The sequence below is a fragment of the Temnothorax longispinosus genome, unplaced genomic scaffold, assembly GCF_030848805.1.
Source record: "Temnothorax longispinosus isolate EJ_2023e unplaced genomic scaffold, Tlon_JGU_v1 HiC_scaffold_29, whole genome shotgun sequence".
NCBI lineage: Eukaryota > Metazoa > Arthropoda > Insecta > Hymenoptera > Formicidae > Temnothorax > Temnothorax longispinosus.
In genome coordinates, this window is record NW_027270110.1 from 8,995 (window position 1) to 64,815 (window position 55,821).

The window sequence follows — 55,821 nt, forward strand, 5'->3', positions numbered from 1 at the left end:
GAATGTTTCACATATACAACATTGCATTTGTAATATTTCCGAAAAGTTGCTGACAGACTTTAGAACTTATAAAAAATTAAATTTATTATTATATAATTATTACATTTTATTGCATTTTTTCTCTTCTATAATATTAAGAATTTTCTGATATTCCAAATTTTGTCATATGGCATTTTTAATATAAATATAAAATACTTAATAATATTTAATATGAATTAATATTCGACGTTGACTGGCAAAAAAGATTTATTCGTATATCTGTATTGTTAATATTGTTATGCGATAGCTTTATGGTCACCAAAATAAGCAAGTATAAGAAAGAAAGAAGCGTCAGAGTCAGAGGATCACCACTACCCTGTTCGATCATCGATGTCAAGCAACAATAGGCGCCGGTATACTACTTGGATGGGTGACCGGCTGAGAGAGCGGATTTCTTTGGACAAATGCGCGGCGGCTATACGCACATGGCTTAATATATTTTTTTTGTTCCGGTAACAAAATATTTCATTTTTCACATATCAACAAATAGTTTTTACGTCAGTAACAAAATTTTGTTTGCTAATACAAAACATTTTTCTCAGTGTAAAATGTATTTGAAATATCTCGGAAGTGTTTCTGCAATATTTCGTAGATATATTTCAGAAATATTTCAGTAATATTACCGAAATATTGCCGATGTATGTGCGAAATAATGTCATGTGTGCAAAGTGTATGTGCGCAATAATGTTATGTGTGCAAAGTGTATGTGTGCAATACGTTATGTGTGCAATGTGCTACTAATATAATTTTCTTATTTTCATGTGCGCAATAATATTGTGTGTGCAATGTGTATGTGCGCAATAATGTCATGTGTGCAAAGTGTATGTGCGCAATAATGTCATGTGTGCAAAGTGTATGTGCGCAATAATGTTATGTGTGCAAAGTGTATGTGTGCAATACGTCATGTGTGCAATGTGCTAATATGGTTTTTTTATTTTCTTGTGCGCAATAATATTATGTGTGCAATGTGTATGTGCGCAATAATGTCATGTGTGCAAAGTGTATGTGCGCAATAAAATCATGTGTGCAAAGTGTATGTGCGCAATAATGTTATGTGTGCAAAGTGTACGTGTGCAATACGTCATGTGTGCAATATGTTAATATGATTTTCTTATTTTCATGTGCGCAATAATAATGTGTCCAATGTGTATGTGCGCAATAATGTTATGTGTGCAAAGTGTATGTGCGCAACAAAGTCGTGTGTGCAAAATATTAATTATTATTATAATTTTTTTAATTTTATGTGTGCAATAAATTTATGTGTGCAATGCGTATATGCGCAATAATGTCATGTGTGCAAAGTGTATGTGCGCTATAATGTCATGTGTGCAAAGTGTTAATATGATTTTTTAGTTTATGTGTGCAATATAGCCATGTGTGCAATGTGTATGCGCGCAATAAAGTCATGTGTGCAATGTGTGTGTGCGCAATAATGTCATGTGTGCAATCTGCTTGTGTGCAATAAAGTCATGTGTGCAATATGTTTGGTCATGTGCGCAAACGTACTTTCGTACTTTTAACTATTACATGTGCGCAATAATGCTTGTAGGCAATCGCTCTGTAGGCAATCGGGAATGTCGGCAAACGAAGCTGTAGGCAAAATGTTGTGGGCAAACGAAGCTGTTGGCAATCGGGATTGTAGGCAAACGGGACCCCCTCCCCCACATTTTATTCCCTTCCCATATTTTCGGAATCTTAAACTCTGGAAGTTAATAATATACATTTGCTCAGACTTTCGCGTCAACACATTTTTAGTATAAAAATTATTTTTTCAAAATTGTTTTGTTTTTTTTATTTATTGAACTTACAAATTTTCTAAATTTATATAAAAACTCTTGGATTTATAAAAAAATTATTATTGCATTATTTACTTTTACTGCATTTACTGCATTTATTAACTTTTTGTGATAAATTAAATTTATCAGTATTTATTGTTTGTTACTATTTACACTCAATTTCTTAATTTACGGAATTTATTTCATTTAATTAAGTTTTATTTATTTACTTCAATTTAATTGAAATAATTCCTCAATTAGAATTGAATTTATGTAAATATATTTTGATACAGTTATTTTTGTTTTATTCAAAAATGACGCGTAATGCCTGCCGTCACTTCCGCTCTCATTAATGGCGGCTTTATCCCACCCCTCATTAAAGGATCCCTAGTGGAAAGATACAGGTGTGCTCATATATCGAGACAAATTTCGTACGGTTCTGCGCAGATGCCAGATGCAGCCATTTTTTTAAATAAATAAGACATTTTGACATAACACCGAATTCAACTGTCGCGGAAAGATGGAGGTATCTGACATCAATTTCTCATTTGTTGTTAGAAATATATGCGCATGAGGACACCTGTATTCTTCCACCATGATTAGGCTCATGTTTTGCTAGCAAGATCTGTCGATTTAAACATTATAGCAAATTGGCCGCAAAACCGAGTAAGTTCCTGCACAATGCGATTGACCGTTTAAAAGTATTTAAAGGTAGTTGTCACGTAAAATAAATTTCTTAAGAATGTTTTAAAATTTTAGCTGTCTATGCGTTAATTTATACATTTAATTATCTAAAGGAGGGTCCACATTATCGAGCCAAACCGCGAAACGAGTCCCGAACCGAATCTCGAGCAGAACTTGCAGACGAACCTCAAATCGAACTCCATCGCGAACCGCGAACATGAGTTAAAATTTTTTGAAGTCAAATCTCGTATTAAAATTTATAATAAAATTTATATAAATTCTTAATACATGTATGCAAAATGCATATTTATATTTACAATCGTATTTTTTAACATTGCAATATATATATTATAAATTTATTGCGTATTTATCACAGGTTTAGAGTATGTTTATGCAATATTAATTATAAATTTTGTTTTATGGTTTGAAAAGGAATTAAGTTTTGAATACAGGAAAATAATAAAAGCACATATACATATATTCACTCACCTTTTCCTGTTTCCATACTTTTTTTATTTTTGCTTTTTCTCTTTGCAGAGATGCCAATAATGTCGTCATCTTTTTTTTGCACATGTCACTATCACATTCGAGTTCTTTACTTATTTCTTCTTATAAAAAAAGTATGAGAACAGGAAAAGACGACTAAATATGTGTATACATATGCGTGCTTTTATTATTTTCTTGTATTCAAAGCTTAATTCCTTTTCAAACCATAAAACTATATTTAGAGTGGTACCAACTATATTTAATATTGCATAAACATACTCTAAATCTATGATAAATACGCAATAAATTTATAATATATATTGCAACGTTAAAAATACGATTGTAAATATAAATATGCATTTTTCTAATTGTTATAATGTTCGGGATTTTTAGCGTCCCGTATATAATAATCTTTTCTGCTCATAATCACTAATTAATTTTAAACATTTTTTATCAGACCATTCCATTTTGTCTATCAGTAGTCGTGTAGACTGCACATACGTGCCATGGATAAAATCAAATGCAGCGACTGGGCAATTACTCACGTTTTCTTTCATCGTTCATTTTTTGTTTCTTGTCATTATTTGTCTATAGCTCGAAGCTTAACTACCAGTCTACCACCCGACAAAGCGTATAATCTGATCATAAAAAGCATCTTTTGATGTTTCGTCGAAATACCGACTTTTGGTGGGACACTGCCAGCCAAACCGCGTATCATCAAAATCCTTGCAAATTCGTGGGGTGAGTACGCGATGGTTCGCACTGATGTTCGATTCGAGGTTCGCGAGCCTCGCGCGAGCCCGTCGCGTCGGCTCGACAATGTGGCATGATCGGCTCGCAACTAAGTTCGGCTCGCGGTTCGGCTCGATAATGTGGACGCATGATCGGTTCGCGGCGAAGTTCGGCTCGCGGTTCTGCTCGATATAGATAAGGTAAGATTAATGGAAAAATTATATCAGTATGGATATGGAATAAGAGGAGTGGTACTGGAATGGATAATATCGTATTTAAGTAATAGAAAGCAGCAAGTTAGATTCAATGATATATGTTCTAAAATAATTAAGACAGTATATGGCGTGCCACAGGGATCAGTATTAGGACCTCTATTGTTTATTTTGTATATAAATGATATAGTTAAAGTCTGTCTGGAGGGAAGTATATTTAGATTATTTGCAGATGACACGACCGCAAGTGTAACAGGAAAAGTTGTGAGGAATTAGAAATAAAACTAAATATGGTGCTCGCCCAGTAAGCAAGGAACATTAAATTAACGTTTAGAAATATTGACTTTATGTGTATTTTTTAAACGTTTTTTAATAATATTATACACATATTTGAAAAATATTATTTCGTAATATGATTTTTCTGAATGTTGTTAAAATATTTTGAAAACGTTACAGAAAATATTTTTCAAATGTTACTCTGACATTTATTTGAGATCAATGCAACAGTTCAAAATTCCTTGTAATTTGGACTCAGAAATAACGTTGGTAGTATATTAATTTTCTGTTGTTATAATGTTATCGTTTTATATTGTGCGCAACGCTCATCGCGACAGCCATGATGTACATGATTATCCTACATACGATGCGTGAGTGCGTATACACGTGTGTCAATCGAGGAGTGCGGAGTGCTCTTTATTTACAGCATATTTATATATAAGTAGTAACTATTATATTCTAAAAGTTGTATTAATGATAAGAATTCAATTAACCATATACGTGCTATAATTATTTGTGCTATGAATAGTAGCTGGTGATGTAGGATTCATTTTCCGATTTACAAGAGAGATTTACAAAAGAGAGGAAATATCAATTAATTTTTTTACGTTCTATAATAGATTTGTCCTTGGACATTAAAAATATCATCAAGGTTCGTCAATGCTATTATTTCAATGGTACCAAACAGTGTAACTTTCTATAAAATAACCTCAAAATTTAGCGAAATATGTAAATGATAACGTATAAATAAGCTGGTACACTATTGTGCGGCTTTAATACATCATTGTTTGCATATATCACTGTAAAAGTAATTTATTATAAAATTGGTATAAAGTTGATAGATATGTAACAAACGATCAGTACAAACAAGACCAAAACTGACTTTTTATTTATTTCTATATTTTTTTCACATATATGTGCTATAATCACACTCTAAAGTATATAAATAGATTATTGTAAGCATATTTTATATGTACAGGGCAATGAATATGTCTTAACATATGGGATCAATTGTTGTATCAAATTCAAAAAACCACCATTTGAAAAATTTGACCCTGGCTAAGATAAACATCAGTGAACAATATATTATAAGGAAAACTCTGTACAAGATACTAGAAATGCTAAAAGATGACCAAGAAGCTTTTACACAAGTCGTAAGTAAAGCTGCTTATTATAATTAAATTATGTATATATTAAATTACAACCTTTTTCTTATCTAAACTATATTGAATTCTTCTTGTTTTAGAGGCTATTAGACAACAATCCCTTGTAATACAGAGAAAGACTTGGAACACTCTATAATGGAATAGCTTAGATTTGCAAACATCCGTAAACAAAGGAAAAAATCTTAAAAGGTAAAAAAGTAATATAATGTATTTATGTCTGTTAAAGTTAGCACCCTCCATAAAAAACCGGAATAACACATATGCAGAAATTAAGTGCTCTTTATGCGTTAATTATGTGCTCTATTCACGATTTTTGTGCTCGAGCGGTTTCGTGGGAAATTGCAATTGAAACTGAGGGTGCTGGCTTAACGTAAGCTAGCACCCCCACTCATTAAAATTACATATAAAATAAAAAACTCAATATGCTAGAATTATATGCTTTTTATGTGCTTTCAAATGCCTCAAACAAAATTAGTCTATCTGTAATAGTTTAAAAAATATACGCAAAAAAAGATATATATACTACTGATATAAGAATAAAGTATCAGTTAAAATAGAGAAAGCGAAATAATTCTTGTCTTAAAATGTTTCTCGATTAATGTGTTCTCAAAATATGCACAATGAAATTTTCGTGCTTATCCCCTTCGACCGACCTGAAGTACCCCATACGTACAAGAGTACCTAACCAGTTAAAATACAGGTAGCAAATTGGTTTTAGTCTTAAAATATTCCTCAATTTATGTGCTCCCGAAATATGCACAATGATTTTAAAAGCATAAAATCACATTAATTTTTTTTGTTAATGTAATTTTTTGATACAAATTTTTTAAATAAACAATTATATATGTAATATCTAAATATTCTATTACCATATTCTTTTATACATCATAAAACAAATATATCCTTCAAGTATTAGTCACGCAATTGTAGCGTGAACTGTACTATCATTCATGTAATATTATCATGAAAAACAATACACAAGAGATTCTATATAAATACAAATTAAAGTTTACTAAAGAGTAACTAATTTGAAAATTACATTTTGTTTCTATTATTAGAAAGGGAATGTTAAAAATTAATTAAACATATGTTTACTTATATGTATTTATATATTGTTCAGAATCTCAGTGACCCATTCTCCATAATATTTAGCAACTTTGCAATACTTACTCCTAACTCATATTAAATAACTTTAAAAATGTATACAAATACATATAAATACATATAAATAAAAATTTTTCTGAAATCTTATTAAACAAGTTAATCAATACATTAACCAAAACAAAAATCTTATTCTGTTTATTTTGAAAACACATAAATTGAGGAATATTTTAAGACTAAAACCAATTCGCTATCTGTATTTTAACTGGTACTTTACTCTTGTACGTATGGGGTGTTCACGTTCGGGTCGGTCGAAAAGGATGAGCACAGAAATCTCATTGTGCATATTTTGAAAGCACATAAATTGAGGAATATTTTAAGACTAAAACCAATTCGCTATCTGTATTTTAACTGGTACTTTACTCTTGTACGTATGGGGTGTTCACGTTCGGGTCGGTCAAAAGGGATAAGCACGAAAATTTCATTGAGCATATTTCGAGAACACATTAATCAAGAAACATTTTAAGACAAGAATTATTTTGCTTTCTGTATTTTAACTGATACTTTACTCTTATATCAGTAGTATATAGATCCTTTTTTTACGTATATCTTTTAAACTATTACAGATAAACTAATTTGGTTTGAGACATTTAAAAGCACATACAAAGCACATAATTGTACTGTATTAAGTACTTTATTTTTTAATATAATTTTAATGAGTAGGGGTGCTAGCTTATGTTAAGCCAGCATCCCCACTTTTAATTGCAATTTTCCATGAAACCGTTCGAGCACAAAAAACGTGAATAGAACACATAATTAGCACATAAAGAGCATTTAATTTCTACATATGTGTTATTCTGCTTTTTTTGCGGAGAGGGAGGGGTGCTAACTTAACAGACATAATATATTTTGATACATAGACTAAATCACTGAAGATGTTACAAATATTTCTGAAGTTGAATGAGAAATTCTTATTTTTCAGCAACTGTTTGGTAAAGATCCGGAAAGATTAATAATCTGTTTAAAAGGAAAGAATAAGATTTTGGAAAAAAATAGTAAAGAGTTATATTAAACTAGAGCACCTGTATCGCATTGCCTAAAAAAGAGTTAGAAGGCACCTTAATTTCCCTTATCCGAAGGTTGACTTCAAAAATCCCTTCCTAGGATCCCTTCCTAGAATTAATACTTTCTGAGATAATTGGCAGAGATAATTTGCAGAAATAATTGGCACACGAAATAAATCTCATAATAAAACCTATATATGTATATGTATATGTATATATTTGTTCATATAAATAAAACTACTTTTTTATGGTAATTAGTGTAGTGCATTTTATTGAAAATAAATACATACTCCCTGAAATAAAAATAAAATATCAATAATAACTTTAAATAAACGTTAGAATTAATATTACAGTAATCTTAATATAATATTGTAATAAAGTTGATAGTTTGTTTAAATTTTTATCTCAAAAACGTTACAGGAATGATAGAAAAACCTTAGCAAAATGTTATTTGCAACGCTATGACACTCCCATTTCAACATTACTGAAATTTCGGAATCGTGGTCAAAGTATATTCATAATGATGTTCTATACAACATTAAGAACTACATATTTAACAACATTACAAGTTCTAAAATATCGTTGCAATAACATTGTAATAATGATTTTTTGCTTACTGGGCGGTATACTTGAAGAATGGATGAATGTGAATATGTTAAAAATGAATGCAGATAAGACTAAATATATGATAGTTAGAAGTATAAGGAAAGAAATAAAAACAGACATAATAGTAAAAAGTTTGGATGGAACTATAATTGAGCGTGTCGAGATAACGAAACATCTGGATGTAATGATCGATAGTAAACTCCGTTGGGAGAATCACTGTGATTATATGTTAAAGAAAATAGGGAAAAAAAATGAGTTTTCTGAATTGAATAGGAAATGATATATCGGCGTACACTCGATGTACTGTGTATAAGTCTATCATAGCGCCTCACTTTGAATATTGCGCAACGATGTTAGTAGGCATGGGTGAAACGCAACTGAATCGACTGCAAGTGGCACAAAACCGTGCCATGAGAGTCATACTGCAATGCTCGCGATATACAAAGGTAGATTTGATGCTGCAAACCCTTAAATTTCTGAATGTAAGACAGAGGCTAATGTACAATGTATGTATTTTTATTTTTAAGATAGTAAGAGGCATAATGCCAAAACATTTAAGTAATAGGATAAAAATAGTAGGAGATGTAAGTGGACGGCGAACGAGGCAGGCTGAGAATATTAGAATTCAATATCGCAGGACGAGAAGCGCACAGGAAAGTCTATTTTATGAAGGTTTGAATATGTATAACGCTCTACCGATAGAAATTAAGCAATGCGAAAGAATTTAACCATTTAAACGTAGGTTAAGAGAACATATTGTACTTCATGTAGAGGAATTAATTTAAGGATATTTTATGTAAAAAATAGCCGAGAAGGCTAATAAAGCTCAATCAATCAATCAATCAATCAATCTTTCTCTCTCTCTCTCTCCTCTCTCTCTCTCTCTCTCTGAAATGCTATAAATTGAAAAATATTACTTTTTTATCGGGAGGGTCCCAATTGCCTACAAATCAATTGCCTACAGTGTCGTTTGCCAACATCTCATTTGCCGACAATTCGTTTGCGCACAAAAATTATTGCCTACAAGTCGATTGCCTACAAGCACTATTGTGCACAATTAAAAAATTAAGAGACGAATGGACGTTTGCACACAAGATACTATTGCACACAAGCCGCATTGCACACATAATATTATTGCCTACAGATCGATTGCCTACAAGCACTATTGCGTACAATTAAAAAATTAAGAGAAGAATGGACGTTTGCACACAAGATACTATTGCACACAAGCCGCATTGCACACATAATATTATTGCCTACACATCGATTGCCTACAAGCTCTATTGCGCACAATTAAAAAATTAAGAGAAGAATGGACGTTTGCACACAAGATACTATTGCACACAAGCAACATTGCGCACATAATATTATTGCCCACAGATCGATTGCCTACAAGCTCTATTGCGCACAAATAAAAAATTAGGGGACGAATGCACACACGACACTATTGCGCACAAGCAACATTGCACACATGAGGTCCGGTTTCTATTGCTGAATTGGCTACACTAGTTCAGAGGGCTGTACTTCTGAATGAACCGCCCTTCCGATTGAGACAGGGTTTTGCAGGTGATTTTGTCACGATATCTAGAGATTATTTATCGATGTCCTATCTTCGGGTTTTTTAAATAGTTTTTTAGATTTTAGCCTGACAATCGTAAACAAAGTGTGCGGCGCTCTACCTCAGGTACGAGGTATTTGTGCAAGCAATGCAGCCGGAAAACATAATCCGTGTGCCGGTGGCTTTATAGCATTTTCGACTGGGTCGGGTTTCAAGCCAACTCGAGTTGAGTTATGACGTCACAAGCTCTACTTCTAGGTTCTAATTAGACGATTTCAGCATGTGACGTAATAACCCAACTCTGGTTATTTTATCTGATACTTACAACGAGCGTTAAGCAGGGCACACTCACTTTTTGTAGAACGTAACAGTAAGGTTTCGACCAATCGCGTTGCTGCTCGAATCGGCCGTCTGTAACCGTAGAAGTAAGAATTGAGCAACGCAATTGGTCAAAACTTTACTGTTACTGTTACGAAAAGTGGGTGTGCCTTGCTTTGGAGTTACCGCAAAAGACTCGTCACGTAGCGTAACGTAACGTGACTTTATGTTTTATCCTCCCCCGAAAGCACGGGGGGGGGGGGGGTGTGCGTGAACCTCGGTTCGCGTGGAAAGTGTATGCGTGAACTATTTCGGGACTACCGCACCTCCCCCGAAAGCACGGGGGGGGGTGTGCGTGAACCTCGGTTCGCGTGGAAAGTGTATGCGTGAACTATTTCGGGACTATCGCACCTCCCCCGAAAGCACGGGGGGGGTGTGCGTGAACCTCGGTTCGCGTGGAAAGTGTATGCGTGAACTATTTCGGGACTACCGCACCTCCCCCGAAAGCACGGGGGGGGGGGTGTGCGTGAACCTCGGTTCGCGTGGAAAGTGTATGCGTGAACTATTTCGGGACTACCGCACCTCCCCCGAAAGCACGGGGGGGGGTGTGCGTGAACCTCGGTTCGCGTGGAAAGTGTATGCGTGAACTATTTCGGGACTACCGCACCTCCCCCGAAAGCACGGGGGGGTGTGCGTGAACCTCGGTTCGCGTGGAAAGTATAATATATTACAAAGCATATTATTTATGTATTCTGCTGTAAGTATATAATAAAAACATTAAATCATTAAATACAAACAGTATATATTCAATTTATAACATCCTGTAGAATTACGAAGATTTTCTTATATTTTTTATCATTTTATCTAAAAAAATGGCTTTATCATAGGAGTCGCCAAAATTTCTTTTAAGGGCTTTCATTTTAACCCAAAACGAAGCTTTTCACAAAGTTTCATCGAAATCGGAGGGGGGCCGTTTTCGGAAGTCTACCCGCTTTATTTCTAACAGGACATCGATAAATAATCTCTAGATATCGTGACAAAATCACCTGCAAAACTCTGTCTTAATCGGAAGGGCGGAAAACTATTTAAAAAACCCGAAGATAGGACATCGATAAATAATCTCTAGATATCGTGACAAAATCACCTGCAAAACTCTGTCTCAATCGGAAGGGCGGTTCATTCAGAAGTACAGCCCTCTGAACTAGTGTAGCCCGTTCAACAATAGAAACCGGACCTCATGTGTGCAATGTTGCTTGTGCGCAATAGTGTCGTGTGTGCATTCGTCTCCTAATTTTTTATTTGTGCGCAATAGAGCTTGTAGGCAATCGATCTGTGGGCAATAATATTATGTGTGCAATGTTGCTTGTGTGCAAACGTCCATTCTTCTCTTAATTTTTTAATTGTGCGCAATAGAGCTTGTAGGCAATCGATGTGTAGGCAATAATATTATGTGTGCAATGCGGCTTGTGTGCAATAGTATCTTGTGTGCAAACGTCCATTCTTCTCTTAATTTGTTAATTGTGCGCAATAGTGCTTGTAGGCAATCGATCTGTAGGCAATAATATTATGTGTGCAATGCGGCTTGTGTGCAATAGTATCTTGTGTGCAAACGTCCATTCGTCTCTTAATTTTTAATTGTGCGCAATAGTGCTTGTAGGCAATCGACTTGTAGGCAATAATTTTTGTGCGCAAACGAATTGTCGGCAAATGAGATGTTGGCAAACGACACTGTAGGCAATCGATTTGTAGGCAATTGGGACCCCCCCTTTTTATCGACTAAAGTTTAATTCTGTCGTATACAATTTTAGGGGAGGGCTCCAATTGCCTACAAAACGATTGCCTACAGGTTCGATTGCACACACCCATTGCACACAATCCCGATAGCACACATTTTCAATTTGCCTACAGAGCGATTGCCTACAAGCATTATGGCGCACATATCTCTTTGTCTACACGATCATATTGCACACAGCGCATTGCACACAGCGCATTGCACACATGGCTGTTATTGCACACACGACCGTATTGTACACAGTGCATTGCAAAAACGGCTATATTGCACACAGCGCATTGCACACACGACCGTATTGCACACAGCGCATTGCACACATGGCTGTATTGCACACAGCGCATTGCACACACGATTGTATTGCTCACAGCGTATTGCACACATGGCTGTTATTGTACACACGGCCGTGTTGCACACACGACCGTATTGTACACACGGCCGTGTTGCACACACAGCCGTATTGCACACACGGCCGAGTTGCACACACGACCGTATTGCACACACGATTGTATTGCACACACGGCCGTATTGGAGTATTGCTTTAGCTTTATGTATTCTAGAAGACGATAGAAATGATGACGACGTTTACATCGAGTGATGACGGCTCGATTTACACCGAAGTTTGAATATCGATGATATAACTTAATTCGGCGTAAATCGGGCCGTGTAAACGTAGTCAATGCTGTAGCATTGATACACGCGCTTCCGAAGGTTAGCGCTAGTTTGAAAATCCAATTGCCTGTGTTATTCCCTGTACTTTTGTATTGCATTCAGCTTAAGGCTTCGGGATACTCACCGCAGTCATATTGGAACCGTGACGTCAGACGCGAGAAATAACACGCTGCGAACGCTGTTGCGTGCCATTTTTACATAAAAAGATATTTGGATTTAAAAAAAAACACTCCAGATCGCTTTAGCACACTTCTAAAATAGTCCGAAACTATAACCTTTTTTGTTATAAGTTAATAATTAAGGGTGGTTAAATAACTATATGAGACTTGGTGCGCAGTGTCATGATGTGATCAAGTGATTATGCATCTGCAAGCTAGGTTTCATATTACAGTCATTTTTCAGCTGTTGATTGATTGTCAACAAAAAAGGTTAGTTTTCGGACTATTTTAAAAGTGTTAAAACGATCTGAAGTGTTTTTTTTTTCTAATCAAATATCTTCGTTAAAAAATAGCACGCAAGAATTCTCCATGTATTATTTCTCGCCTCTGACGTCACGATTTTCAATATGGCTGAGTATCAAAAGCCTTAAAACTGTTTTATTTTTACGTAGATATAGTTGTTGAAAAATCACATAATTATTACTACTCTTTATGAATTAAGCTAATATGAAAATGTCCGAAGTGCTCCTTATCCAATTTTAATGAGCTTTCAATATGTCGTTTTCTTAAATGAAAATAAGGGATACTTATTCTTTTGGTACATATCCAATCGTATGTTTAGAAGTTTAAAAAACTTCTTCCAAAAAGATCAAATTTTCTTTTTGGGGGTAAATATCTCCAAAACTATGTAAAAAATAAAAAAAGATTTTTAAACAAAAGTTGAATGATTTTAAGCATATTTTGAAACAATGACAAAAATTTGCTAATTAAAATATTTATTATTTAAAAAATTTTTAAGGAATAAAAGAATTTAAAAACATTTTTGTCACTGTTTTCTCTCTCTCTCTCTCTCTCTCTCTCTTTTTCTCTCCATTTATCTCTCTTTATTCCATTCAACTTTTGTTTAAAAAACTTTCACTATATCTCTTATAGCTACAGAGATATTCGCTCCGAAAAAGAAAATCTGATTCTTTTCAAAAGGGTGTTTTACTCCCTAAACATATGATTAGGCACGTATAAAAAATACGCGTTTCTTATTCTTATCCAGAAAACGACATAGTTCAACAAAAACAGATGGTGACACTTCGGATGTTTTCCTTAAATAATAAGTTCATCTAAAAAAAAGTTGATACAAGTAAAATACAAAAAAAAAAACAGAAAAGTGCAAGATATAAGAAACAAAAAAATTACTTATATGTTTCAAGTTCTGTAAAGATATATCGTTTTATGTAGATATAACACGAATACATGTTGTATATTCTTTCCGACATTTTCGAAACTATTAAGACTCACAATCAGACGTATGCGGGAAAACGAGACGTATACATAATGGACTCGCGTGGAAAAGATTCAGTTTGTTGTTATTCATCGAACGTCGTGTCCATTTTCGTATTTTTAAAAAAATCTTTCCGGCGACTTTTTTTCGTTTGACTTGACAACGCATCGAGCCTAAGTAATAAAGATAAAAATTTAACAAATTACACCTTGTTTTGTGCGTGCTAACAACATTTAAAAAGTTTAGGTACAACTGATATAAATTTGTTATCAATTTATATAGCTGATAATAATGTGATCATACAATTTTATTATAAATTTTTATATTTTTATAAAAATAGTTTATTGTAAAATATTTTACGTTCTTTGCATATACATATTTGCAATTATTATAATAATTAAATCGATATTTTTATAAAATCTATCAAGTTTTCTAAATTAGTCCAACCGGACTAATTTCACACGGGTACGTCTTTTTTTTTGTATTATTGATTGCAGTTTTAACTAACAACCAACGGGAATAGACCACCAAATGTCAGCACGCGACTACTAAACGAATGCTTACCGTTATAATGATACACGCAGTCTGGAAAGCCGAGTTTTACAAGAGGGGGGGGGGGCTAACTTCACGCGCATATGCCTTTTTTTCGTATTCTTAATTACAATTTTCACTACCAATTATCGGGAATGGACTACCAAACACCATCAAACGACCACCAAATGAATGGTAATAGTTATTATTGGATTTTCAGTAGTAGGGAGGCTAACTTCACACAGCTCAGAATTTGATTATGTATTTTGCTAAAAAACTAATATATGATGCATGATATGATATTAGGAATGACATATTACAAAATGGAGATACGTAGCGGTACACTTTATGTGTAATTGTAATCCGAAGTTCTTCACGAAGTTCTAACGGTATTTTGATGGTATTTTGACGGTATTTAGAAGGGTGTCACCATGGAGAAGTGGCAACACTGTACAGTCTACGCTAAAAATTGTGGAGTGGAGAGAAGCGCGCTGTACGGAAAGACAGCCGAACGCGCGCGAAACTTTTGGCTACGATTATAACCGGTGAACGTCCTATATTTGAGACAAACTTTTCAACTGTTTAAATGCAATTATTTCCCAATAATTGTACATTATAATAGAATTTATATTTATATAATAAATTTGAAATTATATTGCGTATTCACAATATCCATTGTTAACTTTATTTGTTAATCAAATTAGTATAAAATTGGCCCTGATCGAAATTGAGTCCTACTTATTAGACGAGATACTTCAGGCAGCGCACCTGTGTTTCGCGCGAAACCGCGGTTGAAAGACGTTAACTGTGAAACGCGCTTGCTTTTCAGACGATGCAGTAGTGGACAGCGTCGCAGCGGCGGAGTTCTTTTACGGGCATCGAAGGTTGAATTTGGAGAAAAGAGATATTTCGCGTAGAACGGAAGGGAAGAAGGGAATCTAGATGCTAGGCCGGATCAAAACAAAATAGAAGAGAGAAAGAGCGAGAGAAAGAGAGTTCTTAACAGGAAGACCAGGCGAGGACGAGATAGGGGAGGAAAGAGAACGAGAGAAAGAGAGGGATAGGTGCTGGGAAGGGCAAGAAGCGGCACGACCGGCGCCGCGCCGCGGCGGTCTGCTTGAGGCACTTCCCACGGGAACTCCGCTCCATGTGGCGATGCTTGGTCTCGACAATGCCGGGAAGACGATCGCCCTGTACAGACTCATATTTGATCAGTATATCAACACCGTGCCGACCATTGGCTTCAATTGCGAGAGAATTTGCGGCGGCATCGGGAAAGCTAAAGGTACGTCTCCCATAATTTTCCACTCTTTCAACCGTCTGTGTCTCTAATACGCTATGTACTCCGAAACTATCGAGTCTTTGCTCTTTTAATGGCAGTCTCTTTGATGACTAATCTAGATGATCTTTGATTTTCTTTTCAGTGGAATTGTCGTGGTATCGATGTTTCTCGAGTTACACGCGATCGAAGAAAATGAGCTTTTCGCAAATTAAATTTTGAGGAGCCAAGCAGATAGCAATTATTCGCTTCAGTTTTAATTCCAGATAGAAAATTGACTTCAATAACATTTTAATATATACGAGTCTTTTATTGTTAGTTAAAGAGATATATATGGAAATGAGAAAGTTACAATAAACGATGGTTTCTCTCGAACATTTTCGATAAGAATAAAAATCGATTTTAAATTAGCCAAGAAATGAAAAGGACATCAGGCACTTTTAGAATGCTGTATATTACAAGTTTTGATACAGTCTTCGCATTTATCTTACCCCTTTTCTTTTACTCCTCCTTTTTGCTTTTCACCAGTTGAGCCTCCATAAGTTGGGTCTCTCCTACTTCTCCTCTCTTCTACTATTTAATTTTTATTTGAATATTGCTCATCTAATTCTACGCATATATCATCACTATTATGAGCTTGAGCGGAGATTGAAAAATACTTATCAAGAATATAAAAATCGCTCGGATCTTAATGATTGAATAGAATATACAAAAGTTGGATTATAAATACAACAAGTTGCGGACACTACTTTTGGACGTTTGCATTACGGTATTTTTTTTCTCATTGAACGCAGTATTTTTATTTTAAACACAGAGGTATCAGTTTCCTTGTGTGAAACGTCGGTGGGCAAGAGAAGCTACGGCCGCTATGGAAATCTTACACGAGATGCACCCGACGCACAGTGGTGCACTGTACATGGGAGATGCGGAAAAAACTTCATAACTTTGGAATTTCTCGATATGCTTTATGATGTCATTTTTTTATGTTTCTTCTTGAAATTTAACCTTTAAACTACACCCTTATTACGGGTCAAAATGACCCATGTGTTTCGGAACGTTTGACGCGGACAACAGCCAGACACAGCCGGACGCCTGCTGACTTACAGCTACTGTACCGCCATAAGAGAGAGTTTAAAAACTACCAAGATATGGCGCGAGACAGATCCCGACTTCAGCATTTCAATGATAGATAATGCGACACAATTTTTTTACTGGGTCATTTTGACCCAGGGTTAAGTTTAAGGGTTAAATTTTATATAGAGAGTAATATTAAGACATCTAACATAGAAATAAAATAACAATAACTAATTATATTAATATGTGCTTATAACTGTCACAATCGTGCGCGCGCGTTACAAAAGAATTATTTTATAAGCTCTTATTTAGTAATAATTATTAAGTATATTTTAAGTAATATTTTATCTTAATATTTTATATTATATAACAGCAACATTATATATTAAGTTATACTTTACACATTATTATAGTATGTAAGTATGTTATAAATTACATTTTAATATTGTTTTAATAATGTCTTTACTTCTTCGCTAAGTGGAAGTGATTTAGTTTTTGGTTCCGGCCTTAGGTGGGTGATGTATGGATCCGATGATGTCAAAATATTATGAAAAACATCTTCATTTGTTGCCAAACGAGAGAACTTCCTATATGATAGAGTCTATAGTATTTGTAATCTTTATTTCTACTCTCTTGGGCTTCTTCTGAGAGTGAACCTATTGGCAAAGTCGCAGATTCTATGATTTCCTTGCCATGGATGAGAATTTTATGCACAGTGGACGGCATATTATACCAAGGATATAACGAAATAGCTAAATTAGCTGTTTCTTGAGCATATATCCCAAATTTTTCTGCATCAATCTCGAAATTGCAACAAATTGTTTCTAATATTACAGCCAGTCTTTTTATTAATGTTTCATCAATTAGAGTAATTTCAGCTGTTACAGTAGGATTTCCAAAAAACCTTCTTGAAGTGTTGCCATTATTTGTTGTCCCCGCTCCTTGCTTAACAATGTCAACTAGTATGCCAAGTCTTTCCTTAAATTGATTTTGAACACGTTTTTTTGTTTCTTCTTTCATAGATCGAGTAGTTTCTGACGTTCTCCAAGACTTAAAACTTAAATTGTAACTTAAATGTAAAACATATTCCATAAATCTTATTCGTGCGTGCAAAGTGGACATTCCTAGTTTAAGAGCTTCTTCATTCGATGGCCTATTTAGAAGTCTTGATATGTTGTTCATCTCCGATGGTTTGGCTCCACAAATCACGCAGTTACTCGAGGATGTAGTATTGGTCACAGCTTGAGCGACTTTTCCATCTATCATTGTAAAATAAAGAATATGTCGCACTTTAAAAATCCGTCCATGCAGATTTATTTCTGTTTCACGGAGGTCTTTTATTTCATCTTCAACACGAGTTCTCTCCTCTCGTATTAAGTCAAGTGTCTCCTTTGTAAATTCAAATTTCAAAGCTCTACAATATCTTGTTGAAGACGGCCGAGAATTTTTCCAGATATGCTTCATTTTGTTTTCAGCAAGTGTCATATTTAAGGGTACAATCGAAGTCATGAATAAATTTGAATCCGAAATATCCACTGCAGGATCCAAAAATTTCTGCTTATACTCACTTTGGCCAGATGCTCCATCACAGCCCCACTTTGTATGTAGTACAAGATGTTCTTCTTTTAATGTTTCAATATCGTCTTTAGTTTTGGATTCCAAAATCCTTTTGGAGGTGTGGTCAAGCAAATCCTGTAAACTGACTTTTGCCGATTTTTCCGTAACATTGATATTGTCTGGATAACATTTTTTCTTGGCCTCTATTATCTTTCGATAACTTGGAAATATATTATGGCCAATATCTTTAGTTGCTTTTCGAAGAATCTCGTATTGATACTTTGACAGCTTGGCTTGTGTTATCAATGCCAAAGCAGAATCAGCATTAAAGGTTGTACCAGTTGAATCCGTTAATGATGAAGCAGAAGCGTCAATTAGTTTCTGGGAGTATGTATTTCGGAGTTCCTGAATTTTGTACCTTTTCGCACGGTCACAGCACTCTTCAAAGCTCTTCTTTGGCCTGCCTCCGCTCCTATTTAAAGATGGACTTTGATCTCCCAAATCGCCACTTAAATTCACAACAAACATACCCTCCAGCCAATGGCTGTACTTCTGAAGAAACTTCGTTTTAATACGATGCACTGACTTGAATCTTTGGTTAAAATGTGGCAAAAATCTTTTATTAAATTCCGAAACTATTTTAAAAATTTGATCATCCTGTAATGAGTATTTTTCATGTAAAAACTGTTCTAATGAACTATTACGGTCGAAAAGAACTTCGCACAAAATTTTATAAGGAACTACGAAATCGCTCATGATTGCAAAATAGTATATTGTGCACCAAGGCGAAAGTAGCGTTTTTCAAACGAGTGTGAAGTTTGCCGCCCGAGCCGAAGGCGAGTAGTACCAACTTTCCTCCCTGTATAGCGGGCGGAAAGTAACCACTTTCCTCCCTAGCTCCCTAGGGAAGAAAGTGGTTACTTTCCGCCCGAGAGAGAGAGAGAGAGAGAGAGAGAGAGAGAGAGAGAGAGAGAGCGAGAAAGACACGTGACAATGCGAGCGTGCGCATGATATGATAGCGGCCGCGCTTTCTGACATCACTGACGCGCGACTGCAGTCAAATAATAATTAAGTACAGCTAAAGTTGCAAGAAGTAGCACGTAATTTTTATAGGACAGTTTAGTAATAGCATCTGCTGTCAAAAAATACAATCAAGAGCTTGGAGGAAAGTGGAGCATTTTTTATAGACATAATGAAATAAATAAAAACTTAAAATTTTAGATATCATTATGTAATAGGATTTACGTTAACAATTTTAGAAAAGTAATTATGTCACATATAAAGTGAGAATGTACACATTTGAAATACATGAGATATATTTCGGTTAAACAGACATTAGACAATAGTTAGAGTATAAAAATCTATCTACGAATTGAGGTTTTTTCCTGAAATCAAATAAATAAAATATACATTTTTATAATAAGATACTACTATATTTATTAGATATCCCAAAATAGTAGTCAATAAATAAAAACATTATTTTCAAAATTTTGGGTTTTTTCCACTTCCGCACCACTGTGCGACGGTATAATTTTCGTTGTTGACTCCTGCGACATTGAGCGGCTCGAAGAGGCGAAAATGGAGATTACCAGGACAGCGAGAAGTCATTGCGGGTGTGCCGATCTTGATTCTCGCCAACAAACAAGATTTACTTGGTACAACTAATATTATAAAACTTACCATAAATTATGGACTGAACGTCTTTTTAATCAAAAAGTACTCGTTTACTTAATTTTTGTTTTCTATTTAACGCATTTTTTCCCCGAATTATTTTTGCATAATATGACGCAGCATACTTACGCACATTACACACTTGTTCTTGTGTATATGTTATAGTCAAAGCCCGAAACGCAGGCATTCCTAGGATTGACTAGTCAATCCTGGAAAACGATCAAGCGTCTTGGTCAAAACCCGAAATAAGTTTTGCGTTTTGGCTTTTGACTAGTCAATCCTAGGAATTACTAATACGGCTAGTAAAAGTTAGAAACTAAAGAAAAATCACTTCGGACTTTGACTAGTCAATCCTAGGTGTGGCTTAATTCGGACTGTGTGACTGTTAACAAATAAAATCAAGATTTTTTTTACTAAATTAAGTTCTTATTGTTAATAACATAATGTAGCTTTTTATTTACTTTTTTACTCTTGTGACATAGTTTTTTTCCTTAAGTTTAAAAATGTAGCTTTGGTAAAATATTGGTTTAAAGCGCTTTAAACAGTTAAATACTTTTAAAGCGCGTCGCACTAACCTCCACATAGGTTAGATGACGCGTTTAAACAGTTGAATACTTTTAAAGCGCGTCATCTAACTTATGTACGTAGTATTAAACTGTTTAAAGCGCGTCACTAATCTACATAGGTTAGATGACGCGCTTTAAAAGTATTTAAGTGTTTAAAGCGCGTCAAACAAAACTAAACAAAAAAGTGTATGCGTGAATATTTCGACATATATATTAGTCATTTATACCTTCCAATACTCAAAATAGCTGCTATATTTTCTAAACTTTTTTTGATAATAACTTTTTAACAAACAATGACCCCCGACTAAATAAAAAGCTACAATATGTTAACAATAAAAACTTAATTTAGTAAAGAAAATCTTGATTTTATTTGTTAACAGTCACACAGTCCGAATTAAGCCACACCTAGGATTGACTGGTCAAAGTTTGATGTGATTTTTCTTTAGTTTATAACTTTGACCAGCCGTATTAGTTATTCCTAGGATTGACTAGTCAAATGCCGAAGTGACTTTTCTTTAGTTTCTAACTTTAACCAGACGTATTAGTTATTTCTAGGATTGACTAGTCAAAAGCCGAAACGCAAAACTTATTTCGGGCTTTGACCAAGACGCTTGGTCGTTCCCCAGGATTGGCTAGTCAATCCTAGGAATACCTGCGTTTCGGGCTTTGACTATAACATATACACTCGATTATACGTTCATTGACAGTTGGTCCAAATGACTATAGCACGCGCGATTGCGTTTAGTCATTTCCGCGTCGTCACGAACGTCGTGTCTTTCCAAAGTTATATCACATACTACGAGAGATTGCATAAAGATCTGAATAAACGCACATTTTTTTAAATATAGGATTTTTTTCACAAAATTTTTTTTAAATATTGGATTTTTTAAGAAAAATTAATTAGTGACTCTCAGAAGAGACGTGAAGTATATACTGTAAAAAAAATCTTATAAAAGTAAAAAAAAACATCCAAGATCTAAAAGAAATCTGTCGTCAAAAGGATATCCCGTGATTGTGAGATATCCTATAAAACTAATAGCACGAGACATTTTTCTAAAGATATAAATAAATACGACAATATCATTTAGCTATTAGATTTTTTTAATAATTATCAATTAAATGCATAAATTTCGCAATTCCGAATACTCCGTTTTACGTACTATAAAAGTATAAGTTCATTTTTTAATTGATTACTGTTACGTTACGCATACCTATATATATCGTATATAATAATTACACATATAAATCAAATGCAACTTTATGACTGTTATTAAAAAATAAAATATTAAACCGAAACTCTATTTCTAAGAAAACTTTCATTCTAAAGAATGAGTTTTGTTAAATAAATTATATTAAGACTTACATTAGAAATACGAAAAAATATACAAAAAACGGCAAATATATTTTCCTTTATCGTTGCTCGATAATAAGGTGAACACCACCTTTTATAGCGAGACCAAATGATTTCTCATTGTAAACGATTGGCTTCGCTGTCCGGGGATGAGGTTTAAATTTATATTTTGAGAGAAGACTCGCAAGTGCAATTTTTATGACTAATTCTCCAGATCGCCTTCCTAAAAATTAATAATACCAATGGAATAAAACTTATATAAAACATTTGTGTAGTAACTTATTATAGATTTAGCAAGTTTTTTCTTATCAATCTAAAAAGTATTTGCTCATCCTTTTCATAGAGAAAAAACCAAACATTTAGAAGATTAAATTATTAATTAATTTATTAATTAAATATTTTTATAAATATTTTTGCGAAAAATAGGGAAACCCCAACATATAATTAAGTGTACATTTTAATTAAGTTACACTTAATTAAAAATATGTTAATTTCTCTCTTTTTCACAAAAATATTTATAAAAATATTTAATTAATAACGGTGATTATTTATAGATTAACATACCCTCCTTTAATGACTTTAATCTTGACATATATATGTTGTCCTGAGTAACTTTTTCTTATAACTCAATCGTCGGTCATTATTTAAAAGATATGAACAAACGAATTTAAATGAAATATATATAATTTTCGAACAACGTGTATGTAAGAATAGTGAGTTTGTATGTAGACTTACTGTAGGATATCACAATGTTTATTATTGCTTATTAGAAGCTTTCACTTCTCTACTATTGCCAGTCTTTGCGTTACTCTTGTCGAGTTTTATTATGTATCTACACGAATTTCTACATTTAACAGTTTGTGTCAGTTGCCAAGGAAAGTAATTTCCTGATATATGTGTATAGACAGTACACATGTAAGCGGGTGAGGGGTGGGTGGGGGTGGATCTCGATTCGCGTAAAAAGTTGAAAACTTGAACCGTACAATGATAGATCTTGTTGCGCTCTGTAAGCAAAGACAGGATGGAGTGGATCGAAGCGAGGTTCACCACACCCAACGCCGATCTACTTATAGGGAAAACAAGGTTTCTTATTGTACGGTTACATATGTACTGTCTATACACACATATATCTTTAGAAAGAAATTACTTCCTTTAGCACTGACACAAACTGTTATATTTCTCAAACTTTTTTGTTCTCAACTTTTAAATAAGTAATAACCGACGATTAAGTTGTAAAGAAAAGTTACTCAGGGTTATGTCTTTGACAACATATGTCAAGGTTAAAGTTATTGGAGGGGGGGGGTACGTTAATCTAAATATTCTAAATAATTATCAAATACACTGAGAAAAAAAATTGTTGATTCAATAGCATCTGTTTTATTGAAAAATATGTAACTGATTCAACTACAACGCTTTTAATACTATTATCTGGAAAGTATAATTCAAAAACTATATACTTATTTGTTTCAAAAAACGTAGTAATATTGAAAATATTTTTTGATTTAATGACACATTTCATTGCTTGAGATGCATATGCAATTTCACCAAAATTAGATATTTAATAGCAAATAAATTTACTTCATTTTGAAATACTATAATTGATACAAATAATTATACTTAATGCGTTAATCCGTACTGTGATTGAAACAAGCACACTGTTGTAGAGATTGAGATTCGTAATAACGCCCGCAATGCGAGTGCAGTGTTGTCAATCCGGTAATTAAATTGACAGACCTTGTACTTCTGTCAAGTATTTTTAACATTTTTATGAGTACGTTTCTATTTCAACGGAAAGTAGATAAGATTGGCTAAAATATAACTATGCAATCCTCTTAATCCCACGTTATTGCAATCAGTATACATATTTATTTAGTGTAAGTAAAAACGCCATTAAAAGCAATATCTGATTCTGTCATCAAAAAAATTCATTTTGACAAATATATATTTATTTTATTAGAAATAAAAATGTTATTTATATAATTCAATTTTTGCCGGTATTACCAAGATAAACGTTTTCACCGCTAGGTGGCCTTATTTCTCAAATGTAAAATTCGATCAGAGACCGTAAATAAGGGCCCACGGCGAAAGCGTCTTCACTCGCAGTTCTATCATTGAAATCCATCACTCGATCGGGTGATATATAGATATGATAATTATTTATTATTTATATATTTATATATGTGGCAGTCGATCAACCGCCACATGTATAAATAAATAAGTAATAAATAAATATTTAAGTAAAATAATGCAATTTTATTAAAAACGGTGTCTTATCAATTACAAAAGTCATTGCGATAACTACATATTTATTTTGTGAATGTAAATTTGCAATTGATTGGTGGTAAATACGTAATCCCCTCTCTATTAACTATATCTTTTTTCTTTTCAACTAAACCTGTATTTCAAAGAATTTAAGTTGTGATTATATAATTCAAATCTAACAGGTAATTCTCCAACTATGTATAGCATACTTTTGATAAAAAACTGTGTTTTAGCAATCAGAAAAAATATATAGAGAATAATATATGATGTTGAAACAATAAATTATAATGTTAACATTGCAATAGCAAATATTATTGCAATAAATACATCTTTCATTGGCACCCCGCAATGAGATATATTTTGTTGAACCAACTTATATATTTTTTTTATCCAATTACTTTTTTTCTCAGTGTACATTTCTTAAATATAATCAAAGAAGTTTTTAAGACGCAACTATATATTGTGACGTTTCTCATTGTGAAATAAAATGCAAAAGACAGACATGCACAAGACTATAAAAATAATTCTAAACAATAATTCGATATAATAAATTATAGATTATATTAATAGATTTATTCAAATCCTCACCAATGCAGCTACGAGATCCTTCTCCAAATGGCAAATAAGCACAAGGATGCCTTCTTGCTGTCTCGTTTTTATTGAATCGTTCTGGATCAAAATTGTCCGGATCCGGGTATATTGTCGGATCTCGGTGCAGCCCAAGCACCGGTATAATTATGGGAGTCCCTTTGGGGACGCGGATGTTTAACATTGGCAAGTCTATAGTTTCAGTGCAGATGCGGTTCAACATTGGAAGTGGGGGGTATTTTCTCAGAGTCTCTGGAATATGTAAAAGAAAAGTATGAAAATATATATTATCCAAAATACAAGCAATTTAAACTTACATATTAATAACGAAATATTTTTGTTACTTATTATAATACTTGCCATTTATTACTTTTTTAAGATACTTCATATCATTAATAGCCTCGTAGGTGAGATCACCATGTTTTGCCAACATGTCGTCAATTTCCTCGCGAACTCTGTCCTGTATATCTTGATGTTGCGCTAATTCGTATAGAGCGAATGTTGCTGTCGCCGCGGAGCTTTCAAAGCCAGCAAAAAAAAAGGCAAAAGCCTGCGCGGTAGCTTCCGCCATGGTAAGCTTATTTATGGTTGCTGCAAGTAAATTTCATAAGTTTCTTTAATAATCTATTTCAAGAGAAATCTCTTAATTATTTGATATTAATATAATATATACATTATGTATTAAAAATATATTTACATTTTACGTCAGTCTTCTTGTCATCGTCAGGATCAACGTAGCCTCTCTCCATAAGTTGAATGAGCAAATTCATAAAGTCCTGCGTTACGATATTATTAATTTGTCTGCGTTCCACATTTTCCCGAAACATATTCATAAAAAAGCTGGTGGTCTCTCGGTCCGCGAGGGATATGGAAAAGAAATCCATAATTTTGGCAGGGACACAAACAGGATAAATCGTAATATTTTTATCCTTAAAAATTGTTTTCCTTGGATTAGACAGTCATTCTTCGGATCCTCAATACAGTTAGACACCATGCCAAAAGCAGTTGACATTATTACGTCTATAGTATATCTGTTGATCAAATTGGTAAATAATTTTTACTAACTTTTATCAAATTCTATCGAAATGTGCGAAACATCAAAGATGTTAAAAAATTATTGAAATTATGAAAAATAACTTGAACTAATAAAGAAAGATTGATATATAAAAAATTAAGTAAAAAAATTTCTTTATACAAATATGCTGTTTATCTTTTCATAATATTTACATTTTTTATCTTTAAATTCAGAAGTTCTATTCCTTGTTGTTTGCAAAACTTTGTTTAAGTAACAATTAAAAAAAATTATTACCTTCCAAACATATCTTTCATCTCAACAGAATCTCTCGTCTGTGGTTTGCTTTCTAAATAATTTGCCAGTTTTTCACTACATTCCTTGGCAATTGGGAACATCCTCTTTATTTTTGCCGAAGTAAAAGTAGGTGACATCTTGCGGCGCAGATCTCGCCATCTCTTTCCATTTACACAAAATAAATTTTTGAATAATGGATTAAGTTTTGGATTAAAATGTATTCCACGATTATGGAAACTTAAAAAATTTTTTATTAACATTTCTCGGATAAGATCGGGATCGGCAATTATCAAATATGGTTTAAAAAATGCATATATTCCTATAGCTCGATGTTCCTTATGCTTCATATAGAAATTTTGTAAAAAATACACCTGTTGAAAAAGCTCTTTTTAGATAATTCTGCGATTTTTTTTTCAAGTAGAAATACAAATAAAACAGTGTAAAATAAATGTACTCGCCTATTTGCTGTTTTCCAGTTATTAATGTCGTTATGTTTCCAGTTGGCACAACGGGTTCAATGTAAAAAACGTTTCTTCTTCGCCAAAAATTGAATATAATAAACTTATAATAAATATATAGAGCGCTCAGGGCAATGATGATTAATTCGATAAATGCCATAGTGAATCTAAAGAAAGAAAAAAAACCAATCTTTTATAAAAATGAAATAATAAGAAGATAGCGTACTGTAAAAGACGATCCCTATAAACGATCTTGCGCATAGATGTTATAAATATAAAAATTTATAAGCTCAATAAAACAAGAGCAGAAATAAAAACGATTCTACAGTTTCTTTACCCCAGTTTCATAATAATTTTTTAAAATTTGGTTAATCAGTTCTTGAGTTATAGAAATTTTAGTAAGTTTGGCCGTTTTTTTAACAGAAATCGGTAACCCCTTTATTATTAACAATTTTTATTAATTCTATTATATTCTTCAGTCTTTTCTACCCCTATTTCATATATAATTCGTTAAGATTTGGTTGATCAGTTCGGGAGTTATAGAAATTTCTATAAATTTGGCACAGCATACATACATTACATATACACACATTTTTTTTAATGCAATATTTCGACGTTTTAGAACACTCTGAACATATGGACATTAAAAACTCAAAAAACAATCTTTTCTTGGGTTTCTTCTACCCCTATTTCATATATAATTCATTAACATTTGGTTAATTAGATTTAGTTTTATATGCGATCAAAGATCCATATACGAAGTTTATGAAAACAAAGCTTCCTCTATGAGGAAGCAAAATGTAATAGGCGAGTGCACGCACGATCAAATAATGAATTTTCCACTAAATAGGTTTTACTCTAAAGCCGGCTACACACGTTCCGGTAGAACTTTCAGGTATGCCTGCGCAGGCACGCCTGTGCAGGTCTACCGGAACGTGTAGATGATAATGGGTGCACTACGGGCATCCAGTAGACCTGCACAGGCATGCCTGCGCAGGCATACCTGACAGTTTTACCGGAACGTGTGTAGCCGGCTTAAGGGCAATAACTTCATGATGGAACCAGCAGATAGAACCTATTAGTTTAGCAGAAACCTCGTTATCGCCTATCTCATAATAGGGGACAAGGGGACTTTCCTCTATATATATTCCACCCCTATGATATATAAAAAAAATGCAAGGGTGTCTAAAAATTTTTTTTGTTAAATACAAAGAACACAAATATTTCACATTCCAATTTTTTTATAGTAGGGGAAATCAGGGACAAACGTAACATTTTGCTCATTTGAATTGATATCTTCGATTTACTTATTTATATATTATATATAAACTTTTTCTCTTTTATAAAATAAATACATTCTTTCATAAGGTAAATACATTCTTTACTTACATTATGGTATAAATAAAATTCATTCACATTTTATAATTACTTAGAAAAATCAAATTTTATGAAGATCGAATTTGTTACGATTGTCCCTACCCCTAGGGCTGGTTGTAACAGAGCTCAAGGTTGATTTCAATAAGATAAAATAAAATAAAAACGAACATATTGTTACGCTCGTCCGCGCGTTCGCTGCACACACACTCACGCACACACTCGCGAACGCGGCGCGCGATCCCGTTGCCGGGAATATATAAAGACTCTCTCTGGTAGAAAAGAACTCGTTTAATGGGAATATGCGAATACAACGAAGAGCTCGTGAACACGTCTGTTCGACACAAAGGCCCAGCGAAGAATTTGACAGACGGCAAATGTAAACACAATAATATCGCAACAGCTCGTCGTCAGGCACGACGTCACGCAGCGCTTCGCGACTGCTTTTCGGGCTTCTACCGGGCGTCTCGGCACGGGCGCAACAATATAATTAATGTAGCAAAAGGTTGTATTTTTTAAAAACTTTTTTAAATAGTTCTAGACGTTTAAAATTATTTTAAACAGACGTTGCTAAACCTTTATTTGTTTTTCTTTTTTGTATATTTGGCATTTTTAAATAATAATAAAAATATTTTTATTTAAAAAATACATATATAAATAAATAGAAATCAACACCAATAACAATTATTACTTTTGGGACAAAAGTAACAGACTGATACTTTTGTCCCAACTTATATTTTGCCACAATTGGTTAAATACTCATTATTATAAAATAAACTAACCTCTAACTAAAGGAATAGTGACTTATTTATAATAAACAATAAATAAAGGGGTAAACTAAATTTTCAATAAAATATTAAGAAAATAAGATAACACAAAATACTCAAAATTTGAAGTATAGGCTCTAATAGAAATTCACGAATATAGAAAACGGGCTAACTAAGAAACCAAGCGCGGTAAATAATGCGCAAAAGTTTTATTTTTATTTTTATTTCACGCATAAGTATCTTTCAACCTTGACTGCGCGCCGACTAAATTTGTCAGATTCGAAAGTACCATCGTGAATCTAAAGCATGTGAAAAATGTTAAAGCCTTATGATCAATCATGATGTGAAAATGTTGTCCGAATAAATCTGTCCTTAACTTAAGGATGTTTTACCTATAGCTATATGTAGTATAATTTTGTTTTCTTGATTGAAGACTTTGCATGTATTGTCAAACAACTCAAAATTTTTTCTATGTTAGAAGGGATCACCGTTAACAGTTTGAGTATGATTTTTTGTTATTTAAATAATTAGTATTGTTTAAACAATTAACAAAATTTTTTTGTGGCAAAAAAATTTTGAAACTTAAAATACAATATCAATGATGTATGTTTCAAAGTCTTTTTAAAATTCAATTTAAATTATATTCGTTTAATCTTTGCAATACCCGATCTAAATGAATTAAAAGTTTTTCCAATAATTTTGATACTATCAGAATATATCAGTTCTTCTGATTATATCAGTTCTTATATAATACTACTTCGTTTCATTTTATAAGAGAATATAGAATACATATTATAAGAAATTTTTACATTTAGAAAAAATTATATACATATCACTTTTGAGTTCTTTACGAGTAAGTTAATTACAAGAAGAGGATATGTAATATGGACTAATCACCGATTTTTATTCTCTTGCATTTACATGAATCTACATCGAAAATAAATTTATCCGTGTCGATCGTATCTGCTGATTCAGAGCGAGAAAAAGAGAATAATATTCTCTCTCTCGATTGCTCGGCACGGCTTAACCTTGGCCGTGGCCAAGTGTTAATAAATACAGGATCGCTGAAATGCGGTAGTTTCACACGCTACCGCATACTACCGATTCGGTAGCATTCCAGCGATCCTGTATTTATGCTAGATTTAAGCCGCTTACAGCAAGCAGCAGCACAGCGCACACAAGCGAGCAGCCGTGTACGTGTGCGGCGGCTGTGCGCTCGTCGTTCGGCCAGCTTCGAGCGGCCTAAGAGCGCAGACATACATTTGCCGTCTTTTTCTTGCTCGAGCTAGCGTCGCCAGCCACGAGAATCGTAAAATCCTATTGTACGATCGGCTCGCGCGTCTTACTCGCGTCTTCGCGTGTCTCTTTCCGCACTAGGCGCGAAACATTATCCATGTCTCTTAATTATGTCACAATTAAATCGTAAAAATTTCATGAAATAGGTAATAAATATTTATGTAAATAATCTTTTTTATTTTAATTATTAATACAAAAAAATTGAATTAAATGTTCTAAATTATCAGGTCTAATTTGGGCGCCGTCGCCAGCAGCCGCGCCGCGAGAATCATGCCTACACGTGTATATTATACCATCCCTCATTAAAGGATCCCTAGTGGAAAGATACAGGTGTGCTCATATTCGAGACGAATTTCGTTATGGTTATGCGCAGATGCCAGATGCAGCCATTTTTTTAAATAAATAAGACACTATAATGACATAACACCGAATTCAACTGTCGCGGAAAGATGGAGGTATCTGGCATCAATTTCTCATTTGTTGTTAGAATATATGCGCATGAGGACACCTGTATTCTTCCACCATGATTAGGCTCATGTTTTGCTAGCAAGATCTGTCGATATAAATTAATAGCAAATTGGCAGCAAAACCGAGTAAGTTCTGCACAATGCGATTGAGCGTTTAAAAATATTTAAAAGTAGTTGTCACGTAAAATAAATTTCTTAAGAATGTTTTAAAATTTTAGCTGTCTATACGTTAATTTAAACATTATCTAAATGTCTGTACAATTTCAAAAATATTTACTATTTAAGAACCGAGATAATTAAAGATACATGTACTATGTGACCAAACACTTGCACTAGTTATGTTCAGTTTTTAACTGTAAAACACATTTAAGATTTTAATTAAAAAACGATTAAAAGAAAACACTTATATAAACGTAACTAAAAAAATTCAATAATGTTTACCGTAATTTACCAAATTTTCAATAAAAAAAAAGAGGGAAATATAGTTATGACTTACCTATTTATCAATGCCAGAACTCTTCTTTTATTAGATAAGCCGCTTTCTCGCCGTTTGTTACTCTACAGAAAATAAATTTAGTATGTTTCAGAACGCGGTTATTTAAATTGATAGAACACTTTTCTTTAGCTAGATAATTAGTGTGTTCTATTTAGTATATGTCAGTATATGAAATCCAAAACAGAAAACAGACATAAATGGAAACTCTTTTATGCTTTCACTTTCTTCTCCGTATGCTTTGAATTTTTTCAAACGCTTGGTCTTGGTGCGCACTCGTGCGTCCAACCGAATTCGCTATTAATTTCAATCGACTGATGAATTTACCGCCCGTTTATCTTTTTATAGTCTTTTTATAGCCCTCTTTTATAGGAGGGAGAGATCGGAGAGAGAAGGGAAGAGCAGCGATAGAAAAGAGAGAGTCAAACAAAACGCCATTCGAAACGGAACGATGAAGATCGAGTAGATTGGATTGGAGTAGGCCTAAAATAGGCCGTTATCATTTGTGATGTAAACGCGCGATCACGCGCGACGCGTCCTAAAAGCTTTATTTGCTTGTTCGAATTTGATGCAATTCAGGGCGATCCCAAATACGATCCCGTCAATTTTAGGTCTCTTTCGGTGTAAACGAATGATGACTAGACCTACTTCGGGTCACAATATAGGTCAGGCCGCGATCAGGTCGCTGGGTGTAAACGTAGCCATAATCTCGTATTTCGCAATTCCGTCGCGTCGCGATGTTTTTTGTTCTCTGTCGCCCAAGATAAAATTGACGAACTTCAGAAGAGACTAGAAACATCACGTTACGCGACGGAATTGCGAAATACGAGATAGTCGCAAAAAGGTTAAGAGCAGAAAACAGGAAGCAATAAAGAACAAATTGTAGATTAGCCTGTAGGAATTCGGAAAACATGTATCTAAACGACTGGTTTCAGAAATGATTTACATCAAATTACAAAATAATTCTAATTTACAAAAGGATATTGAATTCCTACATTATACATATACTAGCTGGTTACCCGGGCTTTGCCCCGGAGGACATATGTAATAAGTAACATATGTAAGACACGCAAATAGTCTCTCTCTCCTTCTCTTCCTCTCTCCCTCTCTCTCTCTCTCTTTCTCTCTCCCTTTCTTCTACTCTCTCCCTCTCTCTCTCTCTCTCTCTCTCCCTCTCTCCCTCTCTCTCTCTCTTTATGAATGTAAGACAGAGGCTAATGTACAATGTATGTATTTTTATTTTTAAGATAGTAAGAGGCATAATGCCAAAACACTTAAGTAATAGGATAGAAATAGTAGGAGATGTGAGTGGACGACGAACGAGACAGGCTGAGAATATTAGAATTCAATATCGCAGGACGAAAAGCGTACAGAAAAGTTTATTTTATGAAGGTTTGAATATGTACAACGCCCTACCGATAGAAATTAAGCAATGCGAAAGAATTGTACCATTTAAACGTAGGTTAAGAAAATATATTGTATCTTATGTAGAGGAATTAATTTAAGGATATTTTATGTAAAAAATAGCCGAGAAGGCTAATAAACTTCAATCAATCAATCAATCAATCAATCAATCAATCTCTCCCTCTTTCTTCTCTCTCTCTCTTTCTCTCTGCTCCCTCTCTCTCTTCTCTCTCTCCTCTCCCTCTCTCCCTCTTCCTCTCCCTCCCTCTTTCTCCCTTTTCCTCTTCCGCTCTTCCTCTCCCTTTCCCTTTCTTCTTTCCTCTTTCTCTCTCTCTCTCTCTCTCTCTCTCTCTCTCTCTCTCTCTCTCCCCCTCTCTTCCTTTCTCTCTGGAAAATTTTGTAACCGATTTCCAAAAAGATACCGGTTCTCAAAAAGATCGGTAACGAAAAGCTATGCAGTTTATAGCACTCCCCGGGAAATTTTACTCCTGTTTTATATACAATTCTTTAAAATTTGATCAATTATTTCCCGAAAAATTTGTCAAACTTCTGATACCAGTTTCCAAAAAGATCGGTAACAAAAAATTATATACTTTATAGCACTTCCCGGGAAATTCAACCCCTATTTTATGTACAATTCTTTGACATTCAGTCATTTGGAACCGGTTTCCAAAAAGATTGGTAACAAAAAATAGTACACTTTATAGCACTCCTCAGGAAATTTTACCCTTACTTTATGTATAATTCTTTAAAATTTAATCAATCATTTCCTGAAAAATTGGAAAAGTAAAAAAAAAACCGGTTTCCAAAAAGATCGGTAACAAAAACTGTACACATCATGGCGCTCCTCATAAATATTCTACCGTTACTTCATATACAATTCTTTGCGATTCGGTCAATAAATTTCCAAAAAATTGGAAAAATTTTTAATACCGGCTTCCAAAAAGATCGGTAACAAAAAATTATACACTTTATAGCACTCCCCGGAAAATTCTACCCCTGTTTCATATGTAATTCTTTGAGATTCGGTCAGTTATTTTCGAAAAATTTGAAAAATTTGAAAAAAAAAAAAACCGGTTTCCAGAAAATCGGTAACGAAAAACTATACACATCATGGCACTTCCCGGGAAATTCTACCACTGTTTCATATATTTTTGGTAAAAATTCGGTCCAATTAATTTCCAAAAAATTGGAAAAATTTCTAATACCGGCTTCCAAAAAAAATCGGTAACAAAAAATTATACACTTTATAGCACTCTCCGGAAAAATTCCACCCCTGTTTCATACGTAATTCTTCGAGATTCGGTCGATTATTTCCCAAAAAATTAAAAAAATTATTAAAAAAAATCAGTTTCCAGAAAATTGGTAGCAAAAAACTATACACTTTATGGCACTCCCCGGGAAATTCTACCCCTATTCATGTACCCTTGATAAAAATTCGGTCCACTAACGAATGAGTAGTTCGCGGACAGACGGACAGACAAACAGTCGGGTTTTATACATATAATAGTATAGATACGTTCCTATTTTAAATAAATTTAAATAAATTGTAACCTTGCTCTTTCTTGGTCTGATCAGACCAAGGAAGCGCAAGGTTACAAATAATAGTTTTAATTTACATATACCGAATTCCTACATCATGAATACGTTCCCATTTTAAATAAATTTTAATAAATTGTCACCTTGCGCTTCCTTGATCTGATCAGACCATGCAAATAATTAATATTTATTTAAAGAACGCAAAGGAAAGAAATTAGATATAATGCCATGAAAAAGAAGTAAAATAATAGTATTATTCCAAGTATATTTATTAGAATGAGTAATATCGCATAAAATATTGTATATACATTTTGTACATCAAATTGAATTTAAAGGAATACGTACAATATTTTAGAAATTTAGAAAGTATCTCTCAAAATTGCAGTAATCTTAATATCTAGGATGTGGAAGATATTTAAAATGTATAAAATACAGTAGAAAGTAAAATAAAATTATGAAATGTAACAGCGTAATGAGAAACGTAGAAATTAAAAAAGATACAATAGTATCTATAACAAGCAGCAAATTATATGAGAGATAAGAATTAGAAATGGGCAAAATCTCCAGCAACAACATACTTAACACTTAACACGCCCGTTCTTTGTTTTCTTCTTTCTTCATTGAAAGAAAGAAAAAGAAGAATGCTTCGAAGTATTTCCCAAGGAGAACAAAAAGTCAACATAATATGTCACTGTGATGTCAAAATGACGGGAAGAAGTCAGAGTTTGATCACTAAACTATTATGACTCCAAAATGACTGTACAGTGACTCGTCATAAAATCATTACATGACGATATTTTGACTCAGGATTTTTATATTAATTTTTGGAAACATAATTTGTTCGACCACTTTCACAAATTGTTCTGAAAAAAAAGTGAATCCCTCTGGAATTTATGTGTCTTCGCGTTAAATTTTGTGTTTTAAGTTAAATAACCAATTGCTTCGAACATTCTGTTAGAATATTAATTTCGCGAAAGTATCTTGTACAATTTTTTAGCAGATTAATATTTGATCAATATTTATGCAAATAACATTTTTATTTAATTTAAAAAATTGCTTTAAAATATATCCAGGCACGTGCAAAAAACGCGTATAAAAGATATCTCAAAAACATCTTTATGAAGACATTAATTGACGACGTCAGTGTGAATAAGACATTTACCAACATTTTGCAATAAAGTTATTTAAAAAATACACATCTGATTTTTAATCACTATATCTCTATAATAAAGAATCCACAACAAAAGCACTATTCCCATTTGACGAAGAATTGAGACTAATTTTACAATATTATAAGAAAATATATATAGCCATTCTTACGGTGTCTTTAGCGGCAAAAAAATATTTTGTATTATATGTATCTAAAATATTGGAAGAAGTTTATATTATTATATAATTAATGCAATAAATCTATTGTCATGTATATCCGTACAGAATTACCTTTTTTTTAAAAAAAAGGTAAAAAAAGGCGAAAAGTACACGCATAGTAGTGTATATGCTGTTACCTCGAAAAAAAAGTGGTAGTATTATACATCGAAAAAACCTAAGTAATAAGTGGTAGACGTAATCTTTATATCTCGAAAAATCTCGAAAAAATCTAACCAGTAGTATCTTTATTTCCGAAAAATTATAATTCAAGTGATACACATCACAAAATTATGTTACCTTATCAAAAAGAAGAATCGCGCTTCAAGTGATCTATTACAATTACAAAAGAGAAATGTTTAAATTACAGCGCCAATTACAGAGAGAACATATATATTGCCTCAAAAAATAATTGTTGCATCACTTTGAAAAATCTTTACATTGTGTCAATTAGAAAAGAATGTATGATAACAATTTTATAAAATTAAAAAATTTTATTTAAATTTAACAAGGGAATACAAGATATTTAAATACAAAATTTACATGTGTATTTTTAGTGGTCACAAAGAATTACAGAGGTAACAGTACAAATAAAAATATTTTATTAAAATACATAAATTTTTCTTGTCAAAAAACTTGGCGCTGCTAGACCTCGAAATTTTAAATAAATAAATAAATTTATCCTCTACTTAATTATAAGCCGCATTATCCGCCGTCCGCGTCGTCACGCACACCCATATCACTCACTCGCACATCCACGCTGATAATCATTTAATATTACTCCCATCGCATTCTTTTCTGAATTATTTTTATTTATTGTTGTCCTTATTTATTTAAAATTTCGAGGTCTAGCAGCGCCAAGTTTTTTTACAAGAAAAATTTATGCATTTTAATAAAATATATTTATTTTGTACTGTTACCTCTGTAATTCTTTGTGACCACTAAAAAATACACATGTAAATTTTGTATTTAAATATCTTGTATCTCTTTGTTAAATTTAAATAAAATTTTTTAATCTTATAAAATTGTTATCATACATTATTTTCTAATTGACACAATGTAAAGATTTTTCAAAGTAGTGCAACAATTATTTTTTGAGGCAATATATATGTTCTCTCTGTAATTAACGCTGTAATTTAAAGAGATATCATTTCTCTTTTGTAATTGTAATAGATCACTTGAAGCGCGACTCTTCTTTTTGATAAGGTAACATAATTTTGTGATGTGTATCACTTGGGTTATAATTTTTCGGAAATAAAGATACTACTGGTTAGATTTTTTCGAGATTTTTCGAGATATAAAGATTACGTCTATCACTTGTTACTTAGGTTTTTTTTATGTATAATACTACCACTTTCTTTTTTTTCGAGGTAACAACATAACAGGGTAACAACATAATACATATACACTACTATACGTGTACTTGGCGCCTTCTTTTACCTTTTTTTTAAAAAGGTAATTTTGTACGGATATCACGCCTTTTTGTAGTGTTACGCATCTTAATCTTATGAACAATATATCTTATAATCTATAAATAGTATATACAAGGTATGAAGCTAAAAGTGTTACGGACTATTATTTCTAAAGAAAACAACAATTTAATATTTTGCTTAGTTTTTTAAAAATAATAATCTGTAACCCTTTTAGTTGTACACCTTGTATATATTTTTAATTTTAACATAAAACATAATCGCAATATAGCATGATTAATGTTAATAAGTTGTTAACTGTAAAATTTTTTATTTATTTTTATTCGCGTGTTTTACTGAATGTTGTTCGCAACTGTATATGTTCAGGTATCGATATTTTTGATAATTACAGATGGACACCTGTAACACGTGTCTGAAATTTACCTGATTTGTTTATTCTTTTATTCCCTCCAACTAATCGCAAATTAATTCTATTTGATGAAAGCAATTCTGTTAAATTTCTCATACATAACGCATCGTTTATAATTTTTATTAATTATAAATATTAAATAGTACGATATATATATATATTCGTACTCACATCCTTGAAAATTATTTCGGGAATTCGAGCGAATGTCACAACTAGGTAAAATTATCTTTCATATTTTAACAGTTGAGTAGGAACATATTTGAGTTGGCGAAAAATGATTCTCTGAAACCGCACGTGTGTGTAAATAATTCAGTAAAAAATATATAATCTTTTTTTCAAAATACATATGCACACTACGTACCAAAAATATAATATGATAACGTAGTTTTTGCTATTCAATTGATTGAATTTCAGAAAAGAAAAAGATTTAAAAGTATATAACTATGTCAGTCAATAAAGAAACATAGACGCAAATTGAATCATATATATTTAATTGCCTGCTCATTAAATATAAAGTGCAAACACATATAGAAATTGTATATTTTTCTATATTTAAATGCAATAAGAAGAAATAATTAAACAAGTATCCTTGCATAGGAATATTATGCATAATTTTTACAAAACATATTTGAGATTTGCGCAATTGAGATATATAATAAAATTAATAACGATTCTATAAATCTTAGGTATATGTTAATAATACGACATGATCTTTTTAATCATGAAACTTACAAACTAACGGAAAAAGATTCGTATCCTAAATGCCAATAATTTTTCTAATGTAACAATAATACTGAAAATATATGGATAGAAATATATATAATAAATAATAACATAATTAATGATATACAAGAGCTTTTGTCGCGCATATCGATTTTCAATAATGGATATTATAACAAATACGTTTTACGTTCATTCGAAAACAAATTATGTGTACAAATAATAAAAATTGTATGACTGAAAATTATGTGTATACACATAATAAAAATGCGGAATTATTTTTCAGACATAATTTTAATTCATCCAATTTTTATTATGTCAAGACATAATTTTAATTCATCCAATTTTTATTATGTCTAGACATAATTTTAATTCGTCCAATTTTATTATGCCTGGACATAATTTTAATTCAGCAAATTTTTATTATGTCATGACAATTTTAATTCTGCCGCTAAGGAATTTTTAAGTCAATTTTATGAATCAAGCTTGAATTCGATGTCTAGGTGTCCCAGGTTGCCGATGACGAGGTCCACATAGTGCGCTTCATAGTTTTCGGTATCCAGGTGTATTAATACCTTGAATTCGATGTCCACGTGTTCCAGGTTGCCGATGACGGGTTCCAGATAGTGCGCTCTATAGTTTTCGGTATCCAGGTGTAATAATACGTTGAATTTGATGTCTAGGTGTCCCACGTTGCCAATAACGAGGTCCACATAATGCGCTCCGTAGTTTTTGGTGTCTACGTGTATTAATACCTCGAATTCGATATCTACGTGTCCTATATTCAGATTTAAAGTTATTAATACACCTAGACATCAAAAACTACGAAGCGCACTATGTGGACCTTGTCATCGGCAACCTGGGACACGTAGACATCGAATTTGAGGTATTATACATTTAGACACCAAATGTAGGTATTTGGGTACCGCAGGAGGTCGATTATGCCTCCGGGTGTCGGCCTACTACCGACGTCTGGACGAGAGGTATCGAGGAATAATTACACACTCGATTACTGCTGATAATATAATGCTTTATTGTATACCACGCAACTGCCACGAGAGTCAGTACAATTCTAACGGTCTTCGAGACTCAGTTCTGCCAACCTCGTAACTCTCCACCTCTCTTGCTAGCGCAGGAGAGGGGGCTGACCAATCAGAAGGGAGACAGATATGCTGCTCCCTACACAAAAACTACGGAGCGCGCTATCTGGACCTCGTCATCAGCAACCTGGGACACCTAGACATCAATTTCAAGGTATTAATACACGTAGACACCGAAAACTACGAAGCGCACTATGTGGACCTTGTCATCGGCAACCTTGGACACCTAGACATCGAATTCAAGGTATTAATACACGTAGACACCGAAAACTACGGAGCTCACTATCTAGACATCGTCATCGGCAACCTGGAATACGTAGACATCGCATTCAACGTATTATTACACCTGGACACCGAAAACTACGAAGCGCACTATGTGGACCTCGTCATCGGCAACCTGGGACACCTAGACATCGAATTCAACGTACGATTACACCTGGACACCGAAAACTATGAAGCGCACTATCTGGATCCTGTCATCGGCAACCTGGGACACGTGGACATCGACTTCAAGGTATTAATACACGTAGACACCGAAAACTACGGAGCGCACTATGTGGACCTTGTCATCGGCAACCTGGGACACGTAAACATCGAATTCAACGTATTATTACACCTGGACACCGAAAACTATGAAGCGCACTATCTGGACCTCGTCATCGGCAACCTGAGATACCTAGACATCGAATTCAAGCTTGATTCATAAGAATCGACTTAAAAATTCCCTAGCGGCACTTTCTGCCAAAAGCGTAGAGAACTTTCTTTTCCGGCAGCGGTGGTAATACGATGTAAGGATACGAAATCTCTCCAGATAAAAACATGAAGCAATTGACTCAATATATATTATACTAGCTGGTTACCCGGGCTTCGCCCGGGAGTCGTTTTTCTTGAAACGACTTCATTTGTGTTTCAATATCCTTATTGTGGACAAACATAAGGAGTGTGTCGGTTGATTTAAAGACGGTAGTTTAACTTTCCTGCATGAATAACACATTCTAGGTGCTTAAGTTTTAAACTTTTTTACTTGACAATGATCACATATTACATCCATTTGTCCAATTATTACACTCGGATGAAATTGATATTCGTAATTTAAATTATAACTAAATGCCTCTAATTTCTAATCGGACCGCATAAATGTTTTCGTGGATTAAACATGTCGTAACCGGTCTTTTTCTACTAAAGTTTCACACTATTGAGTCAATTTCGCTTTTTCAATATTTCACTTACCGATCAGCGACATCATCCCTTAGTTTACCCGAACGTGTTTTCAGGAATTTTGAGATTGCTCGTTCGCGATGTATACAGAACTTCGATATTTCACTTACCGATTACCGATTTACCGATTTTATTCCTTGGTTTTTTAATTGAAAAAATCGAGGTTCTGTGTACATCGCGAGCGAGCAGTCTCAAAATTCCCGAAAAAAACGCCTGGGTAAACAATACTCAATTCTCAATCCTCAATATTTAATATAAAATTTAGAAATATCAGTATCCGTTATTAAATCCCGATATATAACTTACACAATTTTGAAGCAAAAATCGGCAACCTTTTTACCGATTCTCGCTAAATTCAATATAATAATATTCTATCCATAAAAAAAAATTTAGCTCGAAATCTCAAAATTTGCAAAAATCAGAACAATTACGTAGATTTTTTTTAGACAGAAATTGGTAACCCTTTTATTAGGAAATTCTACCCCTGTTTTATATACAATTATTAAGATTCGGTCAATTATTTCCCGAAAAATTGGAAAAATTTCGGATACCGGTTCCAATAAAGATCGGTAAAGAAAAACTATACAGTTTATAGCACTCCCCGGGAAATTCTACCCTTGTTTTATATACAATTCTTTAAGATTCGGTCAATTATTTCCCGAAAAATTGGAAAAATTTCGGATACCGGTTCCAAAAAAGATCGGCAACGAAAATTATACACTTCATATGACTCCCCAGAAAATTCTACCCCTGTTTCATATATAATTCTTTGAGGTTCCATCAATTATTTCCCAAAAAATTGAAAAAAATTAGAAAAACTGGTTTCCAGAAGATCGGTAACGAAAAACTATACACCCTATAGCACTCCCCAGAAAATTCTACCCCTACTTCATATACAATACTTTCAAAATCGGTCCAATAGTTTCTAAGATTACTCCGAACAACAGTACAAACTTTTCCCCTTTATATAATAGTAGAGATAAGTATATACCTAATTTACCTAAATAGAAATCTTTCTCCTGACCGATAAGTCTATCGACCTAATTTCGAAATACGCGCGCGATATCGAAACTGGCGATACCTGCGCCGCCAGCCAGCGTCAAAAAAGTGAAAGTGACGTTTCTCTGATAATCATAATAATATTGAGATGAGAGCGGTCGACGTAGACGACGACGACGACGACGACGATGACGATCTTAATAAAAAATTTTCACATTTGGACTTTGCGTCGCAATATCTCCGCTCGTAGGGCACGTAGCGGAATATTATAAAAGACCCCCCCCTCCCCCTAATTGGACCCCAAGCTGTCGATCAAGCCTACTTAGAACTTGATCCGTTCACTCGTTATCGAGATCTCAACATCTCGAGTACTCGCAACCCGTCGCGTCGCGTAAAAGAGTCATGGTCGGTCTCGCTCCGCGTGTACTTGGCGCGAGACACTACCGTGTCTCTTGATCTCGCCGCTTATATGTCCCTTTTCATACTTAAAAATAAAATGAAATATATTTTATATATAAAAGATATTAAGAGTTAAAGAAATAAAGAACAGAAAGAAGTAAAAATGATAAATGATAATAGAAATCCACTCTTGGCCAACATGTACGTCTTTTTTTAAGTTACGTTATTAATTTTTGAAAAATAACTTATTGACAGTACATAAAGAAATTAATTAAAATTAAATTAAATGTTATGTTTCTCATAATTACTAATGAACTATAATGTTAAATTAGGATACTTCGCAATATTATTAGATGATTAGACTGGTGTGTGTAGACTCTCTTTCCACATGTTATCAAAATTTAATGTGGAAAAATTATTTTTTTTTTAATAGTAAAATCATGATATAATGCAAGCTATTCTTCCTTTAAGGTTATTGGGCCATCAGAGCATGTCAAAGAAAAAAATCTGAATTAAAAATATATTATAAAGAAAACCTAAATACACTTAAATTTGCAATTTTGAGAAGATCTGACGTCTAGTTCTTGAGATATTAAATCTCAAAGTTGGCATTTTTAACATACATAGGTTTTACGGGAAATTGTACCGAAAACATACATTTTTCGAGGATTTCACTCACTGTCTGTAAAGAAACAAGTTCAAAAAAACTGAAAATAACATTATTTGATTCTTCTAGTACTTGTTAAGTATAAGACAAAACGACGTTGACGTGTAATAAGGCCAATAGCCCAGTCAAATTAGATTATTTTTGGGCGTTTGAATGAAAAAATTGCCGGCAAGCTGGAAATTGGTATACAGGTTCATTTTAGTGTTCTTATAAACACACTAAAAGTCCCCATACATAGAGCGTGAGCCAGCTGCGCCATTTTAAAAAAAAGAGTACAAAAATAGGTTTTTTACAAATAACTCAAAAATTATTAGTTTCACGGGAAAGAACATTCAGAGCGAAAATGTAGCTGATAAAATTCCTCGTAATTTGGTTTTTTGTAGAACTTCGTACGACCATTAGTTCCCAAGATAGATTTTTTTGAAGCATCGGGCAAATGAGGAAAGAGTTGTTTCTTCGAGTGTTTTTTCAAAATATCTCAGTTCTGGCTGTCCGAAAGTAAAAAATGCATACAATAAAAGTGAAAGATAATTAAATTACCTACAAAATGCATTATTTATTTTATACCGCGCGACTAATATTTCTAGAAATATTATGGTTTAAATGAAATTTTGACTTTTGGAAATTGTGAGAATAAATATTTCCTCGCAATATAAGTCGGAAATGGGTAATCCTACGTAAAAAATTGTTAAAATCAAGTAGAAAGGTTATTAAATTTTCATTATTTTGGTTTTTGATCGATTTGCATACGACTAATAGTATTTTTGATATCCGTAAAAGAAACGGTTTTTAGGTACACTTCTCAAAATGGCGGACTTTCGAGTTATCTTTTTTAAAAAATTACACATGTTTCTTGAAGTTATTAAATTATCTTTAACATGATTTTTTATTTGACTTTCTGTGATGAATACTTCCAGAGATATAGTCTTTTAAATATTTGTTTATGTTAAAAATTTTTTAATAATTTATAGTTTTTTTTTACAAAACATGACATAAAATTACTTTAGAAAAAATAATATCGACATTTTTTCAAAAGTTTATATGCATATGTATGTGATCCTGCAGTGGAACCGGTTTTGAAATGAAAGTTTTTAAAAAATTGTCATTTCAATTATGCCTTTCTTAAGAATTTTCGTAAAAAAATGGAGTTTGCCACACTTTTTTGTAATTTTCTCAGTTTCTATGAGAGATACGTACAAAATGCCTCAGACCAAATTTGAAGCTTATAAAATTTCCTGAAAAACAGTATATTCGGTATTAATATGTGTTAATAAACAATTGTCTTTTAAAATTGAATTCATATATAAATTCTTGTTTTCATTCACGCTTTGCAATTTTAAAAGACAATTGTTGTACATACAGAAAGATTACGCATATCGTAATATTCAATTTCAAGTGCATCGTATTTATCAGTTCGCCGCAATTAAAATCCAAAGTCGTATTGTATTTTCAATGCTTTGTTTGCTGCAAATAAATTCATATACAAATGTTCTCATTTTCTCATTTTTAATCAAAAATATGTATTATTACCTTCCAAAAAATCTTAAACGGGTATTTAATATTCAATGTTATGTGTCCTATTAAGGGGATCCTAAAGTGAAGGCTGAACTTCCTCGACGTCGGTAATGTCAACATTTCTAATTCTGTTTTTTTGTCATATATCTATATCTGTCCTTGTCTAACGAGAGGCATCTGTCTTTGTTCGATTACTGCGCCATCTCTTGCCACACGCATATTGCTTATCCTGTCAACCTGAATGTGCTTTTGCACATATAAAAGTTATATAAAGTAATCCTTTTTTCTAGGTTTTCAATCTTAGATCTAATTGCACGATATTGTTCTTAAATGTTGTCCCTAGATCATGCCGGTCTAATTTTGTGGATATTTATCGTGGAATTTTTGTACAAAGCAAATATTGTCGTTACGTATACCAAAAATTAACAAAAATATTAATTTTTTTTCGTTTTCGATATAAATTTGACCACCATGACCTAGATTTTGATGCGTACTTTAATTCTAGACAAGAATTTTGCATTTCTATAAAGTCAATTAAAAGATTAGTGCTAAGAAAAAAGCCGGTATTACAGACGGCTTTAGGATCCCCTTAAACAATAAGACATCAACTGTTATAAGACAAAGTGTGAGAACGCAGGCATCTGCGCCGCGAAGTGGTGCGCAGATACCTGCGCACCTAATTGGTCCATGGTGGCGTGCGAGTTAATCTGCAAGTGCGTGGCGCGCGTCGTAGACGCACACGGTCGTACTTCGTATAGTACTGCAGAGAAAGATTAGATAGATTCGAGTTTTGTTTGTTATCGCCGACAGCTGGTTGTTCAGGTTGTTGTGTTAGAGGTTAGAGTCACAGCCGAGTCCCGAATCCGGGCCCGTATTCTGGTTCCTGCTACCGACTTTCGATTCGCCGAAGCAGTGATACACGTTGAATAAAATATTTGTGAAGTGTGTACACAGTGAATAAGTCGAAGATATAACTATAAGGAATAACAATTGGCAAGTAACTAATAATTTATTTGGAATAATGAAAACCGATCACGTTAACATAAAGCTAGTACGTAGAATCCACGTAGAACATAACCTTTTCGTGCTGGCGAGCGCCAACAATCGTTTTTATGTAAATATTAGTCCTTCTGTCATCTACAAGTGCCTCTTAGACGATTATACTATTATTTTTGTATATAGTAATTTATATTTTGAGATATTTCGTCAACGAGAAATTGGACTGCTGGACTCGTGTGATTTTTGCCAGCATCATGGTTCCACATGTCCAGCGATCCAAATTTTCGTGGAAGAAATATTTCAAAATATTTCAAATTCCACAAGTTACATGGCTGAGATAAGTTGTCTGAAAAAATTATAACACCCTTTTTCACATCGATATGTGTTACTTCAAATTTCAAGCCAAAATAAATATATGTAAATTTGGGAAGAACATGAGCATCATTGTAGTTTTTTTTCAATTTTTTTCAGATAAAATGTATATATGTCAGTTTTGTGCCTACCAGTCCCAACAACTGGCATCGTATTTGAAGCATCGAAAATTGCATTTAAACATCACTCAAAACTTCCATTGTGGTTTTAATGGATGTAAAAAGATGTTCCGCCTACAAGTGTCCTTACGATCTCATTTGTTGCAAACACATAAAGTTTTCAGAGGAGTAAAAACCGATAGTCCCTATACTTCTCGTACTGTGAATACAAAATTTATCTGTTTGATGCCCCTGTGCATAAAAGAATTCGACTCGTCTCGAGCGATTATTAAACATTTAAAATGTCATATTCGACAAAAAGAAAAAATTAAATGTCCTTTTAGAGACTGCAATAATGAATATGATATTTTGCATTCCTTTACCGGACATTTATCTAAGAAGCACAAGAATCTTCCTGCCGGTAATATACACAGCACCGAAATTCGACGGATCTATTCCTCTTGAACGTAGCACAATTGTTTTTAAAATTGGAATGCCAACTATTGGTGCCAGTGTCATCACTTCACTGTTGTTTCGGGTACATTGAGTGCGCATGAACAAGGCCAGGAAACAGTCAAATCTAATTTGAAGACGCGCTTACGTGAAGAATGTATTTCATCAGATCAAATAGATTCAATTGTTAATCAAGTATTTAGCAATGATCCTTTTCTTGCATCAACTAAAAAATTGAAGACAGACTACCAACGTAAACGATTTTACAAAAATCATTGTGCATTTGTAGAACCCGTTGAGATAGTACTAAGCACCGATCACAAGCAAAAAAAGTTTTTCCACTATATATGTTCCTATTCAAGAAACTTTGAAAAAACTCTTTACAGATAAGTCTCTCAGCAATGAGCTCCGTCGTAATTGTGAAATTCGCGAACAAGATGTTCAGACAGATTTTACCGACGGATCTGTATTCAAAGACTCTTTTTTTTTTAAACAAAATCCAAACGCGCTAAAATTGATTTTATATCAAGACGCAGTTGAAGTTGTAAATCCGATCGGTACTGCTGTTTATAAACATAAATTAATTGAAATCTACTTGAGCATCGGTAATCTTCCGGAACTGGTACGATCGCATGTGAATGCAATTAAACTTGTTGCACTTTGTAAGGAAAAGGATTTTAATTAAGAAAACAATAGAATCGGAAAAACTACAGATGTTTTCGGGGGAAATAATAAAAGGGTCACTTGTTTTTATCGCTGGCGACAATCTTGGAAGCCATTCACTTGGTGGTTTTGTTGAAAATTTTACACTGAAAAAAAAAAATACTTAGATCCAAGAAATATTTTTTCACATAGTACCAATGGTTTATTTACTTAATATAATCACATATTTATTTAGAATTAGATATTTTTACTTAATTTAAATAAATTATTATTTTTACTTAATTTATGTATATTATTTTTACTTAATTTAAGTAAAGATATCTAATTCTAAATAAATATGTGATTATATTATATTAGTAAATAAGCCATTGGTACTATGTGCCAAGTACTATGTGAAAAAATATTTTCTTGGATCTAAGTATTTTTTTTTCAGTGTAGTATGGCGACGTATATCTGTCGATACTGTCTAGCTACTCGAGAAGAACTTCATAGTAATGACGTTCAGCCTATGATGTATACGAACGAAGAACGATTGAAAATTACAACGACGCGTTACAAAAAAAAGGAGAACAAAATCACCACCAGGCATAAAGTTCAATTCCAAGTTTAATGAATTGAGAAATTTTCATGTTTGTAATCCAGGATTGCCGCCTTGTCTCGGCCACGATTTGTTAGAAGGAGTTGTTGCATATGATTTGAAAATTTACGTTGATATTTCATTCAAGAAGGATGGTTCTCATTATCATTTCTAAATAAACGTATTAAATCTTTTATTTATTCGCTACAAGAATGAGAGACAAGCCATGTCCAATTTCAAAACAAAAAAAGAGAATCATTGGTGGGGCGTGGCAGATTTTTATCTTCATCAAACTTTTCCCATTACTAGTGGAGGATAAAATTTACGATGCTATGGATGATGTATGGCGGACTGTTCTTCTTCTTGGAGAAATAGTCGAAATAGTTTGTGCTCGTACGATCCACAAATCTTGTTTGTCATACTTAGAAGTGATTATAAGCAAATACATTGGTTTTTATTAGCATAACCAATAAAGCGAATACATCTTATTGTGGACAAAATTTGCAACAAAAAAGGACCCCTTTATTTTTTTCGTACGACAAACGCTGATTTTTTTATTGACGCGCAAAGTTATCCAATATTGCGCACAGGTCGGATAACACATATTTTGCACTAAAATAATTATTTTTTATTAAAATTTACGTGATTTTTTCGCATTATTATTGAACCATATTGCAAAAAATGGCTTTGCAATATGGTTCAGTAATAATGCAAAAAATTACGTGAATTTTAATAAAAAATAATTATTTTGGTGTAAAACAAACGTTATCCGACTTGTGCAAAATATTGGATAACTTTGCGCGTCAATAAAAAAATCAGCGTTTGTCGTACGAAAAAAATACAAGGGTCCTTTTTCGTTGCAAATTTTGTCCACAACAAGATGCATATGATAAAATTTGTCTCAAATAAAACTATTCCAAAAAATCAAAATTTTTTGCTTACATAGCTACAAACTAAGAAAAAGGGTCTAAAAAATCGGTTACACCATGAAAAGTATTCTTTGTAGTTCTCAGATAATGCGTGATTTTTTCGAGATTTTTAATTCTATTTTAAATGATAGAAAACAATCATCGGCGCAACATAAAAAAAACGATGAAATCGAGGGTTTTCGAGATCCGAGTCTCGGACTTTGACGACGCGTGCAAGCTAAACGACTGACTTGACGAAAAATGTTGTTCAGATTATTATTGTAGATAATTTTACGCTCTACAAAAAATGGTAGGCAGAGTTAGTTACCCTATCTTGCTTAGTTTTCGAGATATTTAAGAAAAAATAAAAAAAATCGTGTTTTTTGTTCATAAAATTGTTAATAACTTTTTATTCCGCGTTCATGTTGCGAAGCAAAATAAATCCCACTTATAGCACCTCAAATCAAAGCGATTCATGGTGGTTGCAACCTGGGAAGATTAATTGGAAGGTTAACCCCCTAAATTAGTCTAATATGATTGGCCTATATACTGAATGTTCATAACGACATGATCTGTCTCTACCGGGCATAAAACATTTGATATAATATTTTTACATTTTGTTCGACCCTTAATCATGCTTTTCAATAGATTCGGATCGTGTTGAAAAAAACTGAGAATCTCTGTTACAGTTTGATGAGGAATATTTTTTTCTGCAATAAAGGCAGCTGTTACGTACGGAAATTTTATATTTCCGACGACGCACGTTAAAAGTTTTGAACGCTTAGACGACGCACGCTAGGCTCGGAATTCCGAGGAAACGGCCGGGTTAGTGTAAATGTTTAGATTATCTTATCGGAGTCCGTTGAAGGGCTGGGGGCCAGATGGGCCCAAAACTACGCTTCTAGAATGTTCTAGAAGCTTCTAGAATACCTCCCCCCTTAAGACGCGTAAGAAAAAGGCGGGAATCTCGCGCGGGAGATTCCGGTCTTTTTCGGGTATAAATAGGGCGGAAAAACGCCGCGGAAAGCAGATAAGTTTTAACTTCGGTCTTGACTAGACGTAATTCTCAGACTCTCCTAACCTTATTCGATTTCCTACGTTCCGCTATACGCTAAGTTCGAGCATTCGCGCTCAATTCTGGGACTTAGTCCCTACACTCTCATACCTTATAAGACCGCGCTTCACGCACAAGTTGTATTGAGATTTATAGAATAAAGGTAAGATAAGTTTAAAAGGGAACAAGTGTAAAAATCTGGAATCTCATTTCGTAATTTTAATCAATAAATCGATCACTTCCAAGATTCGACTCGCAGTTGTCGCACGCAGAAAAATGCATTAGTTGCAGTAACCATAAAATATTGGTAGCTTTTTTTTTGGTTCCGGTAACTGTACGTTTTGTTGGGAGTACTATCAATGTTTAGTTGTCAAAGGGTATAAAGTTTGGTTGGCATTATGAGGTAACGCATACCAAAATGTATGGTACGAAGCCGATCTGAACCAAACAGTTTAGTACAAGCGAATTTGCCGCCGCGCGCTTCAGCGTCGCACGAGCCCCACGCTGCTGCGCGACGAGACTTAGATTGACATGTAGACTGTGCGTGTGTCTTGCGACTCGCGTTTTGCGTCTTATGTAGATAGGCCTTTATAAATATACTTTTTCATAAATATATTTACGAACACAAAATTTCGTAATGAGCCGACACTGGTTTCTGACATTCACCCGACATTATAAGAAATATTATATCATATATCCAATTCAAAATTTTATTACTTTTTTTAAACTGCATTTGTTTCTTAAGATGATTTTTGAAAAATTATATATTTACGCTGGTTGACATATGTAGACTAAATATAACACTAACATTAAATTAAGAAGTGGTCTACCACGTAAGGCAGTTGGCTCACGATCCAGAGAGGTCCCGAGTTCGAATCCCACCAAGGTAAAGTGTGTTTTTATATGTGTTTTTAAATACGAGAAAATATTTATAATGATAGACTGCATCTTAAGAAACAATTTAGTTAAAAAATAGTAATAAAATTTCGAAATAAATAATTTTTTTTTGTTGGGTGAATATTTGTTACCAACCATAAATTATGGTACTCCACACTAGTTTGAGTTTAGTAATGACAACTAAATTAATTGGTTATTCTTCAATACAACCAAAAGTGTGTTAGCCTTAACCAAAAATTCGTCAACCAATTATTTTAGTTGTTACAACCAGCGTGTTTCATTGGGCCATATACAACCAAAAATTTCTGTTGTTTTAACCAAATTTTTGGTTTCCACAACAAATTTATTTTCGTGAACGCGGCTGAATGACGAAGAAAGGAGGTAGGCGCGTTCGTATTAAACGAATCAGATTTCAGATCAAGCAAGCAGTCATTTCTAATCAAGATCCTCTCCCCTTCCTCCAACAATTACAACAGCTAGAAAACGCACCCTCCTTTAAACCTATTCCTGTCGATTTCGACGTTGATTATCCTAATTATAACCAAATAAATAAAGCTGATCCTCGTTACCATACGTATAAACTTAGATATCTTTTCGGTCCCGAATAATAAATATAATAATAATATCCTCCACACGACTTGTCCAAATCCCTGGTAAATTGCTTAAATGCATTGACCAAAAAACGGACGAACTATAACAGTCAGAACGTGACACAGCAAATCTAATATCAAAAGATTTTATACGCTCATCAAACGACAAATGTGATTCATCAGTATTCAAATCTTCGTTCGATTTGTTCGCTTCTATATTACTTTTTTCCAACTTATCTCTATGCATTTTGGATTCTGCGTGTCGATATATGTATGTGATAGTCCGCAAGCAATTGATAAATCACAAATTGAACAAAATGTTGAGTTGACATCATTTGGCATTCGCGTAACCATGCGGTCTGAATTCCTTTTTATACAACCATTGTTTTCTAAATTTTTGTTTATGATGTCCTTGTTGTTTTGTGACATTTATACTGTTATTATTATCATCTATAATATTTTCTTTAATAATATTTTTGTGACACGCAGAATCCGCGTGTCTGGAAACATGCGATGAACTGCACGAAAAATTTTTATTGCATATTATGCAATTATACAAAATATTATCAAATGATGACGTATCCAAGGCTTGTAGCGCCCATACAGCACAAAATGTTTTCAAAAATATTTCTAAACATTTCTATAAAAATATTGCGAGAAACATTTTAAAATTGTTATAAGAATATTTTAAAATGGTTTAAAAACCTTTTGTGGTAACATTTTTAAGAATACTTTAAGAATCTTTTAAAAATATTTTTAAAAACGTTCTTTTTTATCACCCAGACAAAATTTTCTTAAATATTTGAAATGTATTTTTGAAATATTATGAAATATTCTTAATTAAGGATGTATGTCGCTTATGTCAAAATAAAAAGATAAAGCTGAAATTTACAGAGATTGTGCACTTATATATCCCAAAAACCTGTGTTAAATTTGCGATCGATTGTCCGACCCGTTTCTGAGATATTTACTTTAAAAGTTACAGAAATTATATATATATATATTTCTGTCAGGCGCTGGTGCTGACCGCAGGTCTCGCCGAGTCGCTAGTGAGGGTGATTCGTGGCACTTAGCGCGCACAGAATTTACTCGCGATTCTTTAGGTTGGCGAACAACAGAAAATTGTCTTTAATATAATAGTAAACGAAAACTGGGTATACGGACTCAGAAGTGAACTGTCTCGTGCCGGATCGGAAGTGTGTCCAAGTGCGTAAAGTCGCGATATTTATACAGAATTAAGGAGGCGGGATTATTTTTTAATATGATTCGATTGGTGGAGTTCTCTTCCGATCGTGACGTAACTTTCGGTTTTTCCCCTATCCCTCCGAGCTAGATATAATTATCTATTTTTTGCGTAAGTGCAAATTCCTTCCCGTGTACCATTTTCTCGCGTTATGCGTACGTTTTATACACAAATTCTCCCACATTTAATACATAAATGGATGTTGATTATCTACCAAAGACATAAAAACGTGTAGGACAAGTAATCTAATTTTCTTACTTATTCATTTACATTGAATGGTATATGTCCGTTGTATAACGGAAAAAATATCTGCGTTTTTTTCGTGATTATCTATTTAATTATGAGAGCAATTAGTTATTATAAGAACGATTTACGTAAACTTTGATAAAACACTTCATAAATTCATAAATTATGATGTTATTAACGAACGACGAATATAGTTTTAATATCTGTTTTCTTTAATTTTTCCTTCCATATCTTACAGGTAAATTGCGTACCATGGTCACTCAAAATTGATTGTGGTTTTCTGATATTTGGAATGTATTTATTTATAACTTTACTAACACGCGTATATGCCGCTGCTTTCTTTATTGGATACAGTGCTACATATTTCGTAAATACGTCTATCATCACAAATAAATATTGAACACCTCCTCTGGAAGAGGCCCATATAGATATACTGTTACTAATTCTCGTGGTGACGATGGAATGATTGCTTGATATTTAAAACTAAATGTTCTTACTCCGCTTATTCGATTGTACTTATTACGATAATCTGACTTCTTTTCAAATTTATTTTACATGAACCTTTTGTTTAAATAAATAATGTAGAGAAAATATTGATGTGACATTTATTTAATATCTATTTTGCATTTTATTTAAAATAACGATTTGTAAAAAAAATTACTTGATAGTTATTTAATATTACTTAAATATTTATTAATTTGTGGAGAGCACAAATAGCCCAGTAAAATGACTCGAAATTTGTCGATTTGGAGGAAATAATACTGACTGGGCTGAAACTTTGTAAACAGGTTTGTTTTAGGATACTATTTAACATATTAAAAGTCCCCACGTGTAGACGCTACGTTGCGGGCAGGGGAGGGTCCAAAAGGTCCAAAAAATTAGTTTTTCGCAAATAACTCGGAAAATATCAACTTTACGGATATTTATGTAGATATCAAAATTGTAGCTTACAAAATTCCGCATAATTTCGTTTTTTATTCAAGTTTGTACGACCAAATAAAGCAGTGATAGAATTTTTTTAAACACCAGTAGTTTTGCGACGCAACGAAAACGCGTACGTGCTTCGCGCATTTTTTGTTAATATCTCGAAAATGGACTTTTAAATCGAAAAATGTTTTAAATAAAAGTTGTAGAGAATCTAATTACGAACAATTTCGTGTTTTATTCATTTCTGTACAGTGAAAAATTGAGGAAATATGAATATTTAAATAATTTATAACCGACATAGAAGAGATACGATTAGGACGGAAATTAGTTGTTAGTCTTCTTCTTCTTCTTCTTCTTCTTCATTTGCGCACTATTTGAATAGTCTTCATTCGATTCGGAATCGCTCATTTTGTCAGATACGAACATATTTAGGCAGCCGTTCTGTTTGCAATTAGCACAGAGGTCAGAACATCTTAACCCTGCCTTTTTGCAGCCACATGACCCGGTGCAATTTGATTTGCATTTACATGCTATTAATTTAAGAAAAAAAAATAAAAAAAATTAAAAAATTAATAAATTAATAAAAAAATTAAAAATAAATAATAAATAATAAATAAATAATAATAATAATAATAATATTAATAATAATAATAATAATAAATAATAAATTAATTTTTTTACATAAAAAATATCTGTCACACTTCAAATTCGTTTTTCTTATTCAGAAATTCTTTTTCTAGCATTCTTTAAGTCCTTAAAGTCCTTCTGTACCATTTAAAAATTACTAAATTTGCGGCAACAAAATTAAGTTTTTTTATTTAATTAATAATTATCTCATATTTTTTTCTCATTCGCACTACTTTTAGCTTTAATTTGCGTGTTTGATCATTAAGCTTCGTCAATTTGTTCGTGAGTTATGATTTTTTAAATAAAACGAGTCGTAAAGTGTTTGCCACGCCGCGCGCCGCATACCGACTTCGGACTCTTCTCAATCTTAATACCTATGTACAGTACTATCGGTCCTAAAAATATTGGCTTAGTACCAAACAATTTAGAAAGACCCCAAGAATAACTTCTGACACTTTAATAGGTACAGAAAAATGTTAAGGACACGTTTTTTCATCATTTCAGGCGACTCATAGTGATGATCTGCTACATACGTAAACTTACCTGTCTTTTGAAACTTCAGTTTCCCATCACAATGCATTCAAAATTACATGTCATAAACTCCATTTTATAGGGAATTTTGTCAGCTTTAATTTTGGTCTCTTGAAGTTTTTTCGTAAAGTTAATAGAAACGGAGATATTTACAAAAAAAGGAATGATAATGCAATTTTTCCACAATTTATCAAAAATACAGCAATATTCATGAACTTTTTTTTTAAATAAAACATACTTTGCGAAAGACTTATACTACTCCAGCACGTTCATATATATATGAAGTAATGAAAACAAGGTAAAATAAATTTTTGAAAAATTATTATCCATATATTTTTGGACTAAAATGTTAATTTAACAAAAATTGATTTTTTTTCTTCAATATTTAAACGCCTGTAATTCATCAACGTTTTAATGAAAAAAGGTCTACGACGTCTCATTTTAAAGATAATTAAAATATCTTCAAGAAAAATACATAACATTACTGCTTCCAACCAATTAGAAAAAGTTATTTTCCAAAATGCACTAAAAAATGACATTTTTTCATGTTTTTTGCTCTTAACTTCAAGCTATCTTTACCAAAATGGATTCATGCATACATCAACATGTTCAAAATTTTATTCTCTTTAACTTTCATTATATATACTATATGTGTACGACCTATACTTTCAGAGTTAATACTGATTTTTACATGCAAAACATCCACTATCAACATAAAATAAAATTGTCTTTTAATTAATAACTCGGTGAATTTGGACCGTACAGAAATGAATAAAAAACGAAATTGTTCGTAATTAGATTCTCTACTACTTTTATTTAAAACATTTTTCGATTCAAGAGTCCATTTTCGAGATATTAGCGAAAAATGCGCGACGCGCGTACGCGTTTTCGTTGTGTTGCAAAAATACCGATGTTTAAAAAAATTTTATCTCTGCTCCATTTGGTCGTACAGACTTGAATAAAAAACGAAATTGTGCGGAATTTTGTAAGCTACAATTTTAATATCTACATAAATTTCCGTAAAGTTGATATTTTCCGAGTTATTTGCGAAAAACTAATTTTTTGGACCTTTTGGACTCTCCCCTGCCCGCAACGTAGCGTCTACACGTGGGGGACTTTTAATATGTTAAATAGTACCCTAAAACAAGCCTGTTTACAAAGTTTCAGCCCAGTCAGTATTATTTCCTCCAAATTTTGTCATTTTACTGGGCTATCTATAGTCTTTTCAGTCTTTGGAGTGACGCTAAAACAAACAGATATTCAATCTAAAAAATTAGAAAATTGTGAGTGGTATTTATTTCTTAATCTCTGTATTAACTTTACATATCATAAACATATCATAATGAAACATGTAAATTGAAGCACATAGAACGCCGATACAAAGCTTTTACGCAAGACAGGAAATATTTATTTTTAATATGAAAGTGCAATGTATGTAATAAAGTAAAATAACACTGTTTAACAAAAAATTACTTTTTTTTAACAAAACTAATCGTTTTTGGTAGTTTTTTAAACATTGAATATGATCCCATTTGCCAAATTTCTCACTCACGTCACAATTTTGAGAAATTTGCAGTTAAATTTGCAAAAATAAACTATTTTAGTGTATTTTTGTAACAATATTCTCTCGTTCTTGTGCTCAGAAAAATTTTTTTTTATTGAATAACGTTATAATATCAACGCAAACAATTGTATAGTAAAAGGTTAATTGTTAGAATACATAATTCAATTAATGCAAAACTGTTATTTCTGCTAGTATCGTTCATTCTTTAAAAACTTTTTGAAAAACAAATATTATTTAATAATATTTTTGTTAAAAATAAATTAGATAAAAACTTCTGGAAATAAATAAATTTAATGAAAAACTAAAGATAAATAAAGAATTTAGACAGTCATGCTATACAATCAAATTAGAA

At 33.0% G+C, this 55,821-nt stretch overlaps 1 long non-coding RNA gene and 1 pseudogene across 1 annotated transcript; one reads left to right on the forward strand and one right to left on the reverse strand.

Annotated features, from left to right (window-relative positions):
- Positions 1-4,003: 4,003 nt before the first annotated feature.
- Positions 4,004-11,630, forward strand: LOC139824196 (uncharacterized). Its single transcript, XR_011735036.1, has 5 exons — positions 4,004-4,646; positions 4,734-4,856; positions 5,184-5,358; positions 5,451-5,559; positions 7,454-11,630. It is a non-coding gene; the product is annotated as an uncharacterized lncRNA (long non-coding RNA).
- Positions 11,631-21,670: 10,040 nt separating this feature from the next.
- Positions 21,671-26,532, reverse strand: LOC139824193 (cytochrome P450 6k1-like; annotated as a pseudogene).
- Between the last annotated feature and the right edge of the window lie 29,289 nt (positions 26,533-55,821).